Source organism: Epinephelus fuscoguttatus, linkage group LG6, assembly GCF_011397635.1.
Source record: "Epinephelus fuscoguttatus linkage group LG6, E.fuscoguttatus.final_Chr_v1".
NCBI classification, from domain to species: domain Eukaryota; kingdom Metazoa; phylum Chordata; class Actinopteri; order Perciformes; family Serranidae; genus Epinephelus; species Epinephelus fuscoguttatus.
Genome location: NC_064757.1, coordinates 16,211,880 through 16,283,968, shown reverse-complemented (window position 1 = coordinate 16,283,968; position 72,089 = coordinate 16,211,880). Strand labels below are relative to the sequence as shown.

The following is a 72,089-nucleotide window of genomic DNA, read 5'->3' as shown; positions in this document are numbered from 1 at the left end:
CAACAACAAACAAATGTTACACCCCCTAGGTTGTAAATGTGTCGTAAATGGGAATGGAGGGTCATGCAGCAACTTGTTTGCACCGCTGGTTTGAATCTGATGACCAGTTTGATAAAAAAGGAAAGAAAAAAAAAGGTTCATATGTCTTTAAAAATAGGTTCAGTTCTGCTTTCAAAGGCTGCATGGGTCTAAAATAAACTTTGATTTAACTGGAATCCTGCTAATTTCATCGTGTATCAATTAATGTATGAAGTAACAGTGAATTAACATTCTTCACATGATGATCTATTAAATGTGAACTAATCACATAAAGTCAAAGTGACTTGGATGTTTGTGTATGGTGAGCAACAGCAATTTATGATAAATCCTGCATTTATTCATGCATTAAATCAACAGGAGTCATATGTTAGTTAGGCATAACATAAGTATATGATTTGTACACACACACACACACACACACATACACACACACACACACACACACACACACACACACACACACACACACACACACACACAGTCACTCCCCCTCTTCTGTTTATTCATTATTTTACAGCACCTCTTGTGACCTCTTGGTTGACCTCTTGTCTAGGGTGTTTTCTGTTGTCGGCGCCGATCCAGCGTCTGAACGCAGCCCACCTCCTCATCCATAGACTTTTGTGATGAACGACAGCTTGAACAATGAAGCAAATGTTGGGGAACAGCTGGAAACAGCTCGGACAGTGGAGTAACAGGCAAGGGACAGAAAAGGAGAGTAACACCAAGTCTTGTAACACATATTCTTCTATTGCCAGCTTATTTTGCAATGGAGTGAATGTGCTGTGTAATATTACATTTTGAAATTGCACCACACCCCCAAAATTAATGAGCAGCTGCAACTTAAATCACTGTAATTAAAAACACATTAATATGAATGCAATTCAGCAACATCTTATTGGTAACTAGTTATGTGATTTGAGATGTTTTCTCTGTCCAACAAGGTGCGAGAGAGTTAATCCTTTAGACATTTAACCAAAGAGAACTTCAAATATTCAATTACATAATCATAATAGTGTACAGATGTATGCCAAATGCTGGAGCACATAAATCACCTCTTCCAGCTGTGTCTGTGTAACTGTACTCAAACCCTGTCTAGGTTCTGATCTCAACCAACTGCTCTCAAAAGTGAATAAACCAAATAAACCAATCATACAACAACTGGACAGAGTCAAAACAAAGCCATTCAACTTCCTCACCAGTTTTTCTCATGAAAAACTGATTTATGTTGTTTATAATGCATCTATCATTCATTGCATTTACATGGTTGCAGTTTTGGTGGAAATAAAACACATATATCTCAGTGAATCCATTTACATTTTATTTATGATATTTAAAACATATTTAACATCTTCATGATGACGATGAGTGATTAGCATGCAGTTTATTGTCTATTTACATGTCTAAAAATTACACTTAAAATTTAGGTCATCTCAGTAACTGTGTTAATTTTCTAGTTAGTTAGTCCCTGTTTATTTTCACTTTCAAGTTGTACTTATCTAAAATGATAACACATTCCATTAAATGGCCCTTCCTTGAATATTTCATCACTTTGTCTCTTGCATTCCCATCCCACCCTCTCCCTTCTTTGTTTCCTCATACAGGAATGTGGGCGTGTCGTCATGCTGCTACTTTCCTGCCAGAAACACCTTTTAGTAGAGAAACAGAAATTATGTCAGGAATTACAGTGGAAAGTTGGTGAGATAAAAAACACTTGCGTTTTCTGTTTGGTTTACATCAGAGGTTACTGGAGAAAATTACAGTTAACACCTCCCTGACTGCATATGTGTGTGTGTGTGTGTGTGTGTGTGTGTGTGTGTGTGTGAGTGTGTGTGTGTGTGTGTGTGTGTGTGTGGGGGGGGGGGTTACTGTTCTGACCTGTTGTGCTGTCATCATACTGGTCAAACTGTGTGTTGTGAATTACTGGACATGGCCTCTCATCCTTAAGCTCTGGTACACTGCCCGGTAAATCCTCCGGCACTTGCGCTGTGACAGTGACCTGTCCAGGTTTCGAGGACATCACAAGGTCCTCAGGGCAGTTAGGCCTGTTAGTTGTCTCCCAGGCACCTGAGGAAAGAATAAACAAACAGATGGTGCGCAGAAGGTAGAAATTCAAAACATGCAGACAGACGTAGAAATAAGGACAGGGTGTAGTCTTTACGCCTGGATTCCAAATATGAAGACAAACTGTCGATACATGGAGTACATTAAGATTAAACAGAGTATGGGTGGATGTAGATGACCAGTTGAAATGAAATGCTAAAAAGCAGGAGGAGAACTGATCAAATTAAAACATCTGGACAAAGGGTGATGCTTATAATGCAGACATGAGGCCAGTCTTCATATGTCATAAAAGAACCTACAGATCTCTGCACAAAAAAAATTGGTATCCATTTCTGCAACAGTGAGACTGACACCAGCTGTTTTGCTACTGACATGACAGTAAAGTTAAGTGTGCGTACGCTGGTTAGCATGTGTGTGCTGTCAGTAGTGGAACTGGCTGGCTTTCATGTCCAGATCTTGAAGCAGACCCTGCCAGGAACAGTGTGTTATGTTTGTTCTGATACGCTGACTGCTCCGCTGCTTCACAACGGAGGCAGCCAAGCAGCTGAAATATTTAAACCTCGTCTACCTTCACCTGTCTGCTTGCAACACATCTATGAGTCAGAACAGCTTCTACTACAACATATAATCTGATATCTGATACAGAAATGAAAACAAGAAAGTCAGTACCACAATGTAGATGGTAGGAACTGCAACTGTAAAGGTGATTAGTTGTTTTACACTCACGTTGCTTGCCTGCAGGGGCCACAGAGTGATGTCTCCCTACTTTTTTTCCCAGGAAGGTCAGTGAGTAAGATCCACTCTCACCTCCAGAAGAGTTCACGTACATTATGTATACAGCTGTGAGTCGGTGCCACTGCTCTTATGTTTAGTGTTTGTAGGTGAGAGTACGCACCTGGATCAGTCCAAAATCTGCAAATACATCATATACCCTTGAAAATCCCAAAATATTTTAATCTACATTATGAACTCTTGTTTAACCCTTAAACAAGTTGCAGATGTCATAAAGCTCACACAGCAGATTCACTCAGGGAGTGTAATCCTTTTGTCAGTCTCTCCAAGCGACTATAAGCTACAAGCTTCTCCACAGGAAAAACTAAAAATCCCAGAGTTTGAATTTGTGTCTTTTTTCTTTCCAATTTCACAGTGCTGTATCAGAACAAATCTTCCGTCTCACATGGTAGGAGTTGGCATAATTCCAGTTCTTTTATTGAATAAAGTGATTTGAAAACTGAAATTTGTGAATTGCAAAATGAGCTTTACTGCCATGAAACTGATCCTAACCTGAAGTATACATTTGAATTAATCAGAAAACAAATTCACTTTTAAGAGGGCAGAAAACATGACAAAACTAAAAAAAAGACTGATAAAGGATGATAAAAGGACTACCTGGTGTAAGACAGCTCAGATCCCTTCCGTGCGATCAGTGCAGTTTGAGTGCTGCTATGCTGATCAGGTGCGTAAGGACGTGTCGGTCCTGATCTCTAAAGGGAACCGAACTCTCAACAGTCTTTAAATATTAAACCTGCAGAGATGGAGTTTCACCGGCTTAAACCCTGCAGAGCCTGCTGGTAAAAAGATGCTTCAAACAGTCCTCAGGTTTCCCATGTGTAAGATACAGATTGTAACTGGATGCTGTGTCACACTCACAGACACACACATACAATTCGTGCACACATTCAGTTCATTTAGTCTCACTTGTATTTGTTTGTTTACCTGGAGACCCCACACTTTCTTCAGCTATTAGGGCTAAGGGAAAAAAGCTGAAATAGTTCACCTACATCCAGGCGAACTGCACAGAGGATCATCAGGGAAATATCTTCATACAAGTTTGTTTCTCCTTTTTGGTTTGAGTGCCCTAATGACCCTAGGAGCTATGCTGTCAGGGGCATTTTGCCCCTGGTAGGGTTTCCCATGGCAGATTGGTTCTGGGCGAAGGGTCAGACGAAGAACGGTTCAAAAGACCCTTCATGATGGATACGAACAAGGTCATGTGTACCCGGCCCGGAGGGTTACCGGGGCCCCGCCCTGGAGCCAGGCCTGGGGTTGGGGCCCGTGGGCGAGTGCCTGGTGGTCGGGCCTTCACCCATGGGGTCCGGCCGGGCCCAGCCCGAACCGGCTACATGGGCTCGTCCCCCTGTAGGCCCACCACCCGCAGAGGGATCCAGAAGGGTTCGGTGCAATGTGGATTGGGCAGCAGACCGAGGCGGGGGCCTTGGTGGTCCGATCCTCGGTTATAGAAGCTGGCTCTTGGGACATGGAATGTCACCTCTCTGGCGGGGAAGGAGCCAGAGCTTGTGGAAGAGGTTGAGCGCTACCGGCTAGATATAGTCGGCCTCACCTCGACACATAGTTCCGGGTCTGGAACCCTAGTCCTTGAGAGGGGTTGGACTCTCTCCTTCGCTGGAGTTGCTCCAGGTGAGAGGTGGAGGGCCGGGGTGGGCTTCCTGATAGCCCCCAGACTCTCCGCCTGTACGTTGGGGTTTACCCCGGTAGACGAAAGGGTTGCTTCCCTGCGCCTTCGGGTCGGGGAACGGGTCCTGACTGTTGTCTGTGCTTATGCACCGAACAACAGTTCAGAGTACCCACCCTTTTTGGAGTCCCTGGGACGGGTGCTGGATAGTGCCCTGACCGGGGACTCCATTGTTCTGCTGGGGGACTTCAACGCTAACGTGGGCAATGACAGCAGGACCTGGAGGGGTGTGATTGGGAGGAACGGCCTGCCCGATCTGAACCCGAGTGGTGTTCAGTTATTGGACTTCTGTGCGGGTCGCAGTTTGGCCATAACTAACACCATGTTCAAACATAAGGATGTCCATCGGTGCACGTGGCACCAGGACAGCCTAGGTCGCAGGTCAATGATCGACTTTGTAGTCGTATCATTTGACCTGCGGCCATATGTTCTGGACACTCGGGTGAGGAGAGGAGCAGAGCTGTCAACTGATCACCACCTGGTGGTGAGTTAGATCAGATGGTGGGGGAAGACGCCGCGCAGACCTGGCAGGCCCAAACGAACAGTGAGGGTCTGCTGGCAACGCCTGGCGGAAGAACCTGTCCAGATGATCTTCAACTCCCACCTCCGGGAGAGCTTTGACCGCGTTCCGAGGGCGGAGGGGGACATTGAGTCCAAATGGGCCTTGTTCCGCTCTGCCATTGTCGAGGCGGCGGTTGTGAGCTGTGGCCGCAAGGCCGCTGGGGCCAGTCGAGGCGGTAATCCCCGAACCCGCTAGTGGACACCAGAGGTGAGGGGAGCCGTCAGGCTGAAGAAGGAGGCCTACAGGGCATGGTTGATCTGTGGGTCTCCGGAAGCAGCTGACGGGTACCGGCGGGCCAAGCGGAGCGCAGCGGCGGCAGTCATTGAGGCAAAAACTCGGGTGTGGGAGGAGTTTGGTGAGGCCATGGAGGAAGACTATCAATCGGCTCCAAAGAGGTTCTGGCAAACCGTCCGGCGCCTCAGGGGGTGAAGGCGGCAACTTGCTCACACTGTTTACAGTGGGGGCGGGGAGCTGCTGACGTCAACTGGGGACATTGTCGGGCGGTGGAAGGAATACTTTGAGGAGCTCCTCAATCCCACCAACACGTATTCTAGTGAGGACACAGAGACGGGGGTCTCGGGGGCGGGTCGTCCAATCTCTGGGGCAGAAGTTGCTGAGGTAGTGAAACAACTCCGAGGCGGCGGAGCCCCAGGGGTGGATGAGATTCGTCCTGGATATCTCAAGGCTCTGGATGTTGTAGGGCTGTCCTGGCTGACACGCCTCTGCAACATTGCATGGACATCGGGGGCAGTGCCTCTGGAGTGGCAGACCGGGGTGGTGGTCCCCATTTTCAAGAAAGGGGACCAGAGGGTGTGTTCCAACTACAGGGGGATCACACTCCTCAGCCTACCCGGTAAGGTTTACTCCAGGGTGCTGGAGAAGAGGGTCCGGTCGATAGTTGAACCTCGGATTGAGGAGGAGCAATGTGGTTTTCGTCCCGGACTCGGAACCGTGGACCAGCTCTTTACCCTCGCCAGGGTGCTGGGGGGGCATGGGAGTTTGCCCAACCAGTCCACATGTGTTTTGTGGATTTGGAGAAGGCTTACGACCGTGTCCCCAGGGGCATCCTGTGGGGGGTGCTCCGGGAGTATGGGGTTGGTGGCCCCTTGCTAAGGGCCATCCAGTCCCTGTACCAAAGGAGCATGAGTCTGGTTCGCATGGCTGGCAGTAAGTCGGACCTGTTCCCGGTGAGGGTTGGACTCCGCCAGGGCTGCCCTTTGTCACCGGTTCTGTTCATAACTTTTATGGACAGAATTTCTAGGCGCAGCCGAGTGGTGGAGGGTGTCAGGTTCGGTGACGGGAGGATCTCGTCCCTGCTTTTTGCGGATGACGTGGTCCTCCTAGCTCCATCGAACAGTGACCTCCAGCTCTCGCTGGGGCGGTTCGCAGCCGAGTGTGAAGCGTCTGGGATGAGAATCAGCACCTCTAAGTCTGAGGCCATGGTCCTCAGCCGGAAAAGGGTGGATTGCCCACTCCGGGTCAGGGGGGAGGTCCTGCCTCAGGTGGGGGAGTTTAAGTATCTCGGGGTCTTGTTCACGAGTGAGGGTAGGATGGAGCGGGAGATTGACAGGCGGATTGGGGCGGCGTCAGCAGTGATGCAGGCGCTTAACCGGTCCGTTGTGGTGAAGAGGGAGCTTAGCCAGAAAGCGGAGCTCTCAATTTAACGGTCGATCTACGTTCCAACCCTCACCTATGGTCACGAGCTCTGGGTAGTGACCGAAAGAATGAGATCGTGAGTGCAAGCGGCCGAAATGAGTTTCCTCCGCAGGGTGGCTGGGGTCAGCCTTAGGGATAGGGTGAGGAGCTCAGACATCCGGGAGGGACTCGGAGTAGAGCCGCTGCTCCTCCACATCGAGAGGAGCCAGTTGAGGTGGTTCGGGCATCTGGTAAGGATGCCTTCCGGATGCCTCCCTTGGGAGGTGTTTCGGGCATGTCCAACTGGGAGGAGACCTCGGGGCCGCCCCAGAACACGCTGGAGGGATTACATCACCCGGCTGGGAACGCCTCGGGGTTCCCGCGGAAGAGCTGACGGAAGTGGCTGGGGAGAGGACTGTCTGGGCTTCTTTGCTGAGGCTGCTGCCCCCGCGACCCGGACCCGGATAAGCGGAGGACGACGAGTACGAGTTATTATATTAATTTCAGTACTGTATTGTACTTTTACTTTACTTGACTTTTTCTTCTCATGTCATTTTTATACTTCTACTCCACTATGACTCAGATGGAAATAATACTACTTTTTACTCTACTTCATTTATTTGAGATTGAGATTTTACATAAAAAAACATACTGTTTCATAGACTTTTTAAAATACAAAGCATTCAAAGTTTGTGACCCTGTACGAAAAGTAAAGAAGTAAGAAAAGTAAAGTAAAAAAAAGGAAGTAAAGGTAAAAGTAAAGTAAAGTAAAGAAAAGTAGAGAAAAAGTAAAGAAAAAGTGTCTTGGGTCCTGCCGTTATATTTCAGATGTCTTGTTAGCACTTTGATCCCAGGAAGAGTAGCTGATGTGTCTGTGTCAACTAAAACAGATGCTAATTGATACAAAAATACAAAGTGCCTACTATAAGAGTAATTTCCAATCTAAACTTCTCAGATGGTTTTATTTATATAGTTTGAGTGCTTAAGGTAGAAAGAGGTAAAATGATCCAATATATCACAAAAAACTTGTGAATAAAATAATCTAAAAACAGAAATATGTACTGGAACCTTGTTTTTTCTTCGTTAGTCTCCCATTAATCAGCTCATGACCCCTCAGATTTATCTGGTGACCTCTGGTCTGAGAACCACTGGACTAAACTAGCTGGCAATTAAAAGTAGCTCCACCTTGAGCAGCTGCAGCAGTTCAGTGCTGCTAAGACTGATTTAACGGTATTGTCAGATGAAATCATATATCAGTCACAGGACAATTTACTTCAGAACAAGTGCATTTATCTTTAATAATTCAAGTAAATTTAGCTGAAGTTTTACTGAAGTGGCATTTTGAATGCAGCACTTTTACTTGTAGCGGAACATTTCTGTAATGTTATATCAGTATTTACTTAAGGGAAGGATCGTCTTCCACCACTGTTTTCCACAGTGCTGCATCTGTATACCTCTGAAGGAAGTCATTATGGAATAAAATCAATTTTATGGCCACTCTACTGCTGATTGAAGGTATTGTGCTCTCTTGTCCTGTTGGTCTTGGACAAGGCCCTCTACGAGGATTTCCTGTGTTTTTTAGACCACGACACTCATTTGAAACATTTGGACCACAGCTTGAGCATCTGTTTAACACACCTTACTTAGAGACAAATCCACCCATGATGCCACTTTAATGAAAATACAGCTTTACCCCATCCTTCGGTTTTCACAATCCAAACCCTGCTCTGACCTTTTTTCCAGTGTGGGGCAATCAAGTGTCACAACGGGAAAAAAATAAGTCTTTCAATACAAAGTTTACAAAGTTTCTATAGACGTCATCAAGGGCCTGTGAAGTCTTGATTGTAGACTCTCCCCAACAGTGTGATGATAAAGTCTGATGAAATCATCAGTCATATGTGTCATTATCCTGGCTGGTAATCTCAGCAGCGTGAAAGCATTGCCCTCTGTTGAGGCACATACTGTAGGTAGCAGGTAGCGTCAGGCCCTGACTGTGCTTCCATGACAACATGCCACACCCAAAAGAAACCCATTGCGTCACTGCTCCAAAGGCAGACTCTTTTTGAGGAATGTCAAGGTGGTCTTTGCTCAGTCAGTTAAACAAGTACTGTCATGTTCCGGTGTGCAGAGACAGAAATCAGGGTTTTACAGATCAATTCACAGCAGGGCTTAGGTATTTTGAGGAGGTTTTGTATAAGGTAACCCCCTGATAACACTGATAACAGCAGGAGGGTCAAAAGAGATTACTACTCCATTATGTCATCTGGTAAATAACACAGCAATAATATCGAACCTTTTATTATAACAGGGACACTCTGGATTCCAGCAGTAAAGACATTACCTGTGAAGTCAAGGGAATAGATGCAAAAACCTGCATACATGGATGGATAACTGAACAGGCCTACCGGGCACAGGCCCAGGGGCCATAAGTGTTAGATTGTTGCTTTATAATGCTTACTTAGACTGCGCTTCCACCAAACACATCAATAGACTCAAATGGACCACAGATACTGTATGAACATTGATCGATTACTGAATGGGCCTAACGGGCACAGGCCTAGGAGCCCAAAGTATCAGGGGGCTGCAAATGTCATTGAAACTAACATGCACCGACCATGAGGAGACAAAAAGTCCACAAAATTATGAAAGGAAACTGCAAATAGACACAAAATATCTTGGCAAAAAGATCAAATTACGTTGTCCCAAACAACTACAGACAGACAGGAACCGACAAAAAAATATGCATAATGACTGCAAAGAGATGCAAAACCATTACAAAGTTTGTGTGTCTTACTCCTGTGTAGGAGAGGTGGTGGGGCCTTTTGCATATGTGTGCCCATTGTCTCATAATGGTGCTAAAAGTGTCAGTATTATAAATTTCACTTGCAGACAGTCTGTATCATTACAATCTAAAGGTAAAATTAAAATTTCTAAAAACAGAAGGAACAACATAAAACACATAGTCTGTGTATAATATCTGATGTAAATGTAGAAATAATAGAAAAGATCATAATAAACATGTCAAATTAAACATTATAATAAACAGAAATTCCTGTGTAGAAATGTAATAAAAATATTGCGTTGAAACCCCACTATAAAAGTATAAATGTAAAGTGAGCATTATATTACTGCCTAAGTCCCAGCTGTATTCCAGGTATAAGTGATTTTTCACGAGATCCCCGTTTTAATGAAAGATTATGAGCAGAAACTTGATCATACGTTTCCAAGTGAGCAGCGTGACAGTTCAAAATCTGCTGGAGAAGCTGTTGTGGGTGTTTTACGCACGGCGATGCGCTCTGCTCAGGCAGACAGCGGTTCAATCCAATGGCGGCTGTGGAGGGAGAGAATGGGCTGGACCCGTTACTAGGTGGGGTTTATCATGAGTATAAATAAACGCTCTCTGTCGTTACAACGCCCCTGGCTGGACCTCAGTGAGACAAACTTTATACCTCTAAAGCCACACGGTAAGACTTTTTCTTTTGAATAAAAAGCTCTGAGCTGTTATCTAGTTGTTAGTTTCGAGGTTGGCTGAAGTAAAGTGCGAAGTGTGATGGTTTTAAATCACCTCTGCGTCAAGCTACTGATGCAGCCTCTCAGGGTGTGGTTGGGAATTTGCAGCGACAGTTTCTGGATTTGACGCACGATTTGTTGTTTTATGTACGAAAAAGAGTGTCAAGATTAAAGCGCACTGAGGGAGACCGGATCTCTCCTAGCCTGCAATATACTGTAAAGTTCCTATCAGAGTGGATTGTGGGTGTGGTCATCTCCACATGCTCGTCATTATGGAAAACCACATAACATAAACCTACAATAAATATGCAGAGGCTTGTTCTCTCCAGGAGGAGATGAGGGAAAAGCAAACACATCCTCAGTCTTGCGTTCTGTTAACGAATTTAATAGATAAGAACTATTAGCATAAACAAAAGAGTGATGATTATTTCTTTGAATACTATCTGATAAGTTAAGTTGACCTGATCATATTTTCTCCTCTCTCCTTACAGACAGACTTCATCATGGCTTTGATGAGAACCCTCATGCAGCAGACTGTCTATTTGGGCATGCCTGATGACTCAGTACGTAACTCTGTGGTTCTGTTCCAGTTGCTCAGGCCAACAACCCTGTTTTTCTTTTTTTTCTCTTCCTGAATTATGTCAGGGTGGAAAATTTTTATCAGGCAGAGTGGAGAGCGAAGGAAAGAGAGAAGTGTACAGCAAAGTGAGGGAAAAGAATGAATGAGTGGGGTGTTAGGGTGGAAGTAGGGAAGGAAAAATGAGTGGAGCAGGGCAGACAGATAAGATGAGGACTGTTATTAAAGGGAGCCTGGACTATAAAGATTATATGCAATGAGAAAAATGACCATAAGTCTTGTGAGAGTGTGACTCATAGTAGCAGGAATCTGAGCCCCTCCCTTTATAAACTCTGCAAATAGAACAAAATGCTACTTCTGCTTTCCCTGGTTTCTTAAAGTGAACTAAGGGAAAGTTGCACAAGGTTATCCTGCATGATTTCTGTCTGTGTAACAAGCTCTCCTGTTAGTGTTCACCTCAGTCTAACAGGGGTGTGTACAGGCGTTTTAAAGAGCAATGTCATTGTCTTAGGAGGCGTGGGGACAGACACTTCCAAGGAAATACGCTCACAGGGGCAAAAGAATCTGTCACAATTATCTTCTTTCAAACCTTTTATAGGCCTATGTAAGATTGAGAATAGATAGGCTACTGGTAATGTGTTAGAGGAGAAGCAGCTGTGACTTTTTAAAGAGCACTTTTGCACCTTTGGAATTTGAAAAATGCGCGTTTGCAACTCACCACAAGCACACTTCTCGGTAGAAGTCAAGTATTTACCAAACACACAATATTCTGTGTTGTGCCTCTCAGGTCCTTGCCAAGGAGGGGACAGTGACTGCAGCACCCAATTTCAACGCCCAGGGAGACGCAGCAGTCTTGGATAAGGCCATCAAGGTGAAAGGTAAACTTAAAATGCACAAAGGGAAGCTTTGGCGCATGTGTGGACACGTCTTGGCTTTGCAATGTGTCTCTCTTTGTAGTGGAACAAACTGGCTTTTCCTACACCCTCTGCTGGCCATCACGCACCATTATGACTAACTGTGTAATTTTCAGTGGTGAAAAGTGTTTTTTAACTTTAGTGTGAATTTAAGTCTCCACTGATTTATATATTTTGCCCTCTCATACAGTTCCAGAAGTAAAAATGGTGCTAAAAATGGTCCTGGGCAGCCTGGATGTTGCTATTTGAAATTTGTTGGATCTGAATTTGACAAATGAAACTATATTACATATATACACATATACAAAATTTCTATAAAATCTCTGAAACTTTAAGTTATGGATCTGAATTTGTAGACATTAAAAAAAAATTCAACCTTTGAAATTGCAAATCAAAAATAATCATTTCAAAGAGGCAAATTTAGATCAAATAAATTAAAATATGTGGTTTTTAAAGCAAAATATTTAAATGCTACAAATTCAGTGGTGCTTAAACTCCAGTGTTAAGTATTGAGTGGCTTTTCAAATTAAAATACTTATGTTTCCTATTTCCCACGACCCTTAATAGGATAAGTGGTTATAGATAATTAATAAATAAATGAATAACTATCTCTTATTAACGTCCATAAATATGTTCTCTGTGCAGGTGTGGATGAGAACACCATCATTGAAATTCTGGTGAAAAGGAGCAACGAGCAGAGGCAGCAGATCAAAGAGGCTTATCAGCAGGCCAGTGGCAAGGTAATTAAAAAGAAACAAAAAAGAAAAACTGGAAAAGTATGTTTTGTTCCAAAGCACACACACAGTTACACATACATGATCACGTGCTCCCAAACTACCATATTTACTTATCGGCTGTCCCCTTCATAGCCTCTGGAATCAGCACTGAAGAACGCTCTGAAGGGAGACCTGGAGGATGTGGTGTTGGCTCTGCTGAAAACACCAGCCCAGTACGATGCCCAACAGCTGAAGATGGCAATGAAGGTATACATCCACAAATACAAATAATGTCACTTAAAAGGAGCAGTGATATAAATGTTTAAACGACTCTAACACTCAGAAACCATGCTTATTTTAGGTGAGTGTTGTGACCTCACCATCATCTGTTATTTTTGGTGGTTATTGAGATCCACCCACTTCCGCACATTCATTTATTGTTTTCTTAACAGGAGGGTTAAATGTGTTTTGGTTGAATTAGGCCAGTGAAGAGTAAAGAGGTCTTTCTCTATATTAATCTATCTACGCTTGCATTCCTTTTGTCAGGGTCTGGGGACAGACGAGGAGGTCCTCATAGAGATTTTGGCTTCCAGAACCAACAGAGAGATCCTGGATATTAAGAAAGTCTACAAGGAGGGTGTGTACTGACAAATTTTAAACAACAATCTTTTACCAAGCTAGTGTTTGGAGGTTTGGACATAGACACAATAGAACATGTGGCAGTAAAAAATTAAAATCTTTGAAATATAGGAGGTTTCAACATTTAAAAAATACTTCAAATTTTGAATAGAATCATATTTATAACGATGCTAATGTTGTGATTTCTTCATCAAGAATACAAGAAGGACCTGGAGTCTGACATCAGGGACGACACCAGTGGGGATTTCAAGGCTGCCCTGATTGAACTCTGCAAGGTAAGTGTGTCTTCACTCGCTTTCTGTCTCGTGGTGGACTGGACTTGTTACAGGATTTTGAGACAGGTGTAGTACAGACACTTATTCATTCACAGTACCAGGATGCATTAAGCTCTTAGGTGACATAACACTCCACCCCTGTCACTGCTATGGTGACAGTGGCCTTTAAAAAAACAAACAAACCCACTCCCTCAATACACATGCACATGCTAACACAACATGAGTTAACAATTGGACCTTTTGTGGCTTTATATTTGGGTGTCTAGCAAAGGGCAAATGAACAGTACAGACTCATTATGCTGAACATCACATTTTTAAGCGAAATGCTGCATTTTGATAAAATGAGGAAAAATAAAAACTTATGAAAATAAGTTGCAACAGTGGGGTGGGCAAATTAATCTCATGTTCAACCTTTTTCTTTGTGCTTATTCTGCTTGAAATTGTCTTCATTATGTTTAAAATAAACCATTATTTATTACGCAACATTTACCTCATATTTCTGTTGCATTTAGCACTTTTTAGTTTTCATGCACAAAAGAATGTAGAAAACTTCACTGAAATGTTAAAATTGAACCAACTGCCAATAATTTTAACACCCAGCACATACTGCATTTTGTGGTGTATGACAATTTATACTACACAGTTCCATAATAAATCAGGTTTGCACAGCCATTCATTTGCAGTAAATCCTTAGAAATATTTGGGTTTGAAGAGTAAACTACAGTGTCACACAGCACACTGAAGTACCAACCTTTCCCTCCTGTCTTTGTAGGTGGTCAATAAATGATTCATTCATTCATTCATTCATTCATCTTCTAAAAACATTATAATGATATAAATAATAGTAACTTTATTTATATAGCACCTTTAAAAACAGAGTTTACATAGTGCTCTGAAAAACAAAGAAAAAGCAGAAACAGGATACTCAGGAGATGATATAGGAACAGAGAGCTTAGCAGCCCCACCAAAACAGAAGTGAGAAAAAACAGAGGTAAAGTTAGGATACAGTAGAAACAAGAGGACAAAAATGCAAGACACAAAATGTCGATATAGGTACATACAAATTAAAAGAATAATAGCAATCACAGAGCCATAAAATCCAAATAAAAAGAAGACATCACGTAAACAAAGTCTACTGTATAAAGATGGGTTTTAGGAAATGATTTGAAAGAAGTCAGTGATTCTGCGAGGCTTACCTCCTCAGGCAGATCGTTCCAAAGACGAGGGGACCTGATGGCAAAAGCATGGTCACATTTACACTTAAATCTCAACTGTGGAATGGCCACAGGGGCACACCTGAGGATCTAACGCTGCAAACTAGCTCATATGGGTTCAGCATTTCTGCTATGTAGCATGGGCGAGACGATCTTCAAGTCAAGCTTCTATCATCTATTCGCCGATAAAATCATCTCCTACACATTTAATGTTTTGGCTGTGTTGCTCTACTTGTCTTCATCACAGGCCGGCAGGACTGAGGGAGTTTGTGAGCAGCTGATTGACAGCGATGCCAGGGCTCTGTACGAGGCCGGGGAGGGGAGGAAGGGCAAAGACTGCGCTCCTTTCATCGAGATCCTCACCAGCAGGAGTGCCCCTCATCTCCGTCAAGGTTAGCTAGTTACCCCTCCTATCCTGTAATTAGCTTTTTACAGTTTGTTCCTGCCCTATCTAACACTCGTCCACTACTTCCTCTTCTTCAGTATTTGACAGGTACACAAAGTACAGCAAAGTGGATGTGGCCAAAGCTATCGACCTGGAGATGAAGGGAGATATTGAAAACTGTCTCACAGCAATAGGTAAAGGCACAAACTTTGACTCTAACTTTATTATCTGATCATTTATGCACTAAATATAACCTTCTCCCATTTTTTAAAATTACCTACAGTGAAGTGTGCTGGCAGCAGGCCTGCGTTCTTTGCTGAGAAACTCTACTTGGCCATGAAGGTAATGTAGTATATCGGCTACCTCTTACAAAATGAAGAATAAATAAAAAAAACTGTTCCTGCTGCCCTCTGCCTTCCCTGACTAACTATTTTCTGCCCATCAGGGCAAAGGTACCCGCAAAAATACTCTGACTCGCATCATGGTGAGCCGCGCTGAAATCGACATGAAACTGATCAAGGGAGAGTACAAGAAAAACTACGGCACAACACTCTACCAGGATATTCTGGTGAGCAAATGTCCGATCACTGATTCTGACAATAAACCAATTCTATGTAGATATCAGCAGTGGTTTTTGGCATACACATGACAGTTTGTATTAAAATTTAATTTACACACTGTCTTTTCTTTCCACCAGGATGACACCAAAGGAGACTATGAGAAGATTTTGCTTGCTCTCTGTGGGGGTGAAAACTAATAACCAATCAACAAGATCAAGGCTCATACAACTGAAGATCCAGCAGCGAGCCCAGCTGTGGAAAATCCCCTATAATCACTTGACACATATTGTGCCTTATGCTCTTGTGGAGAACTTACAAAAGTGTCATTCTTTGTGACTGTCATGTCATTTAGAAGATATTAACAGCAATGCGCAACATTTAACATGGAATCAGCACTGCTTCAGCAGATATTTCCTCACCAAGTTATTCGTTTTCATTCCAACGTTGTCATCTCAGCATAGATGTCAGAGCAGTGTGCCTGACCTGTGCTTTGGGGCAGACTTAGCTTTACACTCATTAGATTCTCATATCTGATGCTCAAAGTTGAAGTTGAAGTCTGTGATTACGTAGTAGCTGCTACCAGATGTATACAGATCCCCATGTGCCAATCATATTCAGTGGCAGCAGTAGGCCTACCCTTGAAGGAGCTTGGACAACTTGCAAATAAAAGCTTTTTAGTATGAAGGTCTACTTGAGTGGTTCTTTGTACATGCAGGACATATCAGACAGACATTAACCAACCACCTAAAAGGTAAGCTGCTAAATATTTATTCAGGCTACATACCATAACTGTACAATAAACAGGGGAACACCACCTAAATTATGAATTCCAATATGTTATTTCCATGGCCTAGAAAAGTTCTATCAATCACTCACACACACACACACACACACACACACACACACACAGGACTGAAGACATTTTACAAACAAGACAACCTGCTTTCCTGATTATGTTTTTGACACAACACAAACACATTTTACACACAGTGTGTCCTCTCTCTCACAGTATTATATAAAAGCAACACAAGTTGTGTTTTTGACTGGAAATCTTAAACATGGAAGGTGAGCCTCAGCTCAGTCTCAATAAAGTTAACTATCTATATTCCATGGATATTATTAAACTTTTCATGCTATTCATACTAATTGGATTTACACTCTTTCAACTATTCCTATTACTTCACCTCGCTGTTACACATTTAAGCATCAGCTTTTCAAGAACCTTGAAATATTCCACAGTCTTGGTATCATTAAAAATTTTGATGACATTCAAACTAATTAAACCTATTCACACTTTTCCAACTATTTCTACTACTTCACCTTCTTACACATTTAAGCCAGTATTGCAGTGTTGCATCAGCTTTTCAGAAACCTTGAAATATTCCACAATATTAATATCACTCAATTTTTCAATAAAATTCATAATAATTAAGCCTATTCCCACATTTCTATCTATTCTGAATAATTCACCTCCTTCTTACACATTTAAGCCAGCATTGCAGTGTAGCATCTGCCTGTCAAAAACCTTGAGACATCCCACAATATTGGTGTCATTCAACTGTTCAGTGACATTCATACACATTTACACCAGCACTGCAGTGTAGCGTCAGCTATTAACAACAACCTTATTCCACATCATTCATGCATTCATGGTATTATTCAACGTTTAAAGCCAGCATTGCAGTTTAGTGTCAGCTATTCAGCATGCAGCATTCACACCCGCAAGTTCCTCAGAAATTGCATTCTCTAGCTCTATTGTAGTGTCTTAAGTTGTGAAGCAGCAAATGTACCCATATTCTCAGAACATTACCCTGTGTGCTCTCAGTATCTTTCCTAATTATCTATGGAGCAACTCTAGACTTTATACCCTATGACACCATTAAATTTTTTTGAAAAGGCGTAGTTCCCCTTTAAAACGCAGGCAAACGCATATTTTGGCTCAGAATCCACTGCAAATCCATAATTTAGATAATGTCCCAAAATTAAGACAAGTCTCAATGTGGAAACACTAGCAATGACTGAATGAATGATTAATCACACAGGGAGGTTGTTACAGTAGGCTACAGCTTTTTTGCACTTTAGCGTCATTAGGGGATCCCAGGGTTGCCAGATGGGTAGACACATAAAATCCCTTTATTGGTTTGTAATAGTCTACAAATGATTGCAAAATATGTGTGTGTTAATAGACAGAAAGCAGACACACACTTTTATGTCATAAACGTAAAATGAACACGACCTCCTCTTGGTTTTTCATCCGCAGGAGGGGGATCGATGTCACAGAACCTGGCAACCTCATAGCTCATACAGAGCACAACTATAAACAAGCGGAGCACCTTCTCCGGTTAGCTAACGCTAGGCTAACCAACTTTCTTTCTCAGTATGTGTTACGATTTATCTCATAACAGATACGGAGCTACTTTTCTGGTTGTAACACAACCCCTAATGATACTGACATGCTGTACAAATATATTTTATAGCTGTTCGTTTACTAAGGTTGGCATGACAGCAGGCTAGTTAGCTAACGGTATCTAGTCAGTCAGTTTCCGCAGCAAACTTAACTGTCAGCAAAATGCCAACGCAGCAAAGTAACGTTTGTGTGCTGATATAAGTTAAATGATGAAAACTCAAGTGGCCACAGTGATATTGAACATGTTTATGCACAGAAGTCATTTGACTTTGAGGAGCTAACGTTAGCTGGGTTAACGTGACTGATAACTGAGCTGGGCAGTAAAGCAGCAGTACAGACACATCCTTTTAAGGCTGCTTATGGTATCTGTGACAGTCTGTAGACACCCCATAAGTTCTGCAACGACGTTACATATTCATCATCAATAACCCTAAACATCATACTGTCTTTTCATTTCATTTCAGGTAAATCTGTCCATCTGGGTCAGCCAGTCCATTTGAAGAGCTCCCCTTTAATCAAAATAATGACAATGACCTGACCAATGGATCTCTGCAGCGTCTGCTCAATTACAGGGTCACTTGTGAAGGTAGATCATGAATGACAAACTAGTCTTCCTGGGCCTGCTGTACTTTGTCCAGGGCATCCCCTACGGTCTCCAGTCTTCCCTGCTTCCTGTCTACCTGCGTGGAGCTGGCCATTCCCTAACCCGCATCGGTTTCACTAAGATCCTCTACTTCCCATGGGTCCTCAAGGTGCTCTGGGCCCCTTTAGTGGACCGGCTTGGCACCAAGCGTCGCTGGCTGGTTGGGACGGTGTCTGGGCTGGCTCTGACATGCCTCTCCAGTGCTGCCCTGGCTCCAGAAGCACATATCTGGGGAGTAGCAGGAACCCTGTTGGCCATGAACACCCTGGCCTCTGTCCAGGATATTGCTGTAGATGGGGCTGCGGTGGGGTTGTTGAAAGGTCGCGGGGAGCTAGGGTTGGGCAACACAGCCCAAGTCGTTGGCTATAAAGCTGGATCGGTGTTTGCCGGAGGTGGGCTGCTTGCAGTGATTGACGTGGCTGGATGGAGCTGGATGTTTATGCTGCTGACGTTTGTGTATGCAGGCGTGGCTCTGTTTGTGTGGGGGGCCCCAGTGCTGGACGATGAGACTTTGAGGGGCCAACAGGCAGATGGCAGCAGGAGGGCAGGGCAGGGAGGAGAAGTTATGAGGCCATGGAGAGTGTGGAGGAAGATGCTGGCAGTGCCCGGCACCCCCTGGACTGTCCTATATGTGCTCACATACAAACTAGGTAAGTCTGATTAATACACAAACACTTAAATTGAAAATTAAAATTCATAGACTCATAAATTGCTCTAACTATTCCATACCCATTAAGTGCACGTACAGTTTTACATGGTGTGTGTTTGGGATGCAGGTCATAGGAAATTGCAGATTAAATAGTCAACTGAACCCATTAAGAAGAGCAATGTATTCAGACAGAGTTTTTGAATTCAATAATACGATTGCTTTATTGAAAGTACAATAGTACCATTGCCAATAGTGGGATAGTTAGTGGGCTAAAACTGTACATTAGTGGTTGAGGTAGCACGTTGAAAGGCAGATAGTTAAAATCATTGCCTTATAGAAGCTCAGTTTTAGTAAGTTTTCCAACTTTTGCCAAGAGGGAACTTTAGATATTGGTCCCTAGATTATGTTCACCGAGTTTCATGCAGATCGATCAAACTTCCTAGGAAGAGATCGATTTTAAAGGTAGAATCTGGAGGATTTTCAAACAAAGCAAAATATAGATATAATACAAATGAAGTCCTGCTTGATCATCACCTATGGGTTTCTACTCGTGGGGTGGTGACTCTGTTTGCAGAGCTCCTGCCCTTTAACTGTATTTTGATGTTTTTGTGAGCTTGGACCCCTTCTGGGCGGAGATTTCCCCAGCCAATGAGAGAGCAATAAACAGCAGCTGGAAAATCCTACAGACCCTACCTTTAAGTGTTTTTCAAAAAATTCAAAATGGCGGAAAATCTATATAACCGGAAGTTATGGGTTCTTGAGGCAAATTTGTTCCTCATGAGAAGAGGCATCTTTGAGCAAAGTTTCATGTCTCTACGACATACGGGGCATGAGATATGCCCTTTCAAAGTTTGCAATTTCAATCGGTTGCTATAGCGCCCCCCCTTTGGCCAATTGATTTAATATTGCATCATTTGCATTTTGTAAATTTATGCTTCTATATCTTTGCTACCTAGGCCTGCTACTAAAGGTCCAGTGTAAAGGATTTATTGGTATCAAGCAGTGATTTTGCAGATTTCAACTTGCTGAAACTTCTCGTGTGTGCTAAGCATGTAGGAGAACTACGGTGGCCGATGCGGATACGCAAAAACGCAAATGCCCCTATCTAGAGCCAGTGTATGGTTTGCCCATTCTGGGCTACTGTCGAAACAACATGATGGACTCTGTGGAAGAGGACCTGTTCTGTATGAATGGCTCATTGTAAGGTAATAAAAACACAAAAAGTCTTATTTTGAGGTGATTACAAACTAATGAAAACATAGCTATGACTTTTATCTTCCATTTCTACCAATAGATGCTCCTAAATCCTACACACTGGACCTTTAATACTGATATTATCTGAACACCCCTGTTGAAATTGTCCTTTGTTTTAGGGCTGCTCCGAACAGTTATTTTCTTAATTGATTAATCTGTCAGTCATTTTCTTTAGGAATCGTTAGATCTATAGCATGTCGCAAAAAGATGACAAATTCCCACCACATTTTTCAAGGATGCATCTTCAAATGTCCAGTGATATTAGGTGTACAACATATAAAACAGACAAAAGCAGCAAATTGTCACATTGTAGAGGGTGGACCCAGAGAGTGGTAGGAGTTTGAATCTAACTCTCAGTCATTTATCTAACTGTTAGATAAATGACTGAAACAATAAATCAGTTATCAGGATAGTTTCCGATTAATTTTCTTTTGCTCAATTAATTGATACTAAGTTCAAATGATCATTAATGACAAGAGTTCAGGAAGAAAGGTGCAGAAGAGAAGGAGCACAGAAAAGAAGAGCGCTTCCAGTTTATCTACCCAGAAATGGGAGCTCAGTTTATCAGCTGATCAAATTTTATTTGCTTTCTGTTCACAAGCTAGACATAAAAAAGAAAACAGAAACCTCCCTAAAGCAATTCAAAGTTACATTTCTTGAAAGGTCCTTTTTGTTCTACTGTGACCTTTTCTTTAGTCATGTTCATACCTTCATGTAGGGCCCAGAGCTCACCACTAGATGTCTCTGTTGGTGTGTCCATGAAGACTCAACTCAGGAATGAATGTATGGGAAAAAGTTTGGGAAGTTAGTATTGTTAGACAATATATTGTTTCTGAGCAGGTCCTCTACATACTTGTAAAATACAGGCCCTGCTGAGATGAAGCAGATGTTTTTTTAATGTCACAGCTATAAAAGTATTAACCTAAGGCACTTGAATGAGAATACAATGTTAGTTTGAGTGTATTTAACTTCCACGCAGACAGTTTTGTATGTGAAAGAGTTTGTTCCAATAAAAGACAAACATTTTTAAAGTAGTTTTGGATCAGTCAAGCCTGCGTGTGTGTGGGAGAGAGAGTTGATATGACCAGAGTTTGGTGTTTGGTAGCAGAAGGGGATTATGTAAGGATTAGAGTGTCTTTGTGTCTGTTGCGTTCAGAAACCGAAATGGAAGACGGCACATCACACTGATGTGTGTTTATGTGTGTGTATATGTGGGTGGCGGGAATATGATTGTCTGCTCACATTTGCATAGCCTTTACTTGTGTATGTGCTTGAATGTATATGCCTTTGTTTTTAGATTGTGTGTGTGTGTGCGTGTGCGTGTGTGTTTTTGAGAGAGTGTTAAGGGTGGCTCAGTAATCGGATGAGCCCCAGCAGACGACACTACTAGACAAAATATGAAGGTTGGCTGGACCCCCTAATCTGTCTAGGGAGCAACCCCCCACCCCAGAACACTCTCTCTGTCACACTCACACACACTATCGGCTGATGCTCATGATTACAGCACAAATTACTCTAAGTGTTTTCTCTGGTAGATTCATTAACAGCCTTGTCACTTGTTAGCATTTCCTTTTGTAGCAGTCCACCTTCGCGAAAGAAAGATTGTGTAATATTTTAGATTAGGCCTGGATGTGCCAGCGTAATTGCCTCTGTGAGACAGTATTGTTTTTGTTCAAGGGGTGTGTTGGTATGTTTGTGTGAGACTGGTGATCTGCCTGTCTGAGCCCCCCTCCCCTGCTTCACACACACACACACACACACACACACACACATATACAAACAGAGACCCCTCGCCTCATCTATCCCTAATGAACTCTGAGTTTGCGCTGCGTCCAACACTGTGGCCAATCATAGGGTGCCTTGTGTCTGAACTGTGACCCCTGTGCCATCTGAGGCCACAGGCATGATGGGAGAACTGTCTGGGTGGACTCGGAGGGACGGACGGAGGATATGGGGAGGAGGGAAGTAGTTTGAGGAGGGAGAACAGGTCAGCAAATGAGAGATTTCCAGTTGTGGCCATGAACTGTATTGCACATGCACTGTTTAAGTAATTTTAAATACCAAAAAGATATTGCAAACTAAAGTGTCCATTATTACAATTTGACAGTGCAAGGAACAATAATATTTTACTGCACATTTGTCATCTATATCAACACGAAAATGCTTTTAATCAAAATTCTTTTATTGTGAGTCCTCATTTATTTCCACATTATTACCAGCAATTTATTACACATCCCTGGTGTGAGTGATGCTGCAGTGTTGCACATGTCCGAACTGGTTCTTTTTAGAGGCAGGGAGTCTCTAGCCCTGTGTGTTTGACAAGAGAGGTAAGTGATGTTGGAAAGGGGTGGACCCTGATGGTGGCTTTCTCTGGGAACTGACCAGGTGGACGGAGGAATGGATGGATGAACACACAAAAAGAAAAGCTTTGTCCCTTTGAACCCTCTCCTCTAAAAAGACAGCTATAAGCACTAATGATAAAATACACTCCATTGTCAGTTTGTTTTGTACATGTCATTGATATAAATTGGTTTGACAAAATATTAGACACACCTCTCATTGTAATGCAATACAGTTCAACAGCTTCACAAACTATAGTTAAAAAAGGACCATTAAGTTGATTTGACACCTCTCCAGATCAGGAGGGTAAAACAGAGGATTTGGACAGACGGTTTGTAGGGCTGCACTGAGGCTGCCAATATAGTCACATATATCTATTGGGTCATCAATAAATTTAAAACAAATGCATAAAAAATGTTGCACTGCTCAACTCAAACACTCACAGAATACATCCCAGTATTGACATGAAACCTGCAGTCTAGTCCGCAGAGCAGTCCCAGAGACATAGAAGTCAGCACAAGGGATTGGTGGAGGTCATGTAGTTATGAGATATGAAGGGAGGTGGAGGAGTGGGAATGAGAGAAGAGAGAAACTTGGGGAGGGAGTGGGGGGTATTTTCCAGAGGGGAAAAGAAGGACTGCAGGGAGGGAGGCTGAAGGAGGGGATGAATTAATGAACAAGCACCACATGGTGCCCTGAGAGAGACAAGGAGCAAAATGGCAATAGAAATAAACACACTGGTCCATGCAGAGACATGTAGGTGCAAGACCTTTCTAGATGTTTAAATGTCTAATCCTAATTTTTTGACCACATAAATCTCACATAATGAGCTAAATATAAATGCAGACTTGATTTTCCGACTAATGACGAAATAGTATGTGCTTCTGTAACAGAGAATATTTGATATTGGCCTATTTTGTTGGTGTAACTGATGTATAGAAACCTTTAATAGCTTTAGAAAACACTAATAACTTAGATCAATTATTGTCTGGAGGTCCCAATCCTTCAGTTATGGTAGTGTGTTAGTAATGTTTGGATCACAGATTGCGTCCGTGTTTGTATCACACAAAAAACGTCTGCAGCCCAAAGCGCCTCTTCAAATGAGAGAATTAAATAGTAGCACAGCCAAATTCCTACACCAATCATTCAAAATGACAAGGAGTGTGTTTACTCCTAAGACCCTGAATGGATATATTACATAACTAATCACAGCAAATCAACCCAGTAACCTAGCAGGACTGGGTTGGGTGGAGACATGGTTGTTGTCTTGCTTCTACGAGTATGTTTTCCTATGTTCTTGACCCCTGGAGGGCCACAGAGAACTCCTTGACATCTACATTGATCTGCAGGGGCTCTTAGTGTGTGTGTGCGCGTGTGTGAAAAGACTAATATGTATTAGGATATTGTGAAGGTGTGTATAGACAGGGCTCTGTTTACTGTTTTATCCCCAGGGAGCCAGAGGAGCTGAAAGGTGTGTGTGCATGTGTGTGCATGTGTATGCATATAGACATTTGTGTGTGTGTGTGTGTGTGTGTGTGTGTGTGTGTGCGCGTGTGTGTGTGTGCGTGTGCATTGCTCAAACATGTAGTATGTATGAGCCTGTCTCTGTTTACCATGCTCTCAGCAGGGAGTGATAATGTCATTGTGCAGTGTCGTCGGTGATCTCTCCTGCTCTGCCGGCTCTTTTGTCTAAGCTGCAGCATAGACGTCGGGACTTGACCCCACTGTCCTCGTCGACCTCTCACCCTCATCTCACTCTCATCCTACTCTGATCCCTCTCTATACCACAACACATCCCCCTCTGCCACACATTTACATTCACACATAATCACAGACCATCTCTCCCATCTAATCACCATGGAAAAAGGTGCTATGTGTCAGATTTTTACAAGTCAGTGTGTAACTGCAAAACTAACTTGGAATAACTACTAAACGAGTCAAGATGAGAGATACTTTGTGTTGATGAAGCTACCCGAGCAGCTAGCTAACAAAAACTTTAGTACTGAACATTGTAGTGTTCATTTAAAATGAAGACCACTTCTCTCATAAAGATGCTGCTGCATTTGCTTGTGTCTTTTGCTTTGCTAAAATGACACACACCGGTGTTTCACAGTATTCACTGAGCCATAGCTGTTAAGAAAAAAAAGCTTTAACTCTGTTTTCACTGCTAATACAGTGACCTCTTTCTGTTATGTGCCATGTTTCCTTTTTTGAAGTAAAGCTATCAGCCAATTTTTGATGAAATCCATCTTACTAAACCGATGCTAATATGTTGCCATGAAGCATAACTAGGATGAATAAAACAACCTGCCTTCCTTCCTTCTCTCTGTCACTTTCCTTCTCAAAGCATCTAAAAACTTGGTCTCTAATCATCAGTATTTACCTATAACATTAAATATAGTGTTGCTTATTCAAGACTGAATAAGAAACAATACATTAAAATAAAAACAACAACAACAAAAAACACCCCAAATACCCGTTACCCCTGTTATTAATTAAGAGAGTAACTGAAAAACTAAACTGCCTCAACTGGACTGTGTCAGTGTGATTTGATCCGTTTTGATTGACGATTTGGTGTAACATAACATTGTTGCCCATGACAACCTTGTATCTCCAAAATGTCATTCTTTTTTTGAGCTAAGAAAGATGATGTTGTTTACAACATTGTGACAATGCATTTTTCAGACAAAACGATGGGTTATTTAGCTCAGGAATTGAACCAAATAAAGTAACACTCAATCCTTCAGTTTATTTGAACAATTCTACATCACCACAAAGAAACATGCTTTTCATTGGACAGCAACAAAAAGCAATTACTATGAGATAAAAAGCAAGAACAAAAACACAGAGATAGAAATCTCTAATATGAAATAACAAAAACTATTCAATCTTTAGCAGAAAATAACTGTTTATTTGGATAGTCCACTTGCAGAATTTTTTATAGAGTATTTGTAGCATTTAAACAGTTTATTAGTTGAGATTCAAATGTTTCACTCTGTAGATTTATAGATAGGCCTATATGTGACATTCACTCAGAATAATTTAGTTGAACTTGAACTACTCATAGGTTGAATGAACAGTTCAAGGTCATCTAAATTATCCTGAGAATATGTAGGTATGTTCATGAATTGGTATAAACCTACTCTATAGATAATCTGTTGAAAAGCTACAAACAAAGTGAAACATTTGAATCTCAACTAAAAAACTGCTGAAATTTTACAAATACTCTATAAAACTATCTGTAGCTGGACTATCCAAATAAAGTAAGTAAATAGTTTTGTTTCTCTCTGTGTCTTTATGTCAGGGTGCATGGACCCCACTATTCTTGCTTGCAGTCTAGTTAGTGATTGATGTCGTCATGAAGCACCTTTAAATAACCAGGATGATTAAACCAGACCTGTCACTTCTCTTAATGTTAAATTGTTTTGTCTTTCTGTGCTGTCTGCCTCTAATGTAAACATAAACAGAGTTTTCTGTGAGCCTGCCATCCCTCCTCTGTTTCCTCTTCACTAACCTCCTAACAATGTCTCTGTTCATCTGCCTCCCCCCTCCTCTTCCTCTGTCTTTAGCTGTCTCCATCCCATGTTGCTCTCCTGTCTTTCCACTCATGTTTAACTCTCATCTTTCTTTTTTAAATAAATGCATTATGATTGTTATTTGCTGCTCTACATGTATTTTTTAAGCTCTCTTGCCCTTTTTCACCTACTGCCGTTCCTCTCTCTGCCCTTTTCTTTATTTCTGTCCTTTTCATTTTTCTCGTTATCACTGACTTAATCTTAGTCCTTCTCTTTCCCCCCACTCTGTTCCCTCTCTCTCATCCTCCACCCCCCCCAGTTCGCTCTTGTTCCACCCTTTTCTCCTTCCCCTTCACTCTGCTTGTTTAATCTTTGCGTATGTCTAATGAAATCCCTGCTGAAATGGACAATTGTTGCTTTGAGAATATTTATAGAAAGGAATAATCAGCCTGGTTGTGTTTGTCTGCACGCCCTCCCCCAACCCCCCTCTTTAAAGAAATAATTAGTTGAAGGCAGGACTGTGAAAGCTCCGAGCTTTGAGCTAAACAACAGGCAGGCAGGAACGGGAGCACAGAACCATGGGTAAACAACCCAGGCATCATGGGTACCGCTGCTGCCAATGTTTACTTTATTATGACTAATATGGTTATTGCACAGTTGATGCAGCTCAAAACAGTTGAGCACAGAGGATGACAGAAGATGAAAATGTGAGTAATGCACAAAGAGGGTGTAAGTGTATTGGCGCAGCTCCCACTGGGTGTGTGGAGTGATAGTAATGTGATGTGATATATCATAAAGATGTCCTGTAAGTCTGTTGTCTGGGGTTTGACCACATTGTGGGTTTGGGAGTAAAAATCTACAGATGCAAAATTGAACATTAGGTGAAAGGGTGAAATGGAGTGAATATGTAGAGCATTAGAGCGAGAAAATATGAAAAGCCAAAAGCCATCTGGGATGCAGCACAAAAACAAGAGGAAGACTGAATTAACACATATTGTATTCTCTTATTGTTTGTTAATTATCATTATTGTTTGTTCGCTGCATTGTTAATTTGTGTTCATTTCACACTAGTATTTGCTCTTGTTAGAAATAATACAGTAATATGCTAAGTCCAGTGCTGTCAGTATGTCTGCTGTGATGTAAAAGGCTTACTCTTCTCATTTCTCTTTCACTTATACTCCTCACTTATATCTGAAAGAAAAATATCACACAGCCGGATATGTCACTCCCCTACCTGACTTGTTCACTTTTATTTTCATGATCAACTTTAACATAATCATCCCTGTTTATTACCAACATGTAAAGTGCCAACAGTGAAACAGGGGTGACAGAAGTGAGAGACAAGTGTTTCCTACACAGAGAATCCATTTCCTACGCCACGTTTCTGCTGGGTTGTCACGCCGCCGTTGCAGCGGTGACACTCGTTCTGCTGCTGCACTCCCTATCACTGGGAGCTTCTCAGCTTTCTCTTATTATATTTTTTTATTTCAGTCTGTTTCATCTGTCTTTTTTTTTCCTCCTCTATTTTTGTTTGTCTCCTGGCTGACTGAGTGAGTGAGTCGTTGGTTGTGTTGCGTCGTCTTTGACAGCAGTCTGGGAGCCAAGCTGTCACTCACGCAGCTCCTTGGTCCCACTGTCTTTCTGAAGTCAGTCTCCATTAATATAATAATGGCGTATAGTCGGCGCCACTGAATATTTTACTGTAATGTTCAGCAGAACATTACCCCCACACTCAACGCCACACAGAGAAAGTCTTATTGTCTGACAGAAACTTTTTATTTTGACTGAAAGGTCTTTGTGAGGTCTGTTTCATCTGTGGAAGTTTCTGTGTTTTTGTTGTGTTTTCCTTTTTGTGCTTTAGGAAAAGTGCTAGGCCCCCATTTGATAAAGTGACTGAGGGTATTCTTTTTCTTGTCAGGCATCTATTATTGACACTTTCCAGGAATAGGCCTAGGTGCGCTGCTTGTCGGTGTGCTGTATTTGATTCTGCAGTTGTCATCTTAGGAAAACCATGTTGTTCAGTCTTGCAGGCTAAACAGTTCGCTACAACATCCTCATTGTGTTTGACTGTGATTGGAATAGGCGTGTGTATTCAGGAGTTGTCTCACATATTTACTGTAGGTGAAAAACAGTGATGCTTAGTCAGAGACATACAGTACATAATATGTGTTGTATTGATTGTATGTTCTGCCATCAATATATTTAATCGAATAACTTGCTCTAGTCTCTCTCTTGCCTTCCCGTCTCCCCTCTTCTTCTCCCTCTGTTTCTCATCTTCTTTTCTCTCTTGATCTTTTTTCTATTGTCCACCTCTCTCTCCTGTTACTATGTCTGCAGGTGAGCAGGGTGCAGTGACCATGTTTCCTCTTTTCTTGTTGGATCATCACATGACCGCCAGGGAGCTCGGTTTCTGGAATGGCGTCATCGCCATGGGCTTCTCCATCTGCGGGTCGTCCCTGGGAGGGCTGCTGCTCGCTCAGTTCAGGTAGCCTCTATCAACACCATCATTCTTTCCAGGATATATCACTGGCTTCATCATGATTGTTTATGTGTGACAGAAGGGACTATGAAGTTTTTTCAGTGGTTTATTTTGGTTCTTAGGAGAAAATTCCCTTAAAAATTAAGAAAATGTGACGTGAAAGTCAAAGACCACACACTGTGAAAGTACACATTTATGGATGCACCATATTGGATTTATGGCTGATTTGATATTTCAGTCCACTAGATACATTTTGCTGCAGAAAAAAATGGCTGAAGTGAGACTTTATCTTATTAGATAATACAGATGTTGACAAAGTTTTCCTTTTGGGACATTGTTTGTAATTGAAAACAGGTAATAAATTGCAATATATCTCAACATATTTTATCGCAACACTGAACAAATCGTAACACATTTAAAATTGCAATAATTGTATACCGTATCATGATAATATCGTATTGTGGAGACTGTGGTGATTCCCACCCCTAATATTGATATATTAGCTTTTTCCCCCATCGAGTTTTAAGCCATCTGTAGTGGAATTAACATCATATTATGAATGCATGCTCTTATTGTGATGGCCCACCAGCAGATGGAGACATGAAATGTAAGAATACTTATCAATGTATGTAATATTCATTCATTGTGCCGAATAAGAAAAAGTGTTGGCCGATTCTTCATTTTAAGCCAATATCAGCCGATACCAATAACGGGCCAAAATTATCGTGCAGTTTTTTATTATGGCACCAAATCCACAGTCACAAAAAACAAACAATCCCCGACCCCAGTAGTTTCAGCAGGGAGATGTGTTCTTATATATTATTATTCCTTATTATATTTCCTTATAAAACAGACAAATTTTACTGTTCACCTTCTAAATTCAAGTTTGTGTCTTTCATCAAACTAAGACTAAGTTAACTGCCTTGTTAATTAAACTCACCAAAGGTGTGGTACAGTCCCACCAGGATTTTGGGGGCACTTTATGGGATTATTGTGGTCAAGAATGTCTGATTTCACTGCACAATTGTTGTGATCACAGCATCAGAACATCCTGGAAGGGCTACAGCTATCACAAACTCCTGTTTGGTTGAGATAAACCGTTACTTCACAGAGATAAACATAAAGATATACTTTTTTCCCCCCACTGTCTCTCTCTGCTGTTTTTGGTAGGCTTTTTACCTGTCCAGTAATGTTATCCCTACCACTCACAGTCACCGTCTTTCTCAGCTCAGCTGCGTGTTCCACAGGTGCAGACTGACCTCTGGTGGCGCGTGCTGTGCACTGCAATACATTGCCGATATACAGCATCTCCGTATTTTCTTTGATTGATGTTTTTGACAGGTCAACAGAACAAAACAGAAATTACAGCACATAACAACCAAGAGACATGATCACTGGACCACCCCCTTTTTGTAATAGAAAGCATTGGCAACATCTCATCGAACAAAACATGGGGGAGTATAACAGACCTCCTCAGTTGCTCTTCCTGAGGTTTCTACCAATTTTTTCCCCTTTTAAAGGGTTTTTTTGGGGGGAGTTTTTCCTTATCTGCTGTGAGGGTCCAAAGGACAGAGGGATGTTGTATGCTGTAAAGCAAATTGTGATTTGTGATATTGGGCTTTCTAAATGAAACTGAATTGAATTGAACCTCAGTCCACATTTACAAACATTTCTCCCTTAAAATTATCCAAGGCTGCCTGCAGCCATTCAATACAGCTTCAACATGAGATACAACCATGGACAACACAAAAAAAACCTCCAGTAGAGACAAAAAAGTTACGTCTGAATTTATCATTATATCAGGTGTCAGTACAACTTTAGTCAAACATCATCTCTGTTAGGGTCAGAGAGGACTCTATATCAGTTTAATAAAAAAGAGGAGCGTCTGTATTTTTGACGATACTGAAAATCATACCATTGGATTTCTAAATATCCAGGTATAACATAATGCTATGTTACTGCCCAAACTTACAATCAATCCAAAGCTATTCAGTTTATTCTCATATAAGGCAACGACTCATTGTTTCAGCTTTTATGTTCACACATGAATGTGGACATTGACTGGCCCCTGAGGTCACAGGTGATTTGTTAGATCTCTTTACAGTATTTTTTTTTCAGTGCATTGAGATGGCAGACAACATAACAGTTTTTGATTAGAAACAAGCCAGTGTGAAGCCGTTGGAAAATGTTGGCACCATGCTGCCAGAAGCAGAAATAAATTTAAGTGCCACATAGAGTGATACAACACAACTAAAACCAAATAGTTAAAAACTGAAGAGTCAGTGAGGTGAAAGTGAGCAGTTACAGGACAGATAAATCAGCCCAGTTGTGAGTTTCCACCAGTGGAAAAGAAGTGAACATTGATAAGGTCCAGTCCACTGCACCACAGGAACATACTGCCTCACACTCTTCTCATCCCATCAGATACAGTACCACCACCGTCATCATCATCTTCCTCCTCATCCTGCTCCTCTTCTTCTTCCTCCAAGCTTTTTGTGTACACCGACTCCTTCTTTCCTGCAGTTGTCTTCCTTCTCCTTTATCTCATCCTCATCACTCTGGGCCCGTTCTTCCAGTTTTTTTTATTACTCTTCGTGTATGTGTCTGTGTGTGTGTGTTTCTGCCTGTCTGACTGTGTGTGTACAGTAATTTAAGTAAACATAGCCTTGTTTGAGAGCTCAGGGACCCCCTGTGTCTGGTGTGTGGTGTGAGAACAGCGTGAGCAGCAAATCCATCACACACACTCGTGCGCACGCACACACTCAAACACAAACTCAAACACATTCACTCACACACACACACACACACACACACACACACACACCCCTCAGGGTTTGATCACAGAGACAATGTGCAACTCTAGTTGAATTTAATTCTCAGATTTACAGACAGATACTAAGAGGTTAGATTTTCTGATTAATAAAATAAAATGGCTGCATAACGTTATATTAGATTAGTCTTATTATGGTGATTAGATGTAATGACCGTGTTGAAACTCTGGTATTCTCTGTAAATGTGGTATTTTTGCACAGGTGTACAGTGTGAAAAATCCAGTTGATGCATAATTGCAATATTAATGGGAATGCATTCAGAGAAATTTCCATAGCAAGTTGTTTTATTCTGATTGTATTTAACCTTTACATGTTTTCCCCTTCAGCACATCGACACTGTGCCATTTTGCCTGACCATCGTTGCATAAGGTTTTACGTCTGCGTACACTAGGATCACATCATAGCACAGCCCTGCCTATGGCCAGTGTGATGTAATGGGAGCTATTAATAACAACAATGCCTTAATGGAGGATAGAGTGTTAGCTCTCACACCGGGCGATACTGTACTCTTAACAAAACATCCAACTGTCTTTCCTTCATTCTTTTTACATCCAGAAAATGTTTTGGGATGTAGCCAGCTTATTACATTAAGGGATCAGGATCAGGATGATTAGGGATGCTGTAGCTGAACCAGCGCCTTCTGCTCATATGTTGGTATCTGTGCCCATTCCTCGACATGTATCGGTCGCCCTTGGGTCTGAACATTGTCAGTGTTGTGCCCTTGTGTTGTGTTTTCAGCTGGCTCCCAGGTTTTCTCCTCTTGTAAAGTGATACTAGCTAACACAGAGTAAGCCTCCAAAGGCAACATTTTTTGTTTAAGGAGGAAAGCACTTTCAAAAGATGTCATTGTCATAGTTTGGCTTTTGATCTTTCACTCTGTCTCTCGATCTCACTTGTAAAGGCCTCTGTGACTTGTAAAGGCACTAAAATGTTCACACACTGACAAAGACAGAAAACACTCAATGTAAATTACTTTTTCTTCTTCTGAAAATTCTCTGGGAGTCAAATGCACTCTAGAAACCATGCAGGCTCATCATCATACTTCATCTCAATGGTGATGATAGTAACACTACCAGTCACAGTGTGCAAGAAAATATGATGTTGCCCACGAGATTAACAAAATTCTCCAGGTGTGGAACAGTAAAGGAAAGTGTTGCGCAATACTTTTTTTCTGTTGAAAATACATGATTTCTGTCAAAATGAAATTCTTTCAGTTCAGAGTCTCCATTGTCATATTTTGCGCTTCATAATGCGCCACACATTTTCAGTTGGAGATGGGTCTGCACTGAAGGCAGGCCAGTCTGTTGCCCATACTCTTTACTACAAAGCCACGCTGTTGTAACATGTGCAGCATGTGGCTCGGCATTGTCTCGCTGGAATAAGAAAGGACTTCCCTGAATAGCCGTATGGATGGCAGCATATGATGCTCCAAAACCTGTATGTTACTTTCAGCATTCATGGTGCCCTCACAGATGAGCAAGTTACCCATGATGCCGTGGGCACTAACACGGCCCCACACCATCACAGATTCTGGCTTAGAACTTTGAGCTGGTAACAGTCTGTATGGTCATGTTCCTCTTAAGCCTGGAGGACTCAACGTCAATGATTTTCAAAACATTTTAAAATGTGGACTGATCAGACCACAGCACACTTTTCCACTTTGTGTCAGTCCATCTCACATGAGCTCTGGCTCAGAGAAGTCAGAAGATGTTTCAGAATGTTGTTGATATATGTCTTTCACTTTTCATAGTAGTGTCTAAACTTGCATTTGTAGATGCAGCGAGGAACTGTGTGCACTGACAGTGGTTTTCCAAAGTGTTCCTGAGCCCATGTAGTAATACCCTTTATACAATCACATCAGTTTTTGGTGCAGTGCTGTCAGAGGGGTCAAAGGTTATGTGCATTCTGTGGTGGTTTTCAGCCTTGCCCTTTACGTGCAGAGATTTCTCCAGATTCTCTGAATCTTTTGACGATGTAATAGATTTTAGATGGTGAAATCCTAAATTCCTTGCAGTTGAGCACTGACAAACATTCTTGAACTGATGGACTGATGGACCTTGCATATTTTTACAAAGTGGTGTACCTCACGCCGTCCTTGCTTATCAACACCTGAGCCTTTCAAGGATGCCCCTTTCATACACAGTCACGATACTATGACCTGTAAGCAGTTAACCCGTTTACCTGAATGTTCCAAACAGGTGTTTTTTGAGCATTCACAACTTTCCCAGTCTTCTGTTGCCTCTGTCCCAACTTTTTTGCAACATAATGCAGGCATCAAATTCAGTATAAGTGTATCTTTACAAAAACAATGAAGTTTATCAGTTTAAACATTAAATATCTTGTCTTTGTGCTGTATTCAATTAAATACTGTTCAAAAGAGATTTTTATTTATGTTTTTTACGCAGCAACTTCCCAACTTTTTGGAATCAGGGTTTTAGATGAAAAAAACACCACCCATTTTTTTAATTCTTAAAAAAAAATTCTATGTACAGTACCTTGCTATATTGAATTAATCAGCAATCAGCTAGCACAGTTGGTGCAAAGATTTAATGTCTCAATACAAATGTTTTTGGTTGTATATGCACCCTCCATTGTCAGATGAACACTTCTCTTTCCTCACCTCTTCCTGTCAAACACTCTCACGCACATATACACACAGAGAAAGTGTTGTCCACCAGGCTGTGGTCCCACCTCTAAAAGCTCAGTTGGAAGGTTTATCCTCCCCACCATCAGAAACGGCTGAGTGGTCACTGAGTGACCCCCTTTACAGCAGCCACTGGCAACCTGAGAACATGGCTATTCTTATCTGGGCCCGGCCCGTGTGAGGTGGCAGCCAGGCAGGTTCTCTTTCTCTCTCACACACACACACACACACACACACACACACACACACACACACACACACACACACACACACACACCTCAGCATCTCCTGAGAGTGCACAATATGAAAGACTGTCATTGAAAAGGGAGGTAAAGGAGCAGCAGAGGAGAAGAATGTCTTTAGCATGTGAATGATGCAGGATTGGTTTTCCAGCTAGGTAAGGAAAGGCTGGGCGGAGAGGGGAGGGATGAGGAGGTAGAGGATACTGAGAAGAGTGGAGGAAGAGAGACAGAGAGGGGAGCAATGTCTTGTACAGAAATGAACACAGTGAAATAGAATTCAGTTGGTTTAAAGGGAACCAATCCCATTCATTCTCAGGTTTATACTTGCATTTTTGGTTTCTACTAGAACAACTTTACATGCTAAAACAAATAAAACAAACTAAGAAAACCACTTTATTTTCCCCAGTGCCTGCCTGTGCTGCATCACATCACTCTCTGTCTGACATGCTCTGTTATAGCACCTGTCTCTTTAAGCCCCCCTCCTGAAAAAAGGCCAGCCTGCTCGGATTGGTCAGTGTTTCCTGATATTATGCATCTCAGTGTGTCTGCACGTCATTTCAGCCTTGGAATGACTGTAATAATGGATAGTGCCACTCTTAACCGTAAAAAATACAACACAAAGAACTTGTTCCAGCAGGAATATGATCCCAAATCAGGGAGACATTTACAGCATCTGCAACCAAAATTACATGTTTCCATTAAATTAGCATGCAGCTACATTGTGAGGTGGTATTGTTGAAGTCATCTGGTCTAAAAAGTAAAAAAAAAACAAAAAAACAAAAACACAGTATGCAGAATTCTGAAGCCTGAGGTTTTTTTCTCCCAGGGATTAATTTTACATACTTTACTTAAGTATTTTGTCTTTACTGTGTTGTTTCTATTCTATATTTAATGTTATGTTTTGTAATGTCTGGTTTGACACAGCAGTTTCCCTTTATCCAAGACAAATTGTAGTAACCATGACCTTGACCTTGACCTTGATTATTTTATTTGGCCACTTTTAACATAATCATCCATTATTGTAATACATATATATTTATATGACAGAAAATAATGAAAAGCCCAATGGGTCACCTTTAAGGATAAATTTAAGGTAGGATGTGCAAAAGGTTTTATATCTTCAGAATCACTCATTAATGAGTCAAAGAAAGTGTTCACCATAGTCTTTTGCTTTCCTTATATAAATAGTTTTTTGTAATACTCTGCAACCTCCTAACACACACAGGTGAGTTTATTTTATCATGTCAGCTAAGAGGAACTGAACTTTCTGTTGGAGTTAGTCAAAAACAAATAAACCTTTGGAGCAACTATTAAAAAAAATCATCCAAGAGGGTAATAAAAGTGGCTTTGTGGCTCAGAGGTCTAAGACACTGATCGTACTAGAGCTGCAGTGATTAGCTGATCAGTTGATCAACAGAAAAATAATCATCAACTATCTTATAACTGATGATTCATCGGTTTTCAAGCAAAAAAATGCCAAATATTTGTTGCCTTCAGCTTCTCAATGTGAGAATTTGCTGCTTTTCCCTTTCTGAGCATTATAGTTATCTCAATATGTTTTGAGTGTTGGACAGACAAAACAAGACATTTAAAGACATCACCTTGGTTGATCACAAAAAGAGTCATAAGTTGCAGCCCAAGACGATAAAACCAGAATGTTCCAGGTTTGAATGTGGTTGCAGACCTTTGTTGTATGTCAGCCGTCATCTACCTATCCTCATTTCTACCATTATACTTTGAGAGGTCAATATTCACAGTCATCTAATTACATGATAAAAAGCCACAAGACAGTCACTGTTTAAAGGTAACAAGAAGTGTACTCAAATAGTAAAAATATGGTCAGGTGACACGACACAAAATGAGTGTGTTGGATCAGTGTTTGGTTCGTGCTTAGCCAAAAACTGACCAGAGGCTCGTCCCATGAAGCAGGGTAATAAATTAATGTGTAAACTTTGTTAAGAAAAACATGGAACTTTAAATCTTAATCATGGACTGAAGCTGTTACCCAGCTAAATCAGATATCCTGCTTTGTGCGACAGGCTCCTTCTCCCTCACAGCCTTTTTTACACATAAATAATTACATGCAAAAAAAACATAAACAAACACACACACAGTCCTTTGAGTGGCAGGCGTCCTCTGAGTGATTGGCATCACTAATCCCTGATGTCACACAACAGTGTGAGCGCGTGTTTGTGTGTGTGTGTGTGTGTGTGTGTGTGTGTGTGTGTGTGTGTGTGTGTTAACAATGATTAATTATCTTCCTCATGCTGGGGATCTCCTTAGGTTATTGATTACGTCACGAACCAAACCCACAGGGGGATGATTTTCTTGCACTAACAGGGAATCAATTAGTGTCTGGGGACTTGTTTACTTAAGCACGTGCACACATGTTACTGTGTGTGCGCATGCATGTGTGTGTGTGTGTGTGTGTGTGTGTGTGTATGTATGTGGAAGAATATCTCCAAATGTAATGATACCAGCCTTGAGCCACTGTCACCACATGTCACACTGCTCATCAATAACACTCATATCTTAAAGCTGCTGTACATCTCGCTGATGCTTGTTTGCTGTCTCTCCTCAGCATCGGGGCTCTGATGCGACGTGTGTTTGTGCTGCGAACCATCAGCATGGTCTTCCAGAGCTCGCTACTCACTGTTCTGGAGCCATCACCACTGATGAAAGGTGAGAGACAGATCGAAAAACAGACACAGACACGAATTTAACAGGACCTCAGTTAGTCCAGTTTGTCCGTTGATGTCGGTGCTTTAGTGTAAATATGATGCAAGCAGGTGAAGAAAAGAGAAGTAAATGTAAAAGCCCTACCCAAGTGTTAAAGCTCTCACAAAGGGGGCCTTCACATCAGGGACCAGGGCCCAGATCTGAGTTCAGTATCGGCCTGCAGCGCCCTTTTCTACACTGTAGCAAGCAAAAATGTCACAGAGATGATGATGCAAGTTCTCAGTTACAGAACAACATTATTTATATGAAAGCTTAGCAGCAGGGGAGTGGAGAGGGAGGCAGTCGTACTCAGACATTGTACAAATCAATCATACCTAACATGAGAACACCCTCAAAGAAGTTAAAATGACCCTGTTCGTCTTTTATTCTTCTCCATTACTAGTGTATAAGCACACCTCATGTTGTTTATTGAATTCCATTGATTTGCATAGTTAAACTTTCCAGCTCTTGATCCCATACGCACACAGTCCTCATTTGACCAGCTAGTTCCCTTCAGTAAACACAGAACACACAGTTATGATCATGCAGGCACATGTATGACTTTAGGTCACAGAAGTACGATGTGAGTTTACATATAACAACAAACAAGAATACTCACACTAAATGAACCTTATGAGCTTATAATGATATTAGGTAATATTAGCTTTTGTTGAGATTAAGAACTGTTTGTTCAACTCATTCGCCGTGTTCTTAAGATCACTGTTTGAATTTGCTCCACACTCATAAACACTACAGAAAAAGTCTAAATGATGGCATACACCAAACACAGCAAGACTGCATTAGAAGAGAGGAACAATGGTCACTACTGCACTTTCACAACAAAGGCTTTCCCAAAAATACAATAAACTGCATTCTCAGAACTGAGCAACACCTCTGACAGCCTCAACAAAATCTACATTATGTCATTCACTACTCTGCTATTGTGCTGTAGTGTTTCTGTTAGAGTGCTCAGCCCCTGGATACTTGTGACATAAGGTGTGTGTTATCCACTTTTCCAATGGAGTATGTCAGCTGATTTCTGTCAGCTTGGCTGGCAGGTATGTAACTGGATATTAAAGTTAGGTAATGTCTGTACAGCATGGTTTTATAATAATAATAAATAATACATTTTATTTATAATGTCCTTTTCATCAAAAGATCTCAAAGTGCTACAGGTTAAAAACAAAGAACGATAACAAATAATAATAATAAAAAAAGGAATGGAAGGGAATAAAAACAAGATGAGCAATTATTTAAAAAGGTTTAAAAACAAAAACATCTAAGGGGGACCAAAAGCTTTGCTAAAAAGAAGTGTCTTAAGACCTTTTTTAAAACAGTCAGTGGATTGTGGTGCCTTCAAGGTGTCAGGGAGGGCATTCCACAGACGTGGGGCAGCAGCACAGAAGGCCCTATCTCCCATGGTCCTGAGTCTGGTTCTGGGTATGTGGAGGTTTGAGTGAGTGGAGCGGAGGGAGCCTGTTGTGTTTTGTGGGTTGAGAAGTTCTTTGGTAGGGGGGGCATGTCCATGGATACATTGGTGTGTGAGGAGGGAAACCTTGTACTCAATCCTGGTGGAGACGGGATACCAGTGGAGTGAGTAGAGGATGGGGGTGATGTGCTCATGTTTCCGCACTCTCATCAGGATCCTAGCTGCAGAGTTTTGGATGTACTGAAGCCTCTGCAGGCTCTTGCTAGGAATCCCGATGAGAAGTGCGTTACAGTAATCCAGTCTGGAGGAGATAAAGGCATGAACCAGCTTTTCGGCATCTGAGAGGGAGAGAATGGGGCGGAGTTTGGGTCCATTTTTACACCAAGATTTGTGACTGTTGATGAGAGGGGGATGTTGGAGCCAGAAAAGGTGATGCTGGTTATGGATGATGATTTGGTCTGGTGAGGGGTGCCAACCAGGATGGCTTTGGTTTTGGAGCTGTTGAGTTGGAGGAAGTTTTGCTCCATCCATACCTTTATCTCCTCCAGACAGGTGGTGAGTTTTGATGGGGATGACTGTGATGATGAGGGTGGGGTTGCAGCTGTGGCATTTACATAGAGCTGTGTGTCATCGGTATAGCAGTGGAATGAAATTTCGTGGCGGCTGATGACTTGACCAAGGGGGATGAGATAGAGGATGAAGAGGAGAGGGCCAAGGACTGACCCCTGGGGGACACCGCAAGTGACTGTGTGTGGATTTGATTTGGAGTTACCCAGGGAGATGTATTCTGTCTGGTTTGTGAGGTATGACTGGAACCAACTGAGGGCAGTGTCATTGAGTCCAGTGGTGAGGTGGAGCCGCTTTAATAGAATGCCATGGTTGACTGTATCAAATGCAGCAGAAAGGTCCAGGAGGATGAGGAGGGAGGGGGAGCCAGCATCGGATGATATGAGGAGGTCGTTAGTGACTCTTAGGAGGGCAGTTTCTGTGCTGTGGGCGGAGCAGAAACCGGACTGGAATTTTTCGAAGAGGTTGTTATGTTTAAGGTGGTCCTGGAGGTGGGAGGCAACTGCTTTCTCAAGTACTTTGGATATTAAGGGGAGATTGGAGATGGGCCTGTAGTTGGATAGGACTTCCGGATTGAGAGTGGGTTTTTTGAGCAGTGGTCTGATTATGGCATTCTTTAAGACTGGGGGAACGTGACCAGTTTGGAGGGAGTGATTTATAATAGCGGTGATCAGGGGACTTAAGACAGTGATATGGGTTTTTACCCCATATGTTAGATATTTACATTCACAGTGAAAATTGTTAATCTGTCAGTACAATAACTGACGCCTTTCCTGGTCTGGTCTTTGGTTGAGTGATCTGGAGACTGTAGCCTGTGACAGGGGTTTACACAATTACAAAGAGGTCAAAGGATAGTAAAGAGATAGGAAAAAGAAAGGAAGATCATATTTCTACTACATAAAATGATGATTGATTTTTCCCATTTGTACACACAAAAATTAATAGAAATATTTGGGTAAAGAACAGAAAAACAAGTGTTAGACAGAGGTTCAAGCCTTGCTTAAGCTCTCACCTTCTCACACCCAGTCGCTATGTGAATGTTGGTTTGCTGTTTCAGAAAGTTACAGAGGTTGTCGGACACAACCTTGCAATCCAAAAAAAGGTTGCTAACTATTGACCCGATGTTTTAGCCAGATGTTCAGTATTAGTACAGCAACAGATATGATGATGCAGAGGACATTGATAGACAGGTGCTCTCTCTCTCTCTCTCTCTCTCTCTCTCTCTCTCTCCAGAGAGTCATTCAGTTATTAATGTCTGAATGACACATCTAATTCTGTTACACAGCCAGTCGCAAAGCTTTGGGGATTCAGATTCACGCCATTTATCTCTGTCTGAGTTGTCTGTTCCCCTATCAAGCCTCTCACAGTGAAAGTTGAGCCCCCCCCCCCCCCTTTGCTTTAAACCCAGAACAAAGATTTCAGGAAAACTCAACCAAAAAAAACATTCAGTTTCAGATTTTTCAATATTACATGATAACCCTCCGCTTCCCACTCTTCCAGTCTGATCAGTCGGTGTATCTGTGTGACTCCAACAGTCTTGTGTCGCTGACTGAAGAGTCTTATTCGGGAAAAACTCTGGCGGCTTGAGTGAATAATTCAGTGTTAGCAGGAGCAGAGACAGATAGGCTCTGTGGTTCCTCTGTGTTTCCCCACTAACACCGCTCTGCCACTTCCCCTCAGAGGATACACTACATGTGTTTTGGGGACGGGGGGGGGGGCGATGGTGGGAGAACGGAGAGGAGACACTTCAGCAGCTTACCGTTTCTCGCTGCTTTGTCTCCCTACTTTGACTTCTACATAGAATAGTATAGCGAGAAGAGTAGCAGTGTACACGGCAGTGTAAAACTGATAGTTTCCTTCCTTTTTCAGAACAAAACTTACTATAGTTGCACTCAGACACGTTTTGTGCCTGCCTTTGCTTGATTTTGCTCATGTGTGTTCGCTCCCTCAGGTATGGCCGTCCTCAGCATGAGTGTTCAACACTTCCTGGGTGGTCTCATCACCACGCTCACTTTCACTACCATGATGCATTGCACTCAAAGGGCCGAGGAAAGCATTCAGGTAAAGCAGGGTTTATTTATACCTGTCATTGTTGAGACCCAGGCTGCTGTTATGTAATGTTTTCCTCCATTGTCAAAATGTTTTTTAGTATTAATTGTCTCATTGATGTTAGGTCATCTACTGTGGTTTGAAGAGACAACTCTTTTCTCCCTCTTTCCTTCCTGTATTTCCTCTCCTCTGTCCTCTGGTTCAGTTTTGCCATTATGTAATTTTAGGTCATTTCCTTTGGTTGTCAAAGGCGAGCCGGAGATGGAAATCCTCAGCATACAGTGCCACACCTATCGTCACCTACACCTGTCAGTTTTCATCAGCTGTTTCCACCTGGAAAATCTCAGACCCAGTTTCTATTCATTGCGTCTTTCTTTTCTCTCTGTCCCCCCCCTCACTGGCATTGTCCCATCTACCACCTCACTCTATTTCTTTGTCATTCTGTAGTCCTTTAAATGCTCTCTGACTTTTTCCTCTCCTCTCTCGTTTTCTCCTCTTTGACATAACTCCTTTTGTCCCCGTCGTAACTGGGCCATCGTTGCCTGGAGGTGATCGCTATTCGCACAGCCATTCAGACATCACTCAGTCAATCTCTGAAGGTGACAAATTATCATTTAAATTGCTGTCACTCTTAAAGTGGAGAAGAAAGGGGAGACAAATCACAGGCTGTAACACAGATATCAGGATCTGGTTACTAATAAAATAAATAACAGAGGAGAACCAATCACAACATGTGATGATGAGAACCACAGTTAATTTGAGAGGCTCTCATGACACATACAGTATACTGTTTGCTTGTTAGTGCGTCGGTGTGTGAGTCTGTGTGTGTACGCGCACACAGGAGGGGGGAGCATTAGCTCTTGTGTGCTTGTTGTGTGTACATGTGTGTGTGTTACTGAAGGTAGTGCTATCCAGTGACAGAAAGCTGATAGTGTGAGTGCTTGTTAACGATCCCCAGGAGAAAGAAACCCAATCTGTTAAACAAGTTGCTCAGAATAAAGGCACTCCACTTAGCTGTGGTCACACAGGCTCTCAGAGCTCTCTACCTCGGTGCACAGACCACAGTTAGAGCTCAAATAGTCCAAACTCACCACTAGATCCTCAACTCTCACCGAACTGATAGCAACTGTTTTTCAGTCTTTCTTTTTCAGTGATTAGGTTCCTAAACGATAATTTATATATTACAAAGCAAAGCAGTTGTTTCAGGTAGGGCTGTTCCTAGTGTTTTTTTTGTTTGTTTTTTTTTAAACATTCAAAGCCTCTATTCTATTATTCTATTCGAATGAAGCCTGAAATGTCTGTTATCATATTTTATGACATCATCACCCTAAAAAAAATATATAAAATCCTCTAACAGCATTCTCGATTTAAATAAAGTGATTAACTCGATTAGATAAGTTAGTTTTTATAATTATTATTATTAAATCGGCTTTCTTTAATGAATACATGTAATCTATGGTGCTGTTGGTTGCTGTGTGCCTCCCTTTGTGTGCGGCAAGTGGCAGAGCAAGCAGTTTTTTGAAAGCCTAAATGCCAACAAATATGGATTAAAGCAGACTATTTTGTTATGAAAATAGATTGTGAATTTGGGAAGTGATTAAATCTGGATTTTTTTTTAATACATTTTAACTTTTGGACCTCAAAAGGTCTGGTGGGAAGTGGGCAACAATCCTATGCAGCCGCCACTGAAATCTTTTTCTACAAACCCTATAATACTAATAATATTAGTGTAGTCTAATCTTTATCTACAACTGTGTAGAAATACCAGATTTAAACAGAGTCAATAAATGTTGATGTAGAAATTGTTTGTCAGCTTATGAATGAAGCGTCAAAGCTTCCAGCTGTTGGAATGGATGAAAACATTTCAGATTCACTCGTCAGCCTTGTCCAGTCTCCATAAAATTTAAAATGACAAGTTCAGTCCATATTTATATGACACAAGGATTTAGGGCTGCAAGTCATTATTGATAAATCTTTGATTATTTTTTAACTGAATGATTGATTAGACTACAAAATGTAACAAAACAGTGAAAAATTTCTAGACTCCAAAGTGATGTCTTCAGATGCCTTGTTTCATCTCACAATACAAAACCAAAGGATATGCAGTTAATGAGAATATAAACCAAGGAAAAGCAGATCCTCACATTGTAGAAGCTGGAACTAGGGCTGTGTATTGGCAAGGATCTAGCAATATGCTATATATCACAACACATGCGTTCAGATTCAATATATTGTGATATATTACGACACTGTAAGCCAGGGGATATGCAAGTGTCAGTGCAAAGAACACACCACCATATACATGAAATCATGTTTAAAAAGTTTTTAAAAAAAAAAGTATTTTTTAGTGCACTCAGAACAGTGAGATCTGCCTTTGTATTTATTACTCTCCCTATAACACACTTGCAGTATGTGAGTGTATGGAGTGGAAGAGTCAGATGGCTGAAGATAGATTACAGCTATCTACTAGTGGGAGGTTTAAGCACAACACAAAATGAACCGCTGTCATGAATCTTTGCATTTAAACTATCTATGATTTGAAAATAGATACAGTGGTCTTGAGAATCAGCACAGTAGCACAAAACATAATATCGCAGTTCTCAAATGTATCTATATTTGCTTGCACCCGTTGCTGGAACCAGAAAATGATTGTAATTTTTGCGTAATAAATAATGATTTACTGATCATTGAAATGGTTGACAATGCATTCTCTGTCAATCTGCTCATGAATTATTCAACTCAGTGTTACAGCTTTAGTTCTAAGATTACAAAAGAAATGGTGCAGAGGAAAACAAACATATTAAATCCTGTAAAAGAAGCTGAAGGTGAACAGTTCCACACTCACAGTTTGCTGTATTTTTGCATTTGCTGTATTTTTATTACTCTTTTGTAAAGCAGAGGAGTTGTTTGTGCATGAAAATGATTCAGTTACTTACAAATTAATCTGTTTTTATTTGATGGATTAAAGACATTAGAAGCCTATTGGATGCATTAGTTCATAATGGTCTAGGTGTCACTAGCGTCCTGTTTCGTTGGAGTTACCTGACTCACCTGAATGTTGTGCTCTCAGGCAGAGGGGGGAGGTCTGGAGAGATTAGGTAATTTCTGTCCTCTCCCCTCTCTCTCCGTCTTGAAAGCCTCAAGGCCGTGATTAGATACTCTTCTTCATTTGGCCTCCATCCATCGTCTCAGGCCATGATCTCACGCTTTCTCTTTCAGACTTCCAGTCTTTTCAATTTTTTTTTTATTTTTTCTCCACTATCGTTTCCTTTTGCGCTGGCTTTTTCCCGAAAATCACATATTGTCTGTTGTTGCAAATAAATCGGCGTCACAGGTGCAAACATCGACTGATAATTTGATAGGATGAAGTGTCACCTCTCCACTTTCCCAGCTACTACTCCCTCCTTTTACTTACAATGTGCCTTTATTTTCCAAACCCTCTCTTTACCCCTTGTCCTTTTTCTCCGCTCACTTCCCTCTCCTTTACCTCCTCCTCTTACTCCTTTCACCCTTTCTCCCCCTCATCCTACCTCCCCGCTCTTCCTCTCTCCTGCAGGCGACCCACTACAGTTTCCTGGCGACTCTGGAGGTGCTGGGGAAGCTGACATTCAGCGCTCTGGCCGGAGGTGTGGTGGATTGGTTTGGTTTCCAAGTTGCCTTCCTCTTCTTCCTCACCCTCTCCGCCGGGACGGCCCTGCATGTGTGGACGGCTACCTTAACTGGTGCTCTCAGGGAACACCAGCTCAAAGAACAGCCCAAGTGAGATCAGGATCGGGGTGAAAGGTCCTGATACGGGGCGTCTGCAGGTGCTGAAAATGTGTTAAAATTGATGACCAGTATTCAGACTCCTCAAAAGTCCTTGAATCCCGATAAATATAACACTCATGACTTAAGCAAATCATTTTAGTCTAGGAGATCTTGAATGAGTTGATGTTCTTGTTCTGCCATTTTTAAGGAGAAATCAGCCATGTGGTTAAGTACTCTATTGCAGAGTGTGCTTTTGTTTTACTTTTTTTTTTTTTTTTTTTTTTTTTTTAAAATTGCACAATTGTCATTTCACTGGCAAAACTGGCCTTATATTTATTTTATTTTGCATTTGAAATGTCTGGAAAAGTCTTAATATTTACAGTAGTGCAAGGAAACTTGCAGATAGTATGTAGGTGAAGATGAGCACATTAGGTTTTGGGGCATGATGGGATTGGTGCACCCAATCAGTGTGATGCATTAGCAGAGATGTACAGTCTTACTGTATTGAGAGTTGAAAGATAAAGCTGTTTTTATCATCTGAGCCATTCAAATGTTTTGACAAGCCAGCAATAAGAGCTGTAGCCAAAAGCAATATCGCTACTCTGTGATGCTTGTTCTATCATATTGTACTGTATATGAATATGTTAGTCATTCTCCTGAGTTGTATGGTTTACAGTTCTAAATGAATCTCTACTACCTCGTATCAGCGCTGTATGGTACGATACACAGGAGGCGAATGTACAGTAGCTGCACCAAGTAGAGCATACTCTCATTCACAAAGAATAGTTACAACACGTACACGATGTTATCTAAGCCACAACAGTTAGCCAAAGTAGGTTTACAGTTAGTGCAGCTGGTTCATTTTAGAGAGGAAATAAAAATGCAGTTCAGCTGTTGAATGAGAAGCATTTATTCTGCTTAATTAACTGCAGATTATTAGAGTGAAATCCCGAACAGGTCGACCCTGACGGCTTATTTCTTGTAGGGAACGTCAGCCTTACACACTGCATGGTGCCATCTTGTCTCAGTTTCTCAGTCAAAGAATCAGACATACTCTAAAAATAACTCTTAATAAAACTGAAAAGACCAATACCACTGGCAAACTGCAGTCACTTTTATGTTTCATGTTTAGAAAATGTCAATATGTACTTTAAAATATACTATAACTCTCCATGGTACTGTATGCTATATAGAATAATTCTCCAGGCTTAAAATATGAATGAAAGCAGCTCAGAATGTTTTCTTTTCACCAGGCTCTGGACTATAGGTGAACGTATTCATAGAAGTTAAGTCTTAGACCTCTTCCTAAAATACAGCAAGCGAGCGAGCGAACTCTGGCAGATGGAGCCTGAAAAAAATTTCTACATACTGGGAGTGATGTTGCAGCACGAGGAGGGGATGAAATATTTAATATTTGCGACTTAATTTCTCCTTTTGCAAATGAGTAAGCATCAGAGTTATTTATTCATAACTAATGTCATTTCCTGTTGTGGATCATATATGATGTGCTGCTTCTTAACCTTGTAAGAGTCTCTTCAAGCCTTTTCTCACCAGCACGATCCGGAAATGTGGTGCTGAGATACGGAAAATCCACATGCAAATTTTCAGTATTACAGCCATGCACACGGGGTCCTGTTCAGATTATTCACGTTGCTGTGTTCCATTTCTCCTACATAGTGCCAGTGTCCACTCCACACAACTAAAACCTGTCATTGTCAATTAAATATTCCAGCAGGCAAAAATATGCCAAAATTGAGGTTTGTCCAAGAAATTTTTTCCCTGCACAATTGTTCGGAAGGGGTGTGGGAGAATTCATAAGAACCCACAAAATCAGGTCAAATTTTTATGAATATCCATGCCGATTTTTCAGATGAAAATCTGTGCTTGGTGTGGAACGGCTTTTCATCCATGATCTCATCCACTGCTGACTGGAGGGAAAACATAAACATCAAGGCCATCAGGATGTCAGGTTGAGGTCAGGGTGGAGCAAGTGGGAAAAAAAAGTTTTTCACAGAAGGGACATGTTGTTTAGCCCGTTAGTTGATGCATGGAGCAGGTTAGGACATGTTCATTGGGTAAAAGTGAAACAATCTGATGTTTGCTCGTTTGCAGTCGAGTTAGGAGGAGGTGTTAAAACTGATAGTTATGTTACTGGGAGACAGGCGTATAAATCAAGGATGGATTGGTTTACCTAAAGGCAGCGATCTCAGCAAACTTAGCCAAAATATACCTGTTTTCACCCACATAATCAATAAAGGGATGCCATACCACATCATCACTGGGTCATCCATGTAGCCAGGTCCTCTGTCATGAGATTTGCACAAAAAATAAAGCTGCTGAGTGAATCTTTGTGAGTCTGGTGTCTTTTTATGTGGCCCCTGGTGTTTACCTCCCATCACCAGATTTTACTACATTTTCTGTCCCCCGGGGGAGAGGTCCTGTGTGGTCTGTAAGGACGTTCCCACCTTTGAGAATCCGCTGTGGCTTATAGCAGCTCTGAACACAACACTGGCTCTCTGCAGTGCACTGGCTGAGGGCTACAGCGGTGAATAGGGCCCGTGTCACAGGATCCACAACCCTTACAGCTCTAATAACACAACAAATGCTGTGAAGGAGGATTAGGCCAGCTTACACGGCCCCTCAATACACCTCCACTTTACACTTTCTCACCCGGACTCATTATCTGGGCGTACTGTTTGTGTAGTGGGATAGGCATTGTGGGGATAGAGAGGGAGGGTTTGAGGAGAGAAGCTTATGTTTTATCCTCTTGCCATTCTCAGACAGAAGCGAGGAGTGAGAGCGATACACTGTTTAGTTTGGTGTCTTTAAAAGTCACATGAAACCAAAGGCCCACTGCCCATTCTGTCATCCAAACTTGTCAAGCTGTATGCTGTATACGGGGAAGGAGGGCTTCTTTCTGTTCTTTCCAAAGAGTATGGTCTGAACCTCCTATCTGTGAAAAGTGTCCTGACATAACCTGTTTTTTTAGAACTGACAAGACTTGACCTCTTCAGCTTCACACTACAGCACCCCCACCATGCACTTTTTACAGCAGTATGACATTCTCTAAATTGGGGATCTGTCAGCTTGCTTTCCAGGGGACCACTTGCAAAATGACAGGAAGTCAGGGGCCATAATAAACAATAATATTTATTAGTATATATAATAGGTTTTTGACCTTTTGACATTTGTTGTTCTCACTCATCTTTTCCAAGAGGCAAATCCAGTCGCCGCAGCCCTGCAAAGGTCAGGTGTATGCAGGGGTGCTGATAACTGATATTTTCCTCTACGCTGTGGCTGCTTGTCCTCATGCAAACAGAGTTTTGGGCAACTAAATCTGATTGTTTTTAAAACACCTAAGATGCAAATTTTTCAAAACTCTGGTCACTTTTTGTCTGTTTGGAGATGTAAAATGAAGTGTTTCACACATTTTACACATTTCAATTGTTGTTTTGAGTAATAAGCATACAGCAGAAACACCAACAATGGTAAACTACCAATTTGTATTCATTTTGTTAGCACTGCTTGGTCTTACGACTACTTTACACTTACACTACTGTTTCAAATGTCAAAAATAACTTATTGTTATTTAACTTGTTATTTAATTTAACGTATTGTTTCATTTTTTCCTGTGTTTGTAGGAAATTAATTTAAAACATTGAAAAATTGCTGTTTCAGTGGTTTTGAGATCTCTACCTCTGGAACTTCTGCTGTCACCCCAATACAATGGAGGGTAATTATACTGAAAAAAATACATTTGAAAGCCTCAACAGCAACACATCTCTGCATAAACAGTCTCCTGATGACTCTGGATCATCCACGGAGCTCAAACACTTTTCAAACACAAAAAAAAATAAAAAAGGAGGAATGTGTTAACTGCGGGCACATCACTTGGTAGCTCCGTATTAAAGCCTGTGTGCAGACGACAGAGTGAGGAAAGGTAGAAAAGTGGTCTGGATCCTACAGCGCTGATGAGAGTGAGACCTCCCACTGCGGTTGCCAGATTGGCAGAAACCCCCCGTGGAGAGTATGCGTGTCTCTGTGTCTCTGGGCCACCCTCCCTGCTACGGCTACCATTGTAGCAATAGATTGGTGGATTTGATGTGCGTGTTGCCTCACATGTCGACTGTGAACTTTGTGGAATAATAACAGATATGGGAATTGCATAAGACTTACTGCCAAGAGAGTGAGAGAAGCCGGGTCAGTCTGCCAGGCATGTGCTGTAAACACAGTCTACCTTACACCTGAGAGTGTTATCACAGTGCAAGGATCAGGCAATTATTCAGTGAATACTTTCCTATGAAGTAGCAGGGCACATGGCGCTAATGTTAGTTCATGTGTGAATTCCTGAGGTGCTATCATCAGAATCAGATTCCCTATATGGAAGGATACGGCTTGGTGTTCTTTTATGTCAACAGCTATTCAGTTTCGGTCATTAACAATCAGGCTGGGGCACAAGTCTGGTCACATCACTAACTTTATACCCGTATCACACAGCAAAAGGATGGGCCTTTTCATTCACCCTGTGCCAAGGCTGATCCGCTAATCACAGCGTTCACAAGACGCGCCACAATGTCACCCAAACAATGGAATACACAGAAATAATAAGGCAGATTTTATGAGTTACCAAGATGGAGAGAGAGGGAGAGTTCACTGACAGTTACATCTCTCACCTGGTAGAGTTACCTCTGGGGAGAGAGGGAGGGAAGAGAGGAGAGAGAGGATGGGAGAGAGGCAGAGAATGCAACATGTTTTAATCTCAGCAAACAAAGGTGTTGTATCGTTTTTTTCCCCCCTCTTTTGTCTCAGAGTGCCCAAGGGGGAGAGAGGTGTTGGCTTTTTGCGCTGCTTTTGTCCCGTGGCCGGCAGAATGGCCTTCTGGGAAACTTGAGTGGGCAGGTGGAGGAGCGATCAGCAGCATCAAATGTCACAGTGTTTCCTCCACTGGTGTTTACTTTTTGTTTATTTGCAGAATGAGGGACATGGACACCTCTCTCTCTATCTCCTCTCTCCTTGCGTTCTTCCCACCGCTTTGTCCATTGTCTTCCTCCTCTGCTTTCTCAACTAACTTCATTGTACGCTCACATGAAGTTTGTATTTGTGTGTTCCATTCTCTAAGACAGATTTTTAAAACTAGAAAAACACAAAAATTTTAGATGTCACTGTCATTTCTCTGTGGGTGTAAACAGGATCCAAATAGTACTCTGTGTGTGATTAAAAAAGTAATAATCTAAACAATCCATATGGGAGCTAATTTTGATTATACAATTTGTATGTCAAGATTGCCCGCAATTTAAATACAAATTCAGATCAAAATGTATTTATTCTAATGCAAGATTCTGGATTAGGTTTACACTTTTTTCAGACAGTGGTTTATTCTTTCACCTGATAAAACTACAACAATTATTACTCATATAAATGCTTCAGTGCCAACATATTAAACTCCAGCAGCTTTATACTTTATGCTCCATAATGCTCAATTCTGAGTTGCTGTTTAAAATTCAAGTACTCTGGTAATACACTACAACATCATAAACCTGCCTTCCCAAACATAACTCAAGGTCAACTTACTAGCTTGTTCCAAAGCTTTAAACTGCATCTCACAGTCTTCATCAATAGGTGGTGGACTTAACTGGGAAGGTCATGAGTAATAGACAGTAATATGGTTCCTTGATGGATGTTACTTCCAGTCTGAAGTTGTTAAGAGCTCTAATTTCAAAAGATATTCAAATATCTTTAATTTATTGTATTTAAATGTCATACATGTAGTCAGACTTTATCTGTAAAATAAGACAATATAGATAATAATGATAATAAGATAAAAAGATAGTGATAAAACACTAAAAATCTGCATGGAAACCTGGTTCGATATCAGCAAACCTGTTATTCAAAACTCTGGAACTCACCTTTAAAGGTCCAGTGTGTAGGATTTAGGGGGATATAATGGCTGAGAGGGAATGTAACATAATAAGAGAGAGTATAATATGAAGGTTTTGATTGTGCATAATCACCTGAAAATGAAAAGAATCGTGTTTTTGTTACCTAAGAATGAGTCATTTATGTCTACGCAGGGAGCAGGTCCTCATCCACAGAGTCTGCTATGTTGTTTCTACAGTAGCCCAGAATGGACAAAAAAAAACCTGGCTCTAGAGGGCCATTCCTCTTTTTACATTGACCACTGTGGTAGCACCTCTGCAATGAGCCGACAACATAGGAAAAACACTGATGTGTAACGTGAAACTGTTTTTTTTTCAGTGTTCTTAGCAGTTTTAATCACTGGGTCTGTTTGTTTTGGAGAGGAAAAGACCTCTGTGTATAATTGGCTCCTGGTAACAACCCTTCGGAACGTCTGGATCTGAAGTTATCTGAGAAAAAAGGTGAAGTTCTCCTCCAGCATGCAAAACAGTGTCGGAGAAACAAAGATTTGTAACATGACACTGCTTCATTCTGTGTTTTTACCAGTTTAAATCACTGTTTGTTTTGCAAAGAAAGAAGACCTTTGTGGTTAATTTAGCTCCCAGTAAAAACCTCCTGAACAATGAACACTGAAGGAATCCTAATGAAAAGAAGTTTCAGCTGGTTTCAATCTGCAGTCCTCACCTCTTGTCCCACTAGATCCTTCACACTGCTCCTTTGAAGTTAAAATTATTCACATGAAGCACCTCTGTTCAAACTGTTCAAATATAATGTACAAAGAAAATAAAACTGCATTAGAGTTTTATAAAGACAGCAGTTAAAACATTTCACAGTAGTCCATCCACAGTAAACATATTCACATTTAAACACACAGGCGAAAGACAAAAGACCAAAAATAGAAAATAGGACAGAGAGAGAGAGAGAGAGTAATTGAAATGAAATATCCAGAGAATGAGCGACAAATCTTGTCTGATAACACTGGAAAGATCTCAGTATTATGTTCCTTAAAAACACTCTAAGTTGTACTATGAAAGAGCAAATGATCAGCACCCATTTCACCCTTTAACCCAGATTAAAGGGTGATTAAAGCCATGTGTGCAAAACAAAATAAAACAGTCACTGTTTTATTTTGTTTTGCACACATGTGTGCAAAACAAATGTGTGCAAAACAAAATAAAACAGTCACTGTTTTATTTTGTTTTGCACACATGGCTTTCAGTAAATGGTTCAAGTCCAAAAGGGGAAACAACAGTGTTCATTAAAGTGTGTACTTCACCAGTGTAACTGCTGGGTCACATAAACTGTAAACGTAAAGAATGATAATGGTCATATCTGTGTATCCCATGATCTTTTGCATGTGCCCCCCACAGCAGTAAAGGCTCAAAGAGGAGTAGAGCAGATCTATGGAGGAAGTAGAGGAGCCCGCAGCGTCAATGCAGGACAGACAGAGGAGCAGTGAAGGTTCAGTTTCTGAACACAGTTCAGTCAGTTTGCCAAGACACAACGACCGCGCCGTAACTCTAGCCCAAGAAGAGAGAAGTGCTTGTGTATTTTCTTCCATTGCGGGCAGGCAGATATCTTCACCTGATTACAACACACACCTGTGTGTGGATCTGATCACCACTGTGGGAACAGGCAGTGAGATGTATTCAGTCAGCCTTTGTGGAGATTTAAGGATCTAAGAAATAGAAGGACAGTGGAGATGTAACTAAGGAACATTACACATTTGCTTTATGTCGAGTTAGATGTGTTTTGTGTCAGAAAAGCTCCTAAAAATATACTGTCGAATATTAACTGAAACAATATTTGTCTGTCTTGTGTGTCACAACATTTGAAACAATTGTGGCACACACACACGCACACACACACACACACACACACACACACACACACACACACACACACACACACACACACATACTGAATCTGCAAAATAAATCCAGCACATGACCATTTATCCAGCTCTGTTATTTCAGGGTGTGTGTGATAATCGTGTTTTTGAGAATTTTCTTTTTGGGAATTACCAGTATTTGAATACAGTTAATTTAAAAAATCACGCACCTAATCCCCTCCACTTAATTTAGAAACAGCCATTTTCCATTTTGATGAGAGCCTGAGTAGAATTTTCAATTAGTTTCCACTGAGATGCCACGAGTTCACCTTAACAGCCTCTGAGCAATAACTACAAGCCCGACCCCGCTGAATATCTTAAGAATAAATTGTATGTTCTGTACTCATTTCATTAATAATACACGACTAATTTTCATACAGGATCCCTGCTCCCTGCCAACATAATCATAGTTGTCTATTTTTAGGTACAGGCTTTTAATTGGCATGAATATTCCAATGAGAGACAAAGAAGATGGCAGCATAAACAGATTTCACATAAAGTACAGTAAATGTACACATGCTTACAGACACATGATCTATGAGCTTTTATTACCGTGACATAATTTTGGGACGGCACAAAGTAAATGGCTCTGTGTGTGTGTTAAGAATAGAAATGTGAGGTCATTTTCTGGGTGTTCGCGTCCTTGCAGGGTTTATTTAAGATCATAACTATGGTTCTCAATTCCTTTATTTCATTTGTGTGAGTGTGTCATTTTGCTGTATGACTGTATACCAGTTGTATTTGCATATAAAAAGAAAATCCAGTATCACATGAAGATCAAGCTGGTTAAAGTAACTGTGATCACATCTCATACTGCAATGTATGCAACTTTCAAGTGGTGGATACCTGAGAAATCAGTTGTAGGCAAATGGTGGTGTCAAAAAAGACAGGTTACTTTGTGGAAAAGAATTTTTTTTTTTTATCAAATTTTGGGTTTGACAGTTGGAGATAATGTTGTTGGTCAATGTTTTCATCTTAAATAAGTATTTCACTGCTAGAAAAATTGTATTTTCATAAAAGTGGACTCTCTATGCAGTAGAAAGATGCAAATATTTTTTAAATTGGTGCCATATGACTGGAGAAAATAGAGAAAAAGGGCTGTGGCACTCGCTTTTGCTCAAGAGGTAGAAAACCTACAACTACCTCAACGCCCTGCACCGCACTGACCATAAATGCTCCCATTGGTGGTTAAAGATCTTCAGTCTTGTCGGTTTTGACACAGGAAACAATATGGCGGCTGGCTGATAACAAACAATCCTGAATTACACTTAAACGATGAGCTAAAATATGTTTCTGAAAACATTTGAGGCAAGAAACAGGCAACACAGTGACAGACTCCTGGTTCATATTTGATTAGGGCTGCTTAATTTTACTGTTTGAGCTCAGTACATTCAGCCTTTATTTTTACAATACAGGAAACAGTATTGCGCTCACTTCCTGTTCACAAGTTCTTATATTACAGCCAAACAGTATACTAAAATATGCCTCTGAAGACATTTTAGTTTAGAAATAGAGGTAAGAGAGGTATACTCTTTGTGTCTGGTTTAGAAGTAAAATCTGTAGTTTGAACAACAGTCATAGAGCCAACAAAAATCTGATTTGAGCTGAGAAATGAGCAGAGAAATCTGGTTGCTGGCAAGGAGGGCTGGCAAGGAGGGGAGTTAACCATAGATCATTTACACATATTACCTACATTGTTATGATACAAAGCTGGTTGAAAATGGGCAAGGTATGCCTTTAATGTCTGTCCTCATTCATTGTCTTGGGTTAAATCGAAAAGTCTTGAGAAATGGGCATTAAAATAAACTGCAACTACAGTATCATGTAGGGTTAAGCTTGCAATAATAATCTTAAAAAGATGGAAAACTCCTAGAAAAAAAGTGTTAGCTTGACTCTCTTATAGTTTGGATGAAGAGAAAACTCCTCCTCTAGTATTTTGCTCTTATTTTAATAAAGATTTTGTGAAGAGAGAAAAAAAAGCTCTCTGAGTTTGCTAGCTTGCTAACTGTCAGTTATCAAGGTCATTAGCTTGGTTGGCTTCAGGACATTAGTTTGATCATTTGTTTGAAGGATATACTATTGACTTCCCTCTCATAACTGTCTTAAAAACACTTTTTTTTGTGGAGCAGTAAAAAAAAAAAGTGATGGTGAGACACAGCTGGTAAGCTACGGTAGCAAATTCCTTTCTTGACTCTCCAGCTCCGTCCCCTCAAGGTCAATGCAGTCAAGATGACTTGTTAGTTATAAAAGGCAGAAATTCACATGTCAAATTTCACCAGCCTGACAGAAATATTTTAAATGCAGCTGTGAACACGCCTTTATTCAAGTTTCTATAAAACAATAAAATGATTTAAACCACGTGTTTGCATTTGAAGTGATGGGAGCTGCTCTGTGGGGAAACAGGCTCTGCTATCCGGTCCCTTAGTGACGGGCTGGGATGTGACAAGCTGCCAGCTCATATGGTGTTGAGCCTGAGTCACTTTACTCTGGTCTGCCTCAGTCTCCAGGCTCAGATCCCTTCAGCCCGACCCTCCCGCATCCCCACTCTCTCTCCTTCAGTCTCAGCCCCACACACACACACACACACACACACACACACAGACGTCCGCTCCCCCAGCCTCATTTGGACCATTAGGGCCAAGACAGGAGAAGCCTCATTCTTGTGCACACACCCCACTTCTTCTCTTTCATTTTCTGTCATCTATTTTCTGACGCCTTCCGATCCATTCCTCCATCTCGCTGCCCTCACACACGGACAACCCGTCGGGACTAGTTGTTGACGGAGGAGTTAACAGCGCGTTGTGATGGTGTTTAAAGGGTTCCAGCTCTATATGGCTGTCTATCTAACTGGCTGGCTCCATGCCTCCTGATGAAGGAGCTTTTATAGGTCATCTGTCCATCCATCCGTCCGTCCATCCATCCATATTCATAACAGGTGAAAAAAACTGTGCATGAGGAATTGTTGTTGTTGGCAGACTCAATCTTATCATATTCCAGGCCTCTATTATTTACAGTATCTCTCAGGGAAATCATTCTTTGGCAAAGTTTGCCTGAGAACAAAATGTATTGTTTCTTAGAGTGCAGTCACACAAGAAAGACTCAAATTTCTCTTAATCCCATATCAGAATATCTGTGGTATGAAATCGAGGCTCTGAATAAATGGGAAATGTCAAATTTGTCATGCTGGTATCACTTACAAATGTTTGTGGTATCGTGCTACAGTGTACAGACACCCAGCTGTTGGTATCAGTTTCCATTTCTAGTGGTTTACAACATCGTGTTTAGAAGAGCATTAACTTTTGTTTTATTTCAAGAGTAATTTCCTGATAGTTTTCGAGGAAGTGTCCTGTAAACACCTGTGAAATTTGATACTAAAAACAGAGACAAAGTTGAGTGTAGAATTTAGTTTGAATTAAAACTTTCTGTCATATTCAGCAAATATCTCCTTATTTTCTGTTTTCGCACTGAAAAAAAAATATCTGGTGTTCATACTAGAGATATACGATCCATTTTTTTTCCAGTTCCAATCCAACTCCAATGTCCGAATTTGGATATTTGTCGATACTGATACTGATACTGATACCAGAGTGCTTTTTGCATAAAAATTGCATTGCACTTTTTCCGAGAATTTAAATGTACTCCAAAGCAATTTATCTGATCTTTATGTTAAGCTGGCTTCACATGCTAACAGGCATAGGATTGCATTTTCTATGGAAACTCCTTTAATGTTTTGAAAAACACTAAAGAGATGTAGGGTCTAGGTATTAGTCCATGGGAGTTACTTTTGGTTCTAAAGGTACAATACAGAAAGTTTTCGGTGGAAACGCAGCCCACTGCGAAAAGGTAGTTATGTGCTATTTATGAGTACTGGAATCAACCCAATGTGTTTGGACCTCCATGCTAAAGATGCTAACATAGCTAACTAGTTTCTTTGCATTTGTTTGGGTGTTGAGTTCAAGTATCAACAATCATTCCCTCAGAATCGCTGACTCTACTCTCTGAAACCGCCTTAATGTAAATATTCCATTCAGGCTTAAATTGACAAGACACATACACGGTTTGTGGGAGTCCACAGAGTGAACTTTAGAAACAGTAACTTACACAGTTCACATAAAGAGTACCTAATATTCTCTAAATAAGCACAGGAAACCAAAGCATTGCACTTTTTAAAACAAGGACAAGAAGATGATTCCATTTCCTTTAAAAAAAAAAAAACCTTTTAGAATACATCACAGCCTGTGTGGTTTCACTGTATATATCATGATGTCCAACTACCTGCCACTTTCCAAAATGAATGTATATATGATGGGTGTGTTGATATGGAGAAAACATGAAGCGACGAGGTGATGGAGCAAAGAGGAGAGGAAGGGTGGAGATTTGTGGAGGAAGGGAGGAGAGAATGAACGGACCAAAGGACAGAGGGGGAAACACAGTACCATTACTACACTGTTTGACATCATCAGGGATTCAGCCTCGGGCCAGAGCGACTAATGGGGGTCTCTGTGCCTCTCCCTTCCCGTATCGCTCTCTCATACACACACACACACACACACACACACACACACACACACAACAATCACATTCAAAATGCACACACACTACATTACAGATATGAATTCATGCATGCTTCAGTGCTTAGAGCTCTATAAGCACACACATGTGAATACACATGCACAACTACGCATAAACACAGCTGAGCCGCCATGTCCAATCCAATAAGGTTTTCATGCAGTGTTTAAAATAACGAAAAGCTGAATCTATGCTTCCTCTCGGTACCTCAAAGTGTTTCCGTCTTAATTTTGGTGCAAAGCTGTACTGTAAATATTGTTTTGTTGCATTGAAATCACCTCAGTGATATGTACAGCATGGTCCTACACATCCTATTTTCCTGTTGCTTCACGGGTAAACTAATCTTGTATTACCATTCATGTAAGTGTTGATGTGTCATCTGTGAGACAAAAGGGAAACAGTTTAGCCCCTCTATCTCACCCTGTACCTTGAAAGCCACACCACTGGTGTATCTCCGCAGTCTTTGAGGGGGAAAAAGGCTTACAGCGCCACGCTGCAGAGAAAAGCCAACTCATCCCCACCAGCATTTGTTGTGCTCTGCTTAATCTAATTCAACTGCTAAAACCCCTGTGACAGCAGCTCCCATGCTTCAAGCACTAAATCATAGTCTTACAGGGAAATGGCAGCAAAAATAAAGATGAGCGGGAGAATAAGCAGAGTGGAGACAGAGAGACAGAGAAGATAAGGCATCCAGATAAAAAGAGATGGATGTGGGATAGAGAGAAAGAGAGAGGCAGTGATACAGTAGAGCAGTGGTGTATCTGGTGGAACCATCACAGAGGCAGTTTGTTGACTGATGTAGACAGCTGGACATGGATTTTTTAATCTGTCTAAATAGGATCTGCCCAATGCAGGCTTTTCTTCCAAACAGCAGGCCCAACACTGGGGTTGTGACAGCCAGACGACAGCATGGGACCACAGCACTCGGAGATGACACCACTGCTGTCTGCGTGTTTGAAAGAGAGCAGTATGTGCGTGCATCTGTGTGAGGAGGAAGAAGAGAGAGGAAGTCAAACAGTAAGGCATGCAGTCAAAATATCTGCAAGTCTTGCCAACAGAAGTGTCAGATAAACTTTGTAGTTTTCGTTTCAGATTTTCACCTGACGGCCAGCATTAGTTGTGATGCAGTTTGTTGTGTACGGACTATGTTCAGGTGACAGCTGTGATGTAACTCAGACATAAGAGTCAGGTTTACATACAAATGTAATGCAAATTTTAACAGAATGTCCAGAAAATTAGCAAAGACAATGGAAATCTATGTCAATTAGGAGCTGGACATACAGTATTCAGAAAAACAGTTTTTTGTGCAAATGCTTCAGTTGGATGCCATTAAAACCACTGCAGAGGAAGAGTGTGCAAATAAATTTCTTAATCAATCTTATGATTTATTCACTAAGGCTGTTCCCGTTGTGTTTTTATCAATGCATGAGCTTTTGCTCAGCCAGACGTTTTTTGCATTATTTCAACTTTTTTGCAGGGTTTTTTTTTTGCATTTCCACTCAGGATTTTCATGCACAAAATGAAAAAAGTGCATTAAAGGAGCTCTACACAACATTCAGAGCATATCAACTATTCAGAGTCTGAGCCAGGATTGTCTGCACATGGCTTTCAACATGGAGATGGCTAAGCTATCAGCTAGCAGCTAACCATAAAAGCAGCACAAACAATTCTAACAACAGCAATAGTCTTGACAGAGTTAAAGGTGTTACCCTGCAGTGGAACTAGGGTTGAGTGTTATACTTTTGTGACGGTGCCATCTGTGTTATTTGCAGTTATCCCCAGTAACTGCTGTATGGGTGTAGTGCAGAGCAGCGGCGATTAGCCAGCCAGTGAAACTCACATGCACAAACATGCACATTCATCTACCACAACAAAGAACAGAGAAGCTCTGTTAACAACACACACAGAGGTGGCTTGACATCATTCTCTGGTCAGGACACCATTACTCTACTTTATCTTTACGTAGCAAATAGGTGTTTGCTGCTTTATTAATGCTCTCACTGCCATTTGCAGAACCTTTAAACACATAGATGGAAATGAACTTAAGTTTTGTGATTGTGTTGGTAACGTTAATAGTGCAAGTATGTGAGTTGTGAAATGATTTTTGTATATTTGGTTAAAGAATGGGTTACATGCTTATTTTATCAAACTGCTTGAAAACATATTCACCTCAGTCATCCTTCCTCCTCTGGAACACTAAATGCAGTTTACTGTTTTCTTGCTGTAAATTTTGTACTCCACCTTGTGAATAAAAGGGAAACAAAAATTATTGGCTCTTGAAATGATTTTTTGGATCATCTGCGTCAAACAGTTTGATGCTGAATTGGTTTCAATATGGGGACTGCAACACTGTTAAAAGTCAGTGTCGTCTGCAGCAGCTACATGCATAGTTACTGCAAATCGTTTTCTGAGTTATCTTAATATGATTTTTTCAAAATTCTGTATTGTATTCTTAAAATTTTATGCAGATTCTTATAGACATTAAACGTTGCCATTTACTGTGCATTTTAAAAATGTTTGCTAGGCTGAGTCTTTAATACAGAAGATTATAGATGTTTGTTTAAATAAATTTATATCTCTCACAAGAAGAGCGTCAGCTGCATGCTTAAGGCGAAATTTTACCATTTTTATGTGTCTGTGAGTATGAAAGATATTTTGTATTTTTTCTATCACTGTCAGTCCTGCAACCCACCATAAGTTCAAGTATCACTATTAACAAATGAGCTAAGACCAATTTGTAATTTCCAATTTTTAAGTTTCCAATGTGGAAAGTGAGAATATTAAGAGAGCAGATGTCTCTCCTGGTGTTATAAGAAGATTTTAGTATGAATTGTAAGTTTGTAAGGAATATTTTAATGGTGAAGATCTCCTCCAGGGTGTGTATATATACTGCTCTTATGTGTATGTGTGAGGATGTTAGTGTGTGTAGTTGACTGGGTGTGTCAGGCCGGCCTATTGTCAACTCCTTCAGACAGGCTAACAGGCTCTCGGGGCCCCGGGACCCAGAGACGGTGATGGGAACACTGTTTAATTGGGGTAATCGGCGCGCTTTTAGGGACCTGCTTATTAAGAGAAACCCCTCACACACACACACACACTCGCCTCAGCAAAGACAGACAGACAGGCAAAGTGACAGCTCTGCCTCTCGCCACCCAATGCCTTCATCCACATCCCTGCATCAGAGATCCCTAATCAGCAGGCAGTGGACGCAGTGTATGATCATGAATGTGTGCGCCCATGAGTGTGTGTAGAATGGTGACATCTCTGTAACTGTAACGATGTTTAACAATACTTAAATGTGTCAATGATAAAGTGCCTATGCCCGGAGATGGAGACAGGGCAAAAGATGTGCTCCTGACAAGAAATGCTGGGTTCTGGATATTTTGTACAAATTTGGACATTCAAAAATGAATAAATTAAAATCATAAACATATTATTTGGGACCATGATCTCTTGTTAACATCAGATATTCTTGCGGAAACAGATGGTAGTTCAACATGACCTAGCAGTTAGCCTCTACTAAGGTTTTAAAGCATGTTACGGTAAATAAGTCAGCATGGCATTGTATAATCTTATTTCCAGTAAATGGTAGTATGTCTTAGTGTGGTATTAATGCTTACTGAGCATGCTCAGTGTGATCTAGGCTCGTATTAAGACAACAAACAACAGTTTAATTCATTGTCTGAGGCAACAATGACTGAGATTGTTTTATCTTGTCTCATCCCACGTTATTGTTGTTGTAAGAGAGAGGGATGTGAGGATTAGACACTGTCTGACTCTGCCTAACCCCCGACTGCACACACACACACACACACACACACACACAGATTCACAAAGCACACGCAAACTTTTCCCAACCCCCACACTTACATTTTTTTCCCCTCACACGTAATTTGTTGTTGTAATACACTGTCTGACCTGCCAACAGGTATCAGATAAAGAATTAGACTTAATACTGCCTCTGCATTGTTTTTTGTTTTTACATCATACCTGAATGTACAACCTGAAGTGTAAATTAAAAGAAAAATCATATGAACACATCTTCATCAGTACTATTCCAACCTGAAATATCTCCCTTGAAACCTTCAACTCACTTTTTTTATTTATTTCCCCACATTCAGCTCTTCTCATTCCTTCCGTTTCCTCCCCTCCTTCCTCTCTTCCCATTATCCATGCATTCTTAACTTCATGAAACTCCACTTTACACCCTTTTGAGAGACGAGGAGGTGGGAATACATTTCCCTGATCCCGGCTTCCCCTCCTCATTTGCTCATTCTAAGACAAAAGGCCTTTTATGTTTTGTTGTGTTTTCTGCTGGTCTTACATGTAGTGATGTTGCCCTGGCCTGACTGAGGGTCAATACATATTGTTTATGAAAAACAAAAGGATGATGACGTGATGTCATGTCTAGACTCCATGCAAATGAACAAGGTTCATAAAAACCTCTCGCAAGCGTGCGTACAGTATTTTCAACACCACGTGATGCACGCACGCGCATACGCATACATGAACACACACACACACACACACACACACACACACACACACACACACATTTAAATAAACCACACACACACACACACACACACACACACACACACACACACACACACACAGAGTGGCAGACAAAGTGGGAATGATTATGGTAATGATAATAATCATGGCTGTCATCACCGTCTCCTCCACCATGTTAAAAATTAATCTGAGTTAACGGTAATCCACGTCTCCTCATTAGATTACTGGTGTGGGGAGGGGAGACTCACAGGCCATCTGTACATCATTAACAGAGTCTCGGTGACAGCCCTCTCCTCTTCCATCAACTTCCTCCATCCCTCCATCTTTGTCTGAATCTCTGTTTACCCGTCTCCTCCTGTACCACTGTCGCTCACTCTCCTCTCCCTTTCCGTCTTCTCTCTTTTTATTATTCAGTGTGTCAGTCTAGATGTGTGTCACGTTCACAAACCAAACCCGGTGACATAGAGGATTTGAAAACTACGCTGATGTGAGGCTGTTTCTTCATCTCCCAGGGGTGTCATTATCAGCTCGCGTCATCATCAGTCCATTATTATTATTATCACATCTCATTTCTGTTATATCACTGGACATTGTTGCCTGCGATGCTCCTTCTGTTCCTCTTCCTCCTATGCACACCATCAGCAAAACAAGTCCACCCCAAGCTTTGATTTCTATGGAGAAATTATTCTTACAGGAAAGGTCAAAGGTCAGGGTCAGCTACAGTGCTATGGTACAGCATTGCTCAAAGGCACTTAAGCAATGGCTTGAATCTCCAGCAAAAGGGTGATCTATTTACCAAACTGACAGCCTCCGCTGCTGCCAAACAAAAATTGAAAAAGAAGGGAAACAGAAAGAAAAAATAACTCTTGACACATTCATCATTGAATCATGTCACTGGAACAAACACAGACAGGCAGAAAAAGAGAAACCGACAAAGATGCTGAGGGTCGTGTACAAGAAAATGACAGTAAAAGGCACAGAGATACAGGCAGGCAAATATACCAATTGTTTAAGTCAGTTTATTTGTCACATGAAATCATATAAGATACAATTCCAATGAAATATAAAGCTGTCAGTTCCTTCAGTTTGTGCATTAAAAAAAGGCTGTAATAATAAATACATGTGTATGATTGGTCAGGCTTCTGCAGTGTCTTCAATTAGGATCCTTGTGACCTGAGAGTAGAAGCTCTTCCTGAGTTTCTCAGTGTTGGCTTGGTGTAACTGGTACCTTCTGTCTGACCTTAACATTGAGAAAAGGCAGTTATCCAGGTGGTTGGGATCTTTAATGATTCTTCTGGCCCTTAATTTTGCAGTGTCTGGGGTAAACATCCTTTGGGCAGGGTAGAGCAGTGCCTTTATATGTTCAGCTGAATGAACCACTCTTTGCAGGGTCTTGCGATCCTGTTCGTTGCTGTTACCGTAACAGGCAGTGATATTCCCCATCAGCACACTCTTGGTGGTGCTGGAGTGGATATTTCTCAGTATTTGAGGGGATACTTAAGAATTCCCGCAGTCGTCTCAGGTGAAGCAGTCTCTGCCTTGCTTTTTTCATTACTGAGTCAGTATGCAGCACCCAGGTAAGGCCCTCTGGGATGTAGACACCAAGGTACTTGAAGGTGTCCAAACAAGGACCCATTGATGTTATGAAGTTCCTTTGCTGCTTCATCTTCTTAGTCTTCCTGACATTCAGTATTAGGTTGTTGTCCTGACATCAGTGAGTCAAGTCCTCTTCTTCTGTCAGGTGGGCTTTTTCATCGTTATCTGTAATTAGGCCCACCACATGTGTGTCGTCAGCAAACGTGATGATGGAGTCAAAGGAGGCTGCTTAGTTGTTGGTATACAGGGAGTACAGCAGGGGACTCAAAACGCAGCCCTGGGGTGCTACTGTGTAAAGGATGAGAGGGGAAGAGGTGTGTCCGCCCACTCTCACCACCTGAAATCTGCCTGTCAGGAAGTCTAGGATCCACCTGCACAGTGAGGTGTTTAATCCCAGCTCCTTGAGCTTTGTGACAATCCTGGAGGGAGTTATACGCTGAATTGTAGTCAATGAACAGCAATCTCACATAGCTCCATCTCTTTATACAAATATACACTCAAGGATAGTCCATACTATATATAAATATATATATATATATATATATATAAATAATTCTAACACACCACAACTATAACAACAACAACAGTGGTGAACAATATCACTGGGATCACTTTTAGAGTGATTTAATGAATGATAGAAATACTGACAGTATCCATTTTCCTAAGTTGCTGACACAACTGGAGCATGCAATGCATGCTTAGCACCACTGTTTACAGAACATTGCCCTTCATCAGTGTGCATGCTCACATTGTTATCATACTATCATCGATCTGTGGACGGCCCTGTTGTCACTTTCTTGCCAAGAGTTAGATGAGAAGATTGTTTCATCTCTCATGTATGTACAATACATATAGAGATGTCCTCAGCAGCTGGTTATCTTATCTTTGTATAAAAAACTGGAAACCGCACGAAACTGTTGGTCTTGCTCTTTTTATAGGTACTAAAGTCCACCTATAGGCACCATCAAAGCTCCAGACAGGCAGAAAATAGAAGTCGAATGCTAGACTATATCTTGGTCATTTCTCTAGGAGGTTACTGCACCAACTCAAGAAATAGTCCCACATATAACCTCCTGTATAGTTATCATTTTTACTTTGGTTTATTGATTAAACAGACATGATATATTGTATTACTCAGCTCTTGTAGGGTGACCATATTTTGATTTCCAAAAAAGAGGACAGTCGGCCAGCCACGACATAGCCTACTTAAATGATACTCGCAGTTTACTCAAACATGCCTTATAATTTTAATATATTTAAAATTCATATGTATGGATAGAAAATTCAGTTATATTACAAAATAATATCTCTCAAAGACAGAAATTCAGATAGGCCCCAATAGGGGACACATACACACACTAGAGTGTGGCGATCCGAGCCCGATGGTACCCAACAGGTCGGGCTGGGTTTGGTCAAAAATGTAGAGCTACATTTTTGACCAAACCCGGCCCGACGTGTTATAGCTATATAAATTGTATTCGGGCTCAGGTCGGATTCGGTCAGCTTTCAGTGAAAATGTAGTGTAAAAATAAATAAAATCCTATTGTCTGTCCTGTTTATTGCTTGGGCGCTGTTATTTACGTGACAACACCTGAACATAACACACACACACACACATTGGCTGTTTGTTTCTAACTCACCCCTCTCTGGAAGTCTCGGACCTCTTCCTAAAAGAGGGAGACAGTTTTTTCCTATTTTATCTTATTTTGTTTTATTTCTCCCTCTCCTCTCTCTAGAAGCGTCGGACCTCCCACCTCCCGCTCACGTCTCAAACACGGAGGTCTCCCTCTCTGCAGGTGAGCACGCATGGCACACGCCCGGCCTGTTAAATAGCCCGTAACCACTGTGTGACACAAACTCAGTGCTTTGGTCATTAAATAATGTTGGGCTCGGTTCAGGTTCGGACAGAAATATGCTGCCCGTGCCACACTCTAACACACACACACACAAACACACGGAAAACCGGACATTATCATCAGTTTATAAAAAACCCCCGGACGCCCTGGATGGGACGTGAAAAGTGGACATGTCTGGGCAAAAGAGGACGTTTGGTCAGCCTAAGCTCTTGAGGTGCTTGTTACCGTTGGTCAGAGCCAGGCTAACTGTTTACCCCAACTTCCAGTCTTTATGCTAAGCTAAGCTAATTGTCTGCTGTCAACACCATCATAGTGCAAGGATATAAAAGTGCTATCAGTCTAATCATCTAACTCTCAGCACTCTCAGTATTTCCCAAAATGTTGAGTTATTTCTTTACAAGACAGTGACTGCAGACTGGACAGGATTGTAATTAAACAAAGGGAAGGGGTGATGAGCATAAAATGTCTTCAAGGCCCTTGATAATTGATAACATCTGTGCCTTTATTTCAGTGAGGAGCAAGTCTGCTCTGATGTCTGTCCTGCTGTGGGCAAACATCCTCCACTAGCTGCAGTACTCATTTACGATCAGACACATTAACCACAGTACAGTGAAGTACACCAGTGAACTGAGTTTTCTATGAGGACTCAGCGGAAGTCACTACCCAGTCGTGTGCCTGGGCTTTTGAACTGTCAAGACTCCAAAATCAAAGCGTAATCTCACACAGCACGACAACGCGAAGGAGTCGCTGAATGAAATCGACAGTGGAGTCCTCAAGTCTCAGGTGCGGTTTCACATCGCTTTAACCTCAGCCGGCACTCCAGCTATCTCATCTCGACAGACGCGCGGGACGAGAAGCTCATCAACTTTTACTGTGACATCTGCTGGAGAGGAAAGTGTGGAAACAAACAGAAAAAAAAGTTCAGCTGCTCCTCCTTTCAGGCCTTTTGTCTCTGTCAGAACTCCATTGATTTTTCTGCTGAATTTATAGACAGCTTGGAATATTGTTAGGAGGCGGAGCTCACAGCATTTCGGGGAGTGCATGCGTGTGTGTATTGACAGATGGTTGTCATTGTATGAGAGCTGGTTTGCACATTCATGTAATGGAGGCAGAGAAACATAGCAAACATATGTAGTGGACAGCAGGACTCGCTGACTGGAACTAAAGGATACACGTTCACAACACACGCCACACACACTTTGACTGCATCAATTACATGCATGCTCTGTGGTTCATGAGCATCACGTCAGTGTTGTGTGACGCAGGTTGTGTGACTCATGTTGTGTGATAGAAAATGCATCTGAATGTAAGGATTTGGTCTGGCAGGAATTTTGCATCTTATTGAAAAGCATTTTTTTTTAAACACAGAATTAATAATCATTGAGCCAGCGCAGGAACTAACAGACAGTGAGGGTCAAGAGACAGCGCCAGGAAAAGACTGACACATGAACAAGTAAATGTCTGAAGGCAACAGGAAGTGTGAAGACACAACTGAGAAAAACTTTAAAACCGTGAGAGCGACTGAACAGACAAGCCATGATGAGAGTTGGAGGCTCGTGCTTGACCAGCTCACTCTTTATCACTCTGTATGTGTAATCGTCTGTGTGTGTGTGTGTGTGTGTGTGTGTGTGTGTGTGTGTGTGTGTTTGTGTGTGTGGGGACCCCCGCCCCTCCGCTGGACCCGCCTCTCTATGCGCAGCAGCCTAACCGTTCCTGACAGCCAGTGGCTCATTAGAGCTGCTGTTCTATGTTCCTACCTCCATCCGCTCACTCCCAGTTTCCTGGACCCAGCCCCCCCAAACAATATGTGTGTGTGTGTGTGTGTGTGTGTGTGTGTGTGTGTGTGCGTGCGTGTGCGTCAGCTGGCTGCACTCAGGCCAGAGCTGGGACAGGCGCGGGGGGCGGTGGGGAAGAGAGAGGGGGAGTCAAGGCCTATTCACCGGCACAAAGACATAATTAACCAAATTGGCAAATGGTTCGAGAAACCGCCTCTTGAACATTGTGTGCTAGCCTTGGGTTGCCATAGCAACACAAAATTTGTGTGTGTGTGTTGTGTCCGATGTCCATATTAAAAGTCACAAATGATTATCAGTCCGTGACCACACACGCATGGACGTCTTTTCTTCGGATGAATTCTGAGGATTTCAGTTTTATGTGTCATGCTTCACTCAGTCACACTATCATCTATAAATATACAACACGGCCAAAACAATTCACTTTCTATGTTGTGATCCCCGTCTGAGACATTTATCAGCATCAGATTTGTGGCAGAAATCAACTCATATAAGATTTTCAGCATCCTGTTTGAACTACAGCATTCAATCCAAAACAGGAAGGAAAAAGCGTCTGTGTCTGTTTCCTCTCTGAGGTAAGAACAGCGCAGAGAAGGTGATGACAGTCGCACTCACACATCTTACTCATCACAGAGGTGTGTGTGCGTGTGTGTTGGTGTTTGTGTGTCCGTCAGCTGACTCTCCTCTCTGTGAGTCAATGAGACATCGATCACAGTGACAGTGGGACAGACATCAAGGACAAACTGCTTGTAGATCAATAGCGGCATGGCTGCACTCTGTGTATGTGTGTGTACTTGAATCTTGTATTGCTTTCCTGCTATAGAAGAAAGCATTTCATATTTAAACCACAGCCGCATAAGATATCACTTTATCTATCAAATATAGATTTCACTGCGATACAAAAGTTGAAGTCAAGTTGATTTGTACTTCAGAGCAGCACTAAGTTTAGTCCACAGAAAGTTGCTCTTTTTTGGAGTTACAGTAAGGTTGCGAGGTTTGTTTGTTTGTTTCTGTAAAGCTGTCTTCCTCCCGCCGACTCCAGCCCCGTTTTGAGGTTAGTTTCTGTAAAGTTGCGCCTTTTGGCACCAAGCAGCATTGTGGTTTGGGAGCTCGAAGCTTGGTTAAAGATAAACTTCAGGTCTGACTGAAGAGTTCACTCTTTCTCGCTCTCTTCCCCTCCCTCTGTCTCTCTCTCTGTTTCTTCCCCTCCCATCCCTCGTTCAGCCCCCAGAGTCACAACAAGAAGCAGCAAACAGCTTGTGCATCCCTCGTACCAGGAGAAAATGCCCCATTTTTCATCTGTTTGAATCTGACATTTTTGGCACATTAAATATTGGACATTAATAAATTAAATGTAATGAACTGACATGAAAGAAGAAAAAAGTCCAATGGTACAATGCAAGAAAGTATAAAAGGCAAGAGTGCAAAAGAAAGAAGCAAAACAACAACTAAAAAGAAGGCTCAAACTTTTTTCTTTAATTCCAATTAACTATTGCCTTCTGTAGCCATTGGAGATTATTTTTCATGTTCATTTATTCAAACAAATATTGAATAATTTATAGTAGCGGGAATAACAACATGAGAAATCACAAGCACTTGGTGCCAATGGAGGCAAAGAAGTCTGTCTATGAGGAGTGTGGTTGAGGAGCACTCTTAATAAGTGTGACTTATTGGTCATTTAATCTAATTAGACCTCCGCTGGGTGTTTTGTAACATTGAAATAATCATAACGGCTCAAAGGAAGTTGGTGCAGCTGATCTGTGACCAGCCACTAATTTACTAGGTGATTGAATTTATCATAATGATCAACTATTCAGTTTTGAAGCTTTTTTATTTGTTGATATATTAGCTGTGATTTTACATACCTGAAGGGCACTATGTGCAGCACTGGTCATGTGTGTTTTACACCTGTACCTTCTCTGTGTCAGTGCGTGTATATGTGTGTCACTGGCCTGTATGCAGTATGTAGGTCGGTGTAAGTGACACCAGGGGTCACACCCTATGATTATGTTGCATAACACACTGACTTCCGCAGATCCCATAGCAGTCCTCTCTCCACCCTATCAGTCCACCTACTATGTTTGGGATTCCTTTAAAATGTACATTATTAATGCGACCCTGCCGCTAGACAAGAATGTTGATATCGGATGATCCTGCAAAATCCAGGATTACTTTCCATTTTTGAATTTGTTTCGTAAAATTCTCCCTGTCTATCATAATCCTTCAAAATCAAAGGGTAAAATAGTTGTTTGCGATGCCCTCCAAAACCATCTGACATCCCTACTGGCAGCATAATATAATTTGTTTGTGCGTTCTACAACAGTTACAAATCACAGTTGAAAATACATCCATTCATTGATATGACAAAGCTATGGTTAGGTTTGATGTCAAAAACAACGCAGTCAGGGTTAGGGAGAGATTAAGGTTAGGGAAACACCATGGTTTAGATTGAAATTATGTTTTCGTAAGGCTATGGAACGATTGTGGTCATACTTTAGAAAAATAAAAACTGTTCATGGGCGTTTGGAAAAGGGAAGCTCCAAAGCCTTTGTCACTTTAAAATAACATCACCTGAACAACTCCTTTGCTCACGTTATAATTACTACGGCCGCAAAAGCTATACTCACATGGGACGTTATCCACCCACATCTGTTGGGGAAAAGCAAAGCCTGTTGTTTTACTTGAATTTACTGACACTATCCCAGTTATATGATGTCAAGTCTCTGCATAACAATAATAATTCAACCCCAAATCACAGAGATGCAGATTCGCACGGGATCAGTAGTATTACATGACCTCTGTGTTTGGCGAAACATGGTAGGCAATTAGCAGAGGAATTTGTACTTGAATGACAGACATGGCAGACTGGCAAGGGATCAAGATTGCAGACGACTTCTGCTATTATTACAAATTACAAGAGGTCCCCAGGTAATACTAAGCCTGTGCAAACAGGCCTTTTGTCACTGAATATAAAGACAACATTAATTGCAGGTCTGTAACAAGACATGATCTCCTGCATGAAGGTCAGACACGCCTATACACACTACCCACGCCTTCTTGCTATGTAAAGGGCAAACTACTCCTGGAGTCAGACAAAAAATTACAGCGTCAAAAACAGTGATGTGTTCAGTTACTGCTGTACATTACATAGAGAGGTGATGTACCTCCCCTTCTGGTGTCACCCATGGGACCTTATTTTGGAAAAAAATATGTACGGTAGTCAATGGCAAGAGACAAACATTTTTTTTTATTCAGTTTGAATTGTGCCATGAATTACACATATGATATTTGTCAATTTAAAAGATAATTGTGCAAGATAAGAAAGTTGCAGTTTGTCATAGGTTTGTTGTTGTACCGTTCAGTTTTGTGTGAAACCTCTCAGTAAACTACATCTCTCATCGCTTACCTATCTTACCTGATTTGTTTTATCCAGTGAAGCAAAAAGAACAAGCAAGACCCGGAAGTCTCCCGCCATTAACTACATAATTTTTCTGAAACATGGTCCCATGGTGGTCCACCAAAAGGGGGGACGCTTCACCTCTTTATACTGAAGTGCAGTTGGTGATGCAATCAAACAGCTTGAGGAAAAAACGTCACAAAGTACGCTGCCAGGGACTACAAATCTTTGAACATTACTATTCAAATCAACAAAGTCATTCGCAATTTCCATCTCTGCTTTCTGCAACATTGGTATTGGGCATAAATCAGGTGGTACGAAACAGTCTTACCTCGGGATACTGGGCTGTTTCTTTTTGCACTCAGGTGCTGTTGAGCAGTTGTTCATTCTCAGGTGTAAAGCCCTGTGCTCACAACTTGAGGAGTCCATTGGTAGTAGCACCAGAGACTAATATTTTTCCAATGCCAGCCAGATAAACAGCACACCAAGCTGGCAACACATTGTCATTTAACAATGAATGAAAACAACAAATCTACTGTACTTTGCATTTATTCCTATGAGCAGTGTTTTCCCCGCTGAGCACAGAGCACCATGATTTACAACACCTTGTTAAAGTGAATAGGTGTGAGATCTCCTGGTAAATTGCAAATTGAGCTTAGCAGCAGACCTGAGCCTGTGTAGCACCTCAGGACCAATTATCTGTTCCTCTCATCCTCCTCTCTAAGCAAAAGGCCCCATTAGAGGTCCATAAAGATATCACAGATAGACCAGAGACCAATTAGGTGTCCCTAAACTAATAACAGCAGGTAGACCAAGTGACAACACGGGCATCCAATCTACATCTCCCTCGCACAGCAGCATGTGTCACAGTATAGTTGTGCCTAACGAAGCCCCCAGGCCCAGTCTGCTCTGCGGCACTTAACAAAACTGTGGACAACCACATCTCTATAGACAGCCTGACGGATACAATATAAAGTTTCTGCACATTTATAAGCAATCAAAGAACATTTTACAAACATTAAAAAACATGAACAAGTCAATGTTTTCCTGTGCATTTTGTCTAAATCGATAAAGTTTATTGTTGAAGGTCTTTTGATGCTATACTTTCAGATGATTACTCAGATGCATCACAAGAAATCCTCTGAGTGATTTTTATTTTTTCATTTTTTGAGCACTCCTGACTTCACTGAGAAAGCTTGGCTCTAGCTCACATCCGACTGAGATGCCAAAAAGTGGCACCAGAACCCCAAACCTCCCACCCCCACCCATCCGCTCCGCCCAAACCTCCCAGTCACCCTCCTCTGCATTGGGCATCCACAGAGGGTTAGGCCAGGTCGACTACGCTGCGATGAAAGAACCACGAGACACAAGTGCAACGACCAAAACCAGAGGGGAGGAGAGAGGAGAGGAGAGAGGCGAATGGCAGCGATGGAGAGGAGGAGGAGGAGATAGAGGGGGGAATGGAAAAGGACTTCAAAAACA

The 72,089-nt window shown here is 41.5% G+C and overlaps 2 protein-coding genes across 3 annotated transcripts; both read left to right on the top strand.

The window, feature by feature from the left end:
- The first annotated feature begins 10,149 nt into the window (after positions 1–10,149).
- anxa1a (annexin A1a) lies at positions 10,150–16,240 on the top strand. The gene is made up of 12 exons (XM_049579058.1): positions 10,150–10,234; positions 10,772–10,843; positions 11,645–11,735; positions 12,417–12,511; positions 12,641–12,754; positions 13,034–13,124; positions 13,322–13,401; positions 14,863–15,007; positions 15,099–15,194; positions 15,284–15,342; positions 15,446–15,568; positions 15,698–16,240. The coding sequence occupies exons 2-12, from the start codon at positions 10,784–10,786 to the stop codon at positions 15,755–15,757; spliced, it is 1,014 nt and encodes a 337-aa protein (XP_049435015.1). The 5' UTR covers positions 10,150–10,234; positions 10,772–10,783; the 3' UTR covers positions 15,758–16,240.
- Positions 16,241–17,847: 1,607 nt separating this feature from the next.
- mfsd3 (major facilitator superfamily domain containing 3) lies at positions 17,848–47,409 on the top strand. Of its 2 annotated transcripts, XR_007449565.1 has the most exons (7): positions 17,848–17,937; positions 18,432–19,260; positions 28,706–28,853; positions 37,146–37,246; positions 41,230–41,339; positions 41,533–41,926; positions 44,884–45,005. XR_007449565.1 is itself a non-coding variant. In XM_049579261.1 (6 exons), exons 2-6 carry the CDS (start codon positions 18,561–18,563, stop codon positions 45,088–45,090), a joined length of 1,266 nt encoding a protein of 421 aa, XP_049435218.1. In that variant the 5' UTR covers positions 17,848–17,937; positions 18,432–18,560; the 3' UTR covers positions 45,091–47,409. The 2 variants fall into 2 exon arrangements, 1 of the variants encoding a protein (XP_049435218.1); XM_049579261.1 differs by lacking the exon at positions 41,533–41,926 and having other exon boundaries at positions 44,884–47,409.
- The last annotated feature ends 24,680 nt before the right edge of the window (positions 47,410–72,089 follow it).

Bases quoted from the DNA above. Each gene is read 5' to 3' on its own strand.
- anxa1a (XM_049579058.1), top strand. From the start codon at position 10,784: ATGGCTTTGATGAGAACCCTCATGCAGCAGACTGTCTATTTGGGCATG. The intron at 11,736-12,416 runs GTAAACTTAAAA...TTCTCTGTGCAG, and splicing joins TAAGGCCATCAAGGTGAAAG to GTGTGGATGAGAACACCATC. The intron at 15,195-15,283 runs GTAAAGGCACAA...AATTACCTACAG, and splicing joins AAACTGTCTCACAGCAATAG to TGAAGTGTGCTGGCAGCAGG.
- mfsd3 (XM_049579261.1), top strand. From the start codon at position 18,561: ATGAATGACAAACTAGTCTTCCTGGGCCTGCTGTACTTTGTCCAGGGC. The intron at 19,261-28,705 runs GTAAGTCTGATT...CTATGTCTGCAG, and splicing joins TGTGCTCACATACAAACTAG to GTGAGCAGGGTGCAGTGACC. The intron at 28,854-37,145 runs GTAGCCTCTATC...GTCTCTCCTCAG, and splicing joins CTGCTGCTCGCTCAGTTCAG to CATCGGGGCTCTGATGCGAC.